At 42.1% G+C, this 72,089-nt stretch overlaps 1 protein-coding gene across 1 annotated transcript; it reads right to left on the bottom strand.

Moving 5' to 3' along the window:
* Nucleotides 1–34,368: 34,368 nt before the first annotated feature.
* Nucleotides 34,369–69,995, bottom strand: trmt6 (tRNA methyltransferase 6 non-catalytic subunit). The gene is made up of 12 exons (XM_084314683.1): nt 69,681–69,995; nt 67,867–67,997; nt 67,611–67,720; nt 67,186–67,277; nt 66,104–66,187; nt 65,813–65,937; nt 44,760–44,930; nt 42,131–42,348; nt 41,553–41,617; nt 39,103–39,205; nt 35,568–35,654; nt 34,369–35,213 (listed from the first exon to the last, which is right to left on the bottom strand). Exons 1-12 carry the CDS (start codon nt 69,785–69,787, stop codon nt 34,986–34,988), a joined length of 1,521 nt encoding a protein of 506 aa, XP_084170809.1. The 5' UTR covers nt 69,788–69,995; the 3' UTR covers nt 34,369–34,985.
* Nucleotides 69,996–72,089: the final 2,094 nt, after the last annotated feature.

Here is a 72,089-nt window from a genome sequence, read left to right as displayed (position 1 = left end):
ACACAAATAACAAATACATAAATAAATGTAATTAAAAAGACAAGACAATACAAAAACAGTCGGCAACGCAACCAAACAAAACACGGCAAGCAAATAAAATAAAAAATACAAATGAACAATAGCAGTACCTCACGGTCTTGCACCACAAACAGCACTATAGGATCCCATCTTTGTTCAATAAAGGGCATAACGTGAGCCACAGAGGGAGACTTTTTGGACAGTATGAAGTTGGGGGGAGAGCCTCCGACTTCGCCCAGTTGACCGTATACACAGATAATTTGGAGAATAATTCAATATTGTCCACAAGTGCTGGGATTGATCTACCAGGGTTTGAGGCCAGCCATAGTGCATGATCGTCTGCGTAAAGCAGTAATTTATGTGTAGTTTCATTCATTTTGATTCCCTGGATGTCTGGGTTTTGCCAAATGGCGATTGTAAAAGGTTTGAGAGCTAAGCAGAATAGTCCTGGCGAAAGTACGGAACATCTGCATCTGCCTAATTTAAAGTAGGATGATATACAGCCATTTATTTATTTATTTCGACTGCAGCCTCTGGTTCTTTATATAACATTTCTATCCATCTCATAAATGTCTGGCCGAATCTGAAAGCTCTGATAGTGTGTAACATATATCTCTTTTTTTTTTGATCAAATTTTTTTTAATATTAATCACATGAAACAAGACAACACAATAACCACAGTAACAAAAAACATAACTTCACAGGAGAATAACCACCAATAATAATACAGAATAATACAGAATAATAAATTATAAAGACAAAAAGAAAAAGAAACAGCGTCCAACCTATCAATATAGATGGCTATTTCAATAACATAAAGGTTTTCAAACATGCCAACCTTTCCCCACCTTTACAAAGTGGAGTGACTTCACAGATTGTTTACGAGAGTGTTGCCGCAGATTTACTATAGATAGCCTAGGTCCCTTACACATGTTCAAGACTGCCAAACTCGCAGAAGGTAAAGTGTAAGAAGAAAGAAAATCTTCCTCCAGGTTGGTTGACAGGTCAATCAGTCTGCCAATATTAGTCCCTTGGGGAGATGGCATGTGAATTGACATATAGCGCAGAGTAGCTAAATATCAACCCCCCCTAAAATTCCCCCAGTCAAAGTTAAGAAGGACAAGACAAAAACCAAGACAGACAAGACATTTCCTCCTCCTCCTCCCCAGAGACCGCCGGACCCCCCCGATCAAGCGCCCCAACCCCGCTCAGCCGCACACGGCGGTCTTTACCTTCTCAGCTGCTGCAAACCACAGGTCAATGCCAGCCTGCCCTACCCCAATCACCCGAGCCGTGGATATCTCAAGATAAATCACATCCAATAGAGTTAGGGACCAGTTAATCATTGTAAGCTTCTCAGGCTCCTTCCATCTCATTGCTATAAGCTTCTTCGCTGCTGTGACGCCCGCTAGGACAACCCTTTTCAGTTGTACGGACGCGGGTAGTGTCGTTATATCGTTCAGGAGTAGCGTAACAGCTGTGAATGGGATAGTTAAGCCACACAGATCTGAAAGTTTGTCCGTTATTGACCTCCAGAAACGGGCCACTGGTGGGCAATCCCAATACATATGCATATAAGTGCCAGTGGCCTTTTGAGAGCACAAAGTGCACCGAGAGTCGGTTATCAGTCCCATAGCAAATAGCTTCCTAGGTGTAAGATAGGTCCTATGAATATAATTAAAATTAATTTGCTGGTGATTGGGGTTGCGGGAAGATAATGCCACATTTGCCCAAACATCATCCCAGTCAAACTCGAGGTCCAACTCCGGGATATCCACACGCCAGATTGTATCCAATGATACATTTTTATACGTGGATTGAATTAAGAGCGTATAAAAGTCTGAGACAAACCCTCTGGATGTCGTTCTGTCCACTATGAGCCTGAGGAAGGGGTGTGGGTGCAAAGCTTGAGCCCACGGTACGCCATGCGCCCTCAGTGCTGACCTTAGTTGAAGGTAAAGAAAGAAGGACTCGCCGGGAAGATCATAAAATTCTCTTAAGTCCTGAAACGCACGGAGGCCGTTCTTATCATAAATATCCTCCAGAGTATGCACTCCCCTCCTTTGCCATTGAGGAATATTAACCGGCTTGTGCCCTACAAGTAATTGCTGGTTATTAAAAATTGGAGAGTCCAGGTGCCATGGGCATTTAACCCCACACGACCTCTGTACATTACGCCACGTTTGGATCACGTGAGTTATGATCGGTCCATACCTCAGCCGGCATTTCGAAATAGAGACAGTGGAGTACACCACATCCTGCAATCTTAGTGGAGATACCGCCGCCGCTTCTAAGGAGCGCCACGATACAGCCTCTACAGGGTCTAGCCAGCACATCAGAGGTCTCAGTGAAAAGGACCAGAAATAAAGTTTAAAATCAGGGATTGCGAGGCCCCCATCTTGTTTTCTACGTTGAGTAGTAGCCCTTTTGATTCTCGGGCATTTGTTATTCCAGATAAACTTAGATACCATCGATTGTACCTTGCGCCAGTGGTCTATTGGAGGGGGCAGGGGGAGCATTGAGCTAATAAAATTTATCCTAGGCAGGATGTTCATTTTGATTATGGAAGCCCGGGCTTGTAAGGAGTTAGGAAGGGACGACCACCTGTCTAGATCCTGGCGTATTTTATCATAAGTACCCGTGAAGTTGTACTTAGTAGTTTGGTTCAGCGTGGGGAATATCTCTATGCCCAAGTATTTAAAATGTTCTACTATGGGGATATCAGCTGGTAGTCGTACCGCCTTGGCCAGCTCATTAAGAGGTAGGCAGGCTGATTTGTTCCAGTTAATCTTAAAGCCTGACAATTTACCAAAGTCGTCGATTATCCTCAATAATTTTGTGGCCGACCGGGAGGGGTCGTCCATGAAAATCAGCAGGTCATCCGCGTAGAGAGCAATTTTGTGTGGAGTATTATTGACCATTATGGGGACGATGTCCTCCGATTGCCTAATAAATTGGGCCAAAGGTTCGAGGGAAAGCGCGAACAGTCCTGGACTCAGAGGACAACCCTGTCTAGAAGATCTGGAGACCGGAAAGAGTGTGGAACAGTTTTTGCCTGTCAGTATCATCGCAGACGGCGAGGCATACAGGACTTTAATCATATGAATAAAACTCTTCCCAAGACCCATGACCTCAAGTACCTTCCACAGGTATGACCACTCAAGTCTGTCAAACGCCTTCATGGCATCCAAAGACAGAACTGTGGATGGAGTTGTATTGTCTTTACTGTTATCGATTACATGCAACAGCCTCCTAAGATTATCTGCAGCCAGACGCCCCGGGATAAAACCAGTTTGATCGCAGTGTACCAATACAGACATAAATCTCTGCAGGCGACGGGCCAGCACCTTGGCAAACACTTTTAAATCGGCCCCGAGAAGACTCAAGGGTCTATAGCTACCACAATCATTGGGATCTTTGTCCTTCTTGAGAAGTAAAGAAATCAACGCCATATTGACATCTCTTGAGAACTCCCCTTGTTCGATAGCGTAATTGATCATATCGAGCATCAATGGACCCAGTTGGTCCCAGAAAGCTAAATACACTTCGGGTGGAATACCATCCCAGCCTGGTGCCTTACCCCTCTGCATTTCAACAATCGTCTCCCTCAATTCCACGAGAGTAATCGGTCTCCCCAGTTCCTTGGCCTCTTCCTCAGAAATGTGGGGTATCTCAAGCCCGCCAATGAACGATTCAAATTTAGAGTCATCAAGATTACCCTCTGAGCTATATAACTGTGAGTAAAACTCTTTAAAAGTGTCATTAATCTTTTTCGAATCAGTAGTGACTGCACCCTGGCTCGTCCTAATCGAGGGGATATCCGAGAAATGATCATTTGAGCGTATTTTCATTGCCAATAGATGGCTAGGTCTGGAGCCGTGAAAGTAGTAATTTTGTCTTGTCCTATGTATCAAGAACTCAGACTGTTGTTTAAGTATGGAGTTTATTTCTTTTTTAACTATCTTACGTTGTGTGTTTAGTCGTTCATTATAGTTAGTTTGCAAGGATGCGTATAGGTCCGCATATAATGATTCCAGTCCTTCTAGCTTTTTTGACCGGGATTTTCGCAAATTGGAGGCAAATAGTGTGACATGACCCCTGATAAATCCTTTCAATGCGTTCCACAGGACCCTAGGGTCTTCTACTGTGCCAACGTTGATCTGCAAAAATTCAGCTAGTTTACTCCTGAACTCAGAACAGAAGTCATCGTTCTTTAGCAAGGTCGAATTAAACCGCCATCTGGGAGCTCTTGCGGAGAGCCTGCCAAAGGTTGCCGTAAGGAAAATCCCCTTGTGGTCTGAGAGAGCCAAGGGAACCAATGAGACATCGAAACTATCAAACATATTAGGGGACGCGAATGCATAGTCAATTCGAGAGAAGCTTTTGTGTCTGGCTGACAGGTGAGAGTAATCTTTGAGGGTGGGGTTGGATAAGCGCCAAAGGTCTGTGAGCCCCGTGTCCTTGGCCCACATCCTAAGGGCCTTAGAGGCCCGTTTTTGGTCGCTCGTTTCAGAGGGCCCGGACCTATCCATCTCCGCATCCCAGCACGCATTAAAATCGCCACCCACAATGAGAGCGTATCCATTAAGTTCCAACATATTCTTCGTGATTGTATTATAGAACACTGAATCAAATGTGTTAGGAGCATACAATGCTATTATAGCCATCTTCCTATGCGAGAATTCAACTTTTGCTATAGTAATCCTTCCCTCCGTGTCCGACCATACATCCAAGACTTTGATATCAAGGTTACGTCTTGTAACTATGACTACTCCTTTCGTCTTATCATCGGCTGAGGATGAGGAGATAACGTGATATTGCCGATTTGCCAGTCTTGACACGTCACCTACCAATAAATGCGTCTCACTAAGGAGAGCAAGGTCAATATTTCTCCTCTTCAATAGCCAAAGGACACTGGCACGCTTGTGTGGGGCGTTAAGCCCTCCTGCGTTCCAAATTAAAATATTCAATTTAGCCATGGTCGAGCTTGTCTAAATGCGTAGAGAACATACCAGTGCAGCCAGGCTGAGTACAGAGGCGCTGATCCAGGCGGGCCCAGACAGTCAATCCCAGGAGTTCAGAGGAGGAACAATTACACACATATAAGACAACAGTACATAAAACACATAAAAATACCACCCCAGCTACAACCCCCCCTCCTTCTACTCTAAACCCTAACCCACCCGTCCTATTATAAGCCCTCCTATACCCACTCTCCAATCCCCACCCTATGCCCCATCCACTGAGGATGGTCATCTTCCTATCACTTCCCACTAGAGACATGGATCCAATAAGACGCTCCCCACTCCAACCCCCCTCTAGATAAACCCCTGAGTAAACCCCCACTAGTCCAATAAACACAAATAATAATAAAAATAAAATTCAATAAAGATATCGGTCGAAAACCACCTGAGCCTTGGCCCCAACATGAGACAACCATAATGGTAAAAATAGCCATTATTAAATAATAACTCCACATCAACCTGCAACCATCTATTTCCGAATCTGCGCTTCAACGTCGCAATGTTATAGCCCAAATGGGTACAGGAAAATTCAAAACAAAATTAAATTAAAGCATCCCAGCCGATAGTCTAAGGCAGGATCGGGTCACAGGTTAATTGTGCAAAATTGTGTGAACAATGTCAATTAAACAATGACAATAATAAGAAAGGGAAAAAAGGGGTTATGGTCAAAGTGCACCCCTGTAGCAGTCCCTCTGATCAGGCACAACGGCTGAAATGACATGACCTATGTAAGAATAGAATTAAACACATTCATTAATCCGGGGATGGTAATAGGCAACACCTGACACCACCTGTTATCATACATTGTTTCAATAAAGATATCGGTCGAAAACCACTGTGAGCCTTGGCCCTAACATGAGATAACTATAATGGAAAAGGAGAAAAAAAAAATAAAAATCATTATTATAACAACTCAACATCAACCCTGCAACCATCTATTTCCGAGTCTGCGCATCAACGTCGCAATGTAATAGTACCAATGGATAAAGGAAAATTCAAAACAAAATTAAATTAGAGCATACCAGCATATAGTTTAAGGTAGGATCGGGTTCCAGGTAAATTGTGCAAACAAATGTCATTTAAACAATGATGATAAGAGGAAGGGGAAAAGGGGGTTATGGTCAAAGTGTACACCTGTAAGTTCCCCTCTGATCAGGCACCACGGCTGGAATGACATAACCTATGTAAGAATAGAATTAAACACATTCATCAACCCGGGGATGGTAAAAAGCAATACCTGACACAACCTGTTATCATATCTTGTTTATATATATATTCAACCGATCTTCTCCTACCGGAGCCCAAAGCTCAAAACAGCCTGGATATAAAAATAACAGCATACAAGAAGTTAGTTAAGGACCCCATCACCGTTGAATTGTGCAAGCCGATTGCACTTAAACAGCAACAACAACCAAAGTGCGTAAATATTAACGGGTCTCGAATGTCTCAGCGCAGACGATAGACGAAGCCCGCTAGCTAGCCCGAGGCTAGCGCGTAAGCTAGTGATGAATCCGGATAGCACGTTAGCCTATTATGTACATTGTTCAGCTAGCTCGTTAGCTTCCAAAGAGGCGATACACAAGTACGACCATGAGGTCAGCTTTAGCAAGTAACAGAAGTCATTGGGAAGCCCCGCTAGTTGGATGGGCAGTGGGCAGTTAGCATGTCTGGGCATGACAGCAAGTATTTGTGAATAGTCGGCCTAATCAATGTATATAGGCCCACACCGCCAAGTCACTCACCCGACATAGATATCAAGCAACAGTCTCGGGTATCCCCGCGAGATATTCCTTCGCTTTAGCCAACGACCAAAATGAACGCTGACCATCGACCTTCTCCAACACAGATCATTTCGCGGGAGCAAATAACGTGGGCCTCAGGCCTAGTTTCCATAGCTTAGACAGGACCACCTTGTATTCGCCTCTCTGTGCTTGAACCTCCGGCGTAAAGTCTTCGAAAATGGCCACTTTGTGATCGCCAAGCCTCAGATTACCCCTTCTGGTACGAGCCGACCGCATGATGAGTTCTCTCTGCTGAAGCCTGTTCAGCTTGACTATGATGGGCCTCGGCTCTTTGTTCACGCCGGGAGAAAACCTGCCCGCCCTGTAGGCCGACTCACAGACAGGAGGCGAAGGGAGGACGTCCGCTCCTAGTATTTTCTGCAGCAGTTCGGGCATGGTCTCAGAGAGACGGCCTTCACCGCTGGCCTCCGGTACTCCAACAATCCTGACGTTGTGGCGTCTATCCCGGGACTGCATCTCCTCCATTGCCGACTGTAGTTTGTTGACTTCAGCCTGCCTAGCCAGCAGGGCGGATTCGAGACCCGCCATCTTCTCGCACTGTAATGATACCTCCGTCGTTAGCATGGCTAGTTCGATAGCATTAGCCGAGGAGGCAGCGTGCATCGACTCCATCTTGTCTGTCAGCGGGACTACCGCCAGCCGTATTTCTTCTGATATCTCACGATGGAGGTTGACACAAAAATCCGCCAACACTTTCTTCTGTGCTTCAGCGACGCGTGCCTCAGAGACTGCGTGTAGCTTGGTCATGACCAAGAGCACAGCTTCGCTTATCTCCCCGACACCGGGCGACGATGCGGCCAGGCCCGGTGGTGGTGGTTTGCTGGTTGGGGCGCTCATGGCTCTGGTTTCCACCCCCGTCATCGCAGAAAGTCGAAAAAAGTCGATGACAGTATACTAAACACGACGACCTAGCAAACAGATAAAAAACAAATAAAAATAAAATAAAGACTAATGGGGAGAAACGTATATTCAGCACGGTAGAAGGGAGCTCATGTGAAACACGTCTACTCCATGATCGCTCAGCTCCGCCCCCCCGTGTAACATATATCTCTATTCCAGCCTATCAAACGCTTTTTCAGCATCGAGTGAGATAGCTGCTGCTGAGTTTCGGACAAATTTCTTGAATATGTCCTTTATGTCACTAGGTTTTGTTGCCAATTCCCCATTGTCATTGCATACTGCTGCTATAATAGATTTGGATTATTTCTGTTTGATGTATCTGGCCAGTCATTTTCCTGATCATGTCTCCTGATTCGAAACCAGTTTGTCTGTTTGTTTGTCTCTCATTGTTCCATTCCAATATGCTGGGGTACAGAACCAAAACAACAACTCGACTTGTTGTGACCTTTCTACCCAAAAGGTCTGAACGTCGTTCAATGCCCACAAGGTTTAGTGCTTGGTAACCTACTAAAATCGGGAGGTCAGCTTTGCACTTTAGTGAAAGCCTCAGGGGGGGAGGGGGGGGGGGTAGAGAATCTTAAACAAAACAATCTAATTTCTTCCTTCTCCCCTGTCTCATTATTGGCTCCAAACCACCCGTCTTTGGCATTTCACCATCCTCTCTGAAAAACACGTCAACAACATCAGTGTCAATTTGGCCAAAGCGTCAAAAGGTCACATCAGGAAACGTTAGGAGCCATTTTGAGGACGCATCATTCAGTCATCTTTGATATATCCCCATTCACGGGAGGACCCTGCCGCCAACATCAATCCATTGTGTGTGTTCATTGACAGCGGCTATTTTGCTGCAAAGTAAACAAAGAAAACTTTCTCTATTACATGTTTGGGAGATCAGTGAGAAAGCTGTGACCATTTTCCTTCTTAGCAGTTGGTACACATAACAATTCGATTTATATGAATTAGCTTGAGGATTACATTTTATGGCTTTAAAACATTACACAAACAAACAGAAACATCACTCTCTCTCTCTCTCTCTCCCGCTAAGATAAAATAGCCCAACGCATCACCAAGACCCCACTCCCCCTCATCTCATCAATCTATGAGAAGCGGTGCTCATTGTACCTAAAATTGTACCTCATCCCATTTCTGCTTTGCACTAGATAGTACTGTACATTAGTACACTGCATAGTATTGTGTATTGTATATTATATGGTAACTCAGAACATTGTACATATGTCTATACCGAACAACTGTGACCTCATTTTCTTCTTCTAAATTCATGCTATATTATGTTATTATGTTATTTGATACTATCTTGTCTAGCACAGTCTCTGGAGCGTAACAGTAAGAAGCATTTTGTATGAAAGTATTCTGTACTTCTGTATGACAACTATTAAAGAACTTGAACTTGAACTTGAACTTGAACTTGCTCACGGAGAGCACGGAACATCATCAAAGACGCTTCTCACCCCAACCATGGACTGTTCACCCGCCTGCGGGGTACTCGCTCTGGGGCACGCTACCGCAGCCTCCCAGGCAGAACCAACAGGACCACGAATAGTTTCTTCCCCTCAGCTTCTGAATCAATATACTTAACCCACTGCACCTCACTGTATACCTGTGTATATATCCATAGTTTATGTAGACTTTATTTTAATGATTATTTTGTATTCTCACCATTGCACATTGTGCTAACCATTGCACTTTACTGTAAATCAAATCAAATCAAATTTATTTATAAGGCCCGACAACACACGTTAATGTCCCCATGGGCCGTACATGTCTTCTTTAAACAAGTCAAGAAGAAAACATAACAATAAGTCAAGAACAGAACAAGAACACCATAAGGTCCAACAAATTTAAAATAAATGCAAATAAATGAAAGAATGCAAGCACTCCCAGACATACCCCACGCGAAGGTAAGGAAAAACTCACTAAAACCTAACAATAGGGAAAAATGCTCCACAGGCAGTGTGGAGGAGAGAAACCTTAGAAGGGCCATTCAAGGGGGGATCTTCCTTCTTAGATGTCGGTGATAGTAGTGTTGCAGACTAACAGTTGGTAAGCATGCACTCAAGTGTGTAGTGAAACACAGATGAGTGCATGCAATAGCAACTGAACATTTTGAAAGATTAAAGATAGAGCTGATAGCGATAGAAACTGAACATTTTGAAAGATTGAAGATAGAGCTGATAGCGAATCTATTTGAGGCACAGGGGCGGCGCAGAGAGGGTTGCGTCCTCCCCGTCTTAATCACGGGACATTCAACACTATCTATCTATCTATCTATCTATCTATCTATCTATCTATCTATCTATCTATCTATCTATCTATCTATCTATCTATCTATCTATCTATCTATCTATCTATCTATCTATCTATCTATCTATCTATCTATCTATCTATCTATCTATCTATCTATCTATCTATCTATCTATCTATCTATCTATCTATATATCTATCTATCTATCTATCTATCTATCTATCTCTCTCTCTATCTCTCTATCTCTCTATCTATCTATTTATCTATCTATCTATCTATCTATCTATCTATCTATCTATCTATCTATCTATCTATCTATCTATCTATCTATCTATCTATCTATCTATCTATCTATCTATCTATCTATCTATCTATCTATCTATCTATCTATCTATCTATCTATCTATCTATCTGTTGATAACACCCATCTCTGCACATTTGGATTACAGAATAGTCTTGACAAAAGAAGCTAATGTAGTTATAGCTCGGTTTTTTGCTAGGATATGTTTTGGAGCATTGAATCTATAGGTCCTTATTATATATAACACGCTAATCCCTCTGCGGTAGATGGAGACTCACTCAGGGTGGAATGAACCAAGACCACTGAAATGACAGTTTCCACAGCAGCAACCTGCACAGCAGCTTAGCTCTCACAAGCAGCCTAGCTACAACAAGCAGCCTAGCTATCAACAGTAACAACCTGCTCAGCAGCCTAGCTACAACAAGCAGCCTAGCTCCCACCAGCAGCAACCTGCACAGCAGCTTAGCTCTAACCAGCAGCATAGCTACCAACAGCGGGATCATCCCTATGTTCCCCGGGTCCTATGTTCCCCGGGTTCTATGTTCCCCGCTTTGATTGATTGATTGATTGATTGATTGAACATTTTAGACCACCAGCCCTGATTCCAAACTCTAACCTTAACCAGTTCGAAAGAGGGCCTAAGCTTAACCAGTTCGAAACAAGGCGGACATTAATAATTAATAAAATAATAAAAATTAATAAAATTTTCAATCTATTAACCAATCAAGTGGGGAACATACAGTAGGACCCGGGGAACATAGGACCCGGGGAACATAGGGATAATCCCCCAACAGCAGCCTAGCTCCCAACAGCAGCAACCTGCATAGCAGCTTAGCTCCCACAAGCAGCCTAGCTACAACAAGCTGCCTAGCTACAACAAGCTGCCTAGCTACAACAAGCTGCCTAGCTGCAGTATGCAAGTCCTCAGGAAGATCTGGAATGACATTCAGTCAAAGTTAAAGTTGGAAGTTCTTCCTTCCCTTACGGAATTTAAATGTCTGATTTCATTTATCTGATTCATGTTGTAACTGTTTGGATTGCACTGCAGTGCAAATTGTTTTGTTGTTTTATCTTATTGTACACTCAGCAGTTCTGTAAATGAGGTGGCCTCACCTCAGAGCTCACCGGAGTATAAATAAAGGTTTCAAATCAAATCAAAATCTCTGTCTTTGACTATTCTATGAAGGATGAGAAGGAGCAGGACTGAGAGGCCAGAATGGGGTTTGGATTCTTAAGTCAAAAGCGATTTTTATTCATCTTAAAGGAGGAGGGAGGAAAAAGGAATACATAAATAAATATAAAGACAGATTTTCAGATTTGGGCTCAACTTGTCTTGCAGCCTTCAAAGTGTCTCATCCCAGAAATGTCTAGTGCAGGGGTCGGGAACCTATGGCTCGCGAGCCATATATGGCTCTTCTGGTGACAGCATATGGCTCCCAGAAATTTTTTAGTAAATTTTTTTTTTTTTTTTTTTTTTTTTTAATACTTGTGATATTTCTTAATAATACTGTGTCATTTTAAAGTAAACAGAAATTAGTTTTGAAGATACAGCTAATAGTATCTGTAGCTGAAGATATAGCGAGCAGAGCTGGCGAGGGAACACAAGTGGACAGAAATTAAAAATCTTCAACCTGAAGACCAGCTGATTCTTAAAACTTGGAACGAGCTTCCTGTGACATACCACACAATGCAGCGTGAGTATTGCCGTATTGACCATGTTTGGCTCTACATATGCATGTGGGCAGTCATTCTCGCATATGAGGAACATTAAGACCAACCTACGCTCATGTTTAACTAATGGAGCCTCAACGCCTGCATGAAGCTCAATCTCACCACGTATGAACCAGATTACAAGGCCATCAGCAAAACCATGCAGCACCAGAAGTCGCATTAAAAGTAAGACATATTTAATTTATTATACGTTAAAAATACTATATGGCTCTCAATGAAATATATTTAGAAATATTTGGCTTTTATGGCTCTCCCAGTCAAAAAGGTTCCTGACCCCTGGTCTAGTGTGTCTGTGGCACAGCTTCTCTTCATAAATGGATTTCTAACATTGCTGTGATTCAAGTGCAAACAAACCCTTCACACATTATGTACAATGAGAATCAGGGTCAGGATCAATTCACTTTCAAGTCAATTGACCATATTATTCACACAGAGGCAGTTTTGCTCTTATGTTATGCAAAATGGCCACCATGTGAATATGGTAAATTACAGTTTTTCTCAATTGCTTTGGTTCAGAATTAAAAAAAAAAAAATGTGTTCAACCTCCATAACATTTAGTCATTTGTCATCATAGTAGCAGTTTCTCATTCCTTCCAACAAGCTTTTGGACATCAATTGCTTTCATACAATTCTCTGCTGTTTTATAACATTATCATTTGCCTATGTCACGTCAGTCAAAATTAACTATACTTATGAATGCTGAATACTCATTCCCTATAAAACTAATAGTCCTCATTTCATTGCTTGAGTCATTAGCTCATTACATACAAAAATGTTGAATAGTTGTCGAAATCTGTCAAGCAAATCTTATAATTTTTTTTTTTTTCACTTTTTCTCCTTACATTTTTTTTCCCATCCCAATTTCGTATTTCCAATTCTTCCCTCCCTTGTCTTGAACATTGCTAGACTATGCCTCCCACTGGTCGGCTGTAGTGAGGATAGAAGCCTTGCATCACGTGTCCCCTCCGGTACACGAGGAGGCAGCCTGTCGCATCTTTTCACCGCAGCAGCTCGAACTCTCAGTGGCGAGGAGTAACGCGTGGGAGGCTCACGCTGCCCCCGATACTTCCTGATTCCGCCGTACCGGCGTCACCCAACCGACCTGTAGGAGTCGCTGTCCACAACGTCCAATCCCCACCCACCGGCTTTCCCACCCTCTAACACTGCCAATTGTGTTAGTATGACGGCTGGCCAGCCGGTAGCAACGCAGAGAGCTGGGCTCGATACCAGCATCTCCTGCGTTAGTGGCGAGCGCCTTGCCCACTTGCGCCACTCAGCCGCCCTATCTTATACATTTCTTTATAATATTTTCCTGAAAATGTCTCCCAAATTGAACAATTCCTCTCGGGTGAACCTCAGCTTTCACTGATGAGGAGTATGTGAAGCATTAGTTGTAACCATGATGAGCCACTTCTCCACAGTCACTCAGAGCTGAATCCCATGAACCCTCAGTTTACAAGCATATATGAACCGAGCAGGACATAGTGTGTACCATTTCGACAATACTGTGACACAGAAATGGAAGGTCAGCATCGTGGAAGAGGGACGAGGATGCGGGGAGGAAGGGGACAAAACAGGGGAAGAGGAAGAAGAGGCCAAGTACAGATTCCTGATGAAATTAGGACCATGTTGTCAATCATGGCCTCACAGGCTGGTCGAAGGCTCGCCAAATGTTGGGAGAACCACTGTAAATTAAATTATTCAAACATTTCGTTGGGAGAACAGGTGTGTATATTGACAATAATTCAGCACTAAACAATCTGCACTGCTTACAGTGGGACAAGAACTTGTCACTTTTTACATATAGACTTACAGCTTTAGTGCAGAACATATTTACTGTAGTGTTACAGTACATATTGCAGATTACAGTATGGTACTGTACTGCAGGATTTTACAAGTGGGAAGCACTGTTATTGTACACTACAGTAATATGGGTTAAAGCAGTATATCTCATGTTTACTGTACATCACTGTAATTCTACTCTGCACCACATAGGATTGCAAGACAACCTCGCAGAGGTGGAAGGGGGTCCCTTTTTACTCTGCAACAAGAGGAAGCCATTTGTGCAATGGTGATTGCAAACAATGCCATAAGGTTGAGAGATATACAAAGCGCTGTGTTGTGGAATATTTCAAATGAGCCAAACAGTAAAGCTGTAGAAATTCAGACGAATCAATTTGTATATATGAAAATATAGAACATGTGGCCACATAGCTCAGTTTACAATCAGACACACGAACGTCTGACCAGAAAGTGAGAAAGTGCTCTGGTCAGAACTTACCATAAATACATAATCGACATGACCCTTTGGCTGTATTTAAGAGACCCTGTTAAGACTGTCGCCCAGTGTCTGAGCTGTATACTAGTTAACCCATATTAAACTAGTCAAGGCTATCAGAGATAGAATATGTATTTTAACACAGAACTATATGACATGATAATATTTTCCTATCACAGCTGTTATAGAGGATGACAATATATTTGGGAATATTGAATCCGTTTCAATCACTATGAAACAATTGTACAATGTGCCATTTGGCCGGAACAGCGACAGAGTGAAGGAGATCCGTCACCAGTATGTAGGTACAGGTAAAACATTTATGTGTTCTATGCATACTCTAATTCAGTGCTGTAAACTGGTTAATTTGTGTAGTGCCATGCAGTACACTTACATGACAGTTCATACTGTCCAAAATGCATTATGTTACAGAAACGTTTTTATAGTTTTTCTCTCTCTTCTGGGATAAAGCGTGTACTGGAGCTGGAGGCCAGGGAACCGCTGCACACATTCATATACGTTGTTTCAATCTGGCAAAAGGTAGAAGGCATGGAAGAAATCACATTGGACAGAGAGCCACCATTGATGTCTGTATGACAACTATTAAAGAAACTTGAAACAATGTGTGCAGCCATCTCATAAAACGGCATCCTCCTCACCAAAATACCCCGTCTTGGTCCATACAACACACAACATCTGCTGACTTTTTTAGACACTCTTTACAGGGACATAATCCCTGAGAATGAGAGGGGTCTAAATGGAGACCATCTGAACAAGTATGTTGTTGGGATAATGTGCATTTCCACCACTCAGATCTGGTCAGACAGTGGTTTGCAGCACATGGAAGGATGCTGGTGGAATATCTCCCTCCCTACTCCCCATTCCTGAATCCAATAGAGGAGTTTTTCTCTGCCTGGAGGTGGAAGGTATATGACCGGCATCCACATACCCAAATGGCCCTGCTAGCGGCCATGGATGCAGCATGTGGTGACATCACAGCCCTGCAGGGGGTGGATTTGCCACTCGAGGAGATACTTTCCTCGCTGCATTGCCAGGGATGATATTAGCTGTGATGCCGATGAAAATATGTGGCCAGTCGTGCACACCTCTACCCAAAGGGTGTTTCTATGTTTGTTGTAAATAAGTTTGTATTTTTCTTTTGCACAATGCTATGAACAAATTCGAATTGCAAAGAGCATTATGCATACGTATTCAGTGTCTTGTAAACTTTTACCTCACTAAATACAGTAATGTGTAACATAACTGTAGATTTCAAAGGGCTGTGCAAATAGTGTATAGTGCTGTCTTGAGCATTTTCAGGTAGTGTAACCAAGATCTGACTTTTTTGCATTGGAAAACACTTACAGAGTGAACTGTCATACTCATAATGAAAACATGATAAAGCCATTTGACTATCTTGTTCATAAACAATGGTGTCAGCACTTTTCATTTAGATGACACACTTTCATTGACATGAATACTTGCTTTTGAGGAATGAACTATCCATTTTGAGCAAGTGACACACTTTTGCAGGTTATCAACTAGGTTTTGAGAAATGCACTAACTGTTGTGCAAATGTTAATAGTGATGTGAAAAATGCACCAAAGTGACGCAGGAAGTGGATTTTCTTTTCAAACGATTCAAACGCTGGAAAATCTTCCACATGAGGAGGTTGTTATTATCCAAACTACTAAGTAAATGAGAGCAAATGTTTCTGTTTAAAATGTTGAATTGATTGATTCCAACCCTGATGTGAATGTGTAGGAAATGATTGTTAATTTACAAAGGCAGCTATTGGCCTGCCTTCTCACATTAAACCAATCAGAGGAGTATTGATCCCTCTGGGGCACTTGTGCGTCCGATAGAGGTTTATAACAAGGCTAGAACCGCATTAACACATTGGGATCAATACGCATGATGACATTCCCGGGAGACAAAATACATGTCCGGCAGCAGCACTGTCCCCATCACTGTTTAATGTGGTTTCCCTCTGCTGAGATGAAGAGTGGGAGGCCTTGTGAATAGATTCACCCTCATAACCACCGCTTTGTTACGCTTGCTATGATGAAATACGAATAAGAAAGATAGATAGATAGATAGATAGATAGATAGATAGATAGATAGATAGATAGATGGATGGATGGATGGATGGATGGATGGATGGATGGATGGATGGATGGATGGATGGATGGATGGATGGATGGATGGATGGATGGATGGATGGATGGATGGATGGATGGATGGATGGATGGATGGATGGATGGATGGATGGATGGATGGATGGATGGATGGATGGATAGATAGATAGATAGATAGATAGATAGATAGATAGATAGATAGATAGATAGATAGATAGATAGATAGATAGATAGATAGATAGATAGATAGATAGATAGATAGATAGATAGATAGATAGATAGATAGATAGATAGATAGATAGATAGATAGATAGATAGATAGATAGATAGATAGATAGATAGATAGATAGATAGATAGATAGATAGATAGATAGATAGATAGATAGATAGATAGATAGATAGATATAGATGCGCTGAGAGCTCCAGAGAGCTGAGGCAGGATTGCTCTGTAGCTGCTATGCACTTTGTCATCATTAAGGGGTTGTCTCTAACTAACTACTGTCAGTGCTCTCCCTCTAATGGGACCATTAAAAAACATTATATGACGTCCTTGAATCTGTGGATCTGTGGTTTGTTTTGTTTTTGAAAATAAACTACTCTAAATCTAGTTTTAATTATGTATTTTCCAGCAGCTCTTTCTTTCACACCATTTTTTGTCGGTGCAGCACACAACAAATTCTACATGAATGAATTCCTTCCCTGCCTGGCTGCCCCACACCCAAGAGCAGAACACGTCTACAAACTGGGCAGCAGTGGTCGTGACTCCAAAATGCACAGCTAATTGATCACAAAGGGAAATAATCCTGAACAGCTTGTTTAGGGTATAATAATCTGAACACTTCAAATGGCCAAACAAGAGTAGGCTACCTGTCATTTCCCCCCAGCGCCTAAACAACATTTCAGTCAAATCCATACAAAGACTAGGCAAACCCATTTTCCATAATATGTCCCTCTAATACTTTTTACAATGAAAAGGTAGATGATGACGCAGAAATGAGCATTCCCTATAATTATTGTGAATCATATCGCAATAGATTCCTGTTTGTAATGTTGATGTAGTTCTCTTTCCTCCAGGATGGCTGCCTGTAACATTATTATGTTACAGACAATGGTTGCTATATGCAAAACAACGGCAAAACAACTGTTGCTTCACCCACAAGTGGAATTACACAGAAGGTCCTGCAGTACTCCATTGTTGCATTGTATGACATGATGAAGATGACAACTGGGGAGGCTTTTACGTTGGCTACCACATAGTAGGTCACCCCAGGGCCGGCCTGAGGCATAAGCAAACTAAGCGGTAAAGTGCCAGAAAGCACAGCAAAACACACCCAAACATTTTTAGTGGGGGGCCCCCCAAATCAAATTCTGCCTAGGGCCCCATAAAGGCTGGGTCAGCCCTGGGTCATTCACATTATAATTCTGCTCTTCCTTGTTCAGTTATTCACATTCATCTTGCCTCAGTTTTGTTCTCAGCTGTTGGATTCAAGAAGGAAGGGTTCTCCCCTGAAGAACTCGTTAGATTCTTTATTCTGATTTTAAGGTTTCACAGTTCATGCACAAATTAAGCCTCTTTCGCCACTAAGTTGCCAGCGTGTGAGTAAGAATCCTCCTGACAGGGTATAAGGCGCCGCCCAGGGCATGTACACCCACTGCTATACCGCCTTTCATAGTCTCTGAATAGATCGACAGTTGGCTGCACACCGACACGGACACACGGAGACAAACACACACACACAAAGATCGAGACACAGACATAAATACACACACACACACACACACACACACACACACACACACACACACACACACACACACACACACACACACACACACACACATGAACGCACACACGCATGCACGCCTGCACACACACACACACACACAGACACTCACGCATGAATGCACACACGCATGCACACCTGCACACACACACACACACACACACACACACACACACACACACACACACACACACACACACACACACACACACGCACATTCACACACAGACCCCTTTTATCATTGACTGTCTTCAGATTCAAATGCGCCAGTATTCTGCTGCCTCACTTTCTCGTGCCCATTTACAGCCGTGTCGAGGATGCATTGAATCATGGGAGACGAGCGCTGTGCTCATTTGAATAAAGACAGAGATGTTTGGAGAGCGACTGCGTGTGCCTCCTAGTCCGCCTATTAGCTTTTGAACGAGTCATCACTGGGCCCGCTCGTCTGAGACTGTATTGACACTATGGCCCTATTTGGTCCTAGTGAGTGGCGTGTTTGAAAAAGGGACCCCGACACCACAATGGGGTGAGTGTGGCGTTCTGGGCCGTCTGTGTGGTGGGAGTGGTGAGACAATAGGCACAAAAAGATGAACAGTGTCCTGAATGCATAAGCAAGCAGTGAGCTTTCAATTCACACCTGGGTGTAGCTCATCTCGTCAACCCGTACACATGTGTCACTCTTCCCTGTCCTCCTGCGCTGCCTGACTCAACCTACGCTGTTGTTACAACCTACAGCTACACCAACAGTTGGTTCAATAATAGTAGTAATAGTAATAGAAAACGTTATTGCCATTTCAACACATGGTTGATTGGGATTTGTCTTGGTGCCAGCACATACAGTACATACATTATAAAAACATACAATATAAAAAGAATACATGCAATACAATCCCCACAATAAAAGTTTTACACAAACAATTAAAAAGAAAAGAATGCTACAGAACCTAAAATAAATAGCTCAGTGTTCCAGTTTAAAGTGCATAATGACTTAAAGTGCCTGTCGGCTGGTGCCAGCCCTTGTGGTGCAAAGTGCCTGTACATTTGTACTTGAGTTCAGGTGATGGACAGCCTCAGGATATGTACTGTTTTTAAACCTGAGACTTTGGAGTCTTCTGCCAAAAGTATACAACTTTTGCACGGAGAGAAGGACGTGGCCGTCATCGTTCTCCTGTATCATTTCTCTGACTTACTGTATAGTCGCAAAGACAGTGGCATGTTGAATCTGAAACTGTCTGTCCGGTGATTCAAGTTTTGAACTGGAGGTTGGTGTTTTACAGGTTAGTTTGGTTCAGGGTTTATACGAATTTCCCTTCTTTGAGGCTTTAACAGACCTAACTTTTTACGCCAACATCTTTGTTTTGTTATTAATTCAGTTAGATTTGCTAGCTTGTTTGAGGATTTCCAGACACAGGGGCTGACATTTTCACAATGAGTTTAAAACTACAACAACAAAATGTTGCTCTGATTGACCCCCGACAGCCTGAACTACACCTGTGTTCTCCAGACAGCCTGAACTACACCTGTGTTCCCCAGACAGCCTGAACTACACCTGTGTTCTCCAGACAGCCTGAACTACACCTGTGTTCTCCAGACAGCCTGAACTACACCTGTGTTCTCCAGACAGCCTGAACTACACCTGTGTTCCCCAGACAGCCTGAGATACACCTGTGTTCTCCAGACAGCCTGAACTACACCTGTGTTCTCCAGACAGCCTGAGATACACCTGTGTTCCCCAGACAGCCTGAGATACACCTGTGTTCTCCAGACAGCCTGAACTACACCTGTGTTCTCCAGACAGCCTGAGATACACCTGTGTTCCCCAGACAGCCTGAGATACACCTGTGTTCTCCAGACAGCCTGAACTACACCTGTGTTCTCCAGACAGCCTGAGATACACCTGTGTTCTCCAGACAGCCTGAACTACACCTGTGTTCTCCAGACAGCCTGAACTACACCTGTGTTCTCCAGACAGCCTGAGATACACCTGTGTTCCCCAGACAGCCTGAGATACACCTGTGTTCTCCAGACAGCCTGAACTACACCTGTGTTCTCCAGACAGCCTGAGATACACCTGTGTTCTCCAGACAGCCTGAGATACACCTGTGTTCCCCAGACAGCCTGAACTACACCTGTGTTCCCCAGACAGCCTGAACTACACCTGTTTCTATATACACCTGTGGAGTGTTGAACCGGAGCCAAGTTTAAAGCTTGTCACCACAGAGATCAAAGCCCCCAAAGCTTCCATGCCGCTGTGTGCTGATATTGTAATCATCACGTCCCCTGCTCTTTCTTCTCCCTGCATGACAAATGGCTTGTGATGAAAGGAACAGTGTTTGTGGTAGACAGGGACAGATCTGAGGTCTGTGCATTGAGCTTCTCCCTTCGCTGCCTTAAGTTCCCCTTTTTACGGCTCAATAAAATATTCATCAGACCCTGAGCGCTTGGAGCAAGGCCAAACACATGTATCTCTTATTGTTATACGTGCACGTTCTCACTCGTGTCCATGCACGCACTGACACACACACACACATGCAAATTAACTCACTCACTCAAAAGTGTGTGTGTGCATTAACTCACTCATGTGCACACACACACACGCACACACACACACACACACACACACACCATGCACGCACGCACTCACGCACGCACACACACACACACACACACACACACACACACACACACACACACACACACACACACACACACACACACACACACACACACACACACACACACACACACACACACACACACACACACACACACACACACACACACACACACACACACACACACACACACGATGTCCTTATAATGTATTGGTTCACTGTGTTTGAAATCCAGCATCTTGATGGGAAAGTCCATCGCCGGAGCATTAAACTTCAGTCACAGACATAACTCCCTCTCCAGCGACAGCGAGGGGACTGCAGGGAACTGTTAGCCTCCTCACACTGGGAAACAGCATGTCAATGTGGAAATCGACCTCCTAGTGGTGAGGGAAACGGGTTCATAGACTGTTCAAGATCAATAGCTGTTTTTCTTTGCAACACGCGATGCACCTGACATCCATTTCATGCTTCGACCAAACATAATGTAGCGGCTACCAGGGTTAGGAAGGTTCCGTTCAGTAAATGTAAGTGATTACTATCACGGATTACCAACATTAAGTCAGTAATGTAATGGGATTACTATCACTGATTACCTACATTAAGTCAGTAATGTGATTACTTTCATCTCCCTTTGGATTCCTTTGCCTCCATTAAAAGACAATGAAGCTAAATGTAAATGTACACATTTCATATTATATTGACTGCAATGTCCCTAATATTGTTATCATCTACAACCACAATTAACCATTATTTAAATTTGCGGATGTTGAACATGTTTAGTCATCTAACAAGTAAACAACTACCAGGTGTTTTTTTTATTGTCCAAAAATATTTGTAATTTGACACAATTACTTTTATTCAACTGGACGCCATTTTACAGTGAATAGGTGGCTGGGGTAGGAAAACCAATCAGTGCAGAGAATTTGACTCATTGAACATAGGTTGTCAATTTGTGCGGTTGTGTTTTTTCTTTGAATGCTGTTATTTTCTTGTGTCAGAGACAGATCAATTACAACACTTGTTCTGCCTGTCGTCTTCAGTTATTTCACGTTCTCTTAGTGGTATTTCTATGGTGACGTTTTAACAGCGACGTTGTGGATGGGCGACGCCCACTCACACCCCCTCGTGTCAGGCAAGCGTTGCCGGATGTACAGTAAAGTACAGTATATAACTTGCCCTACATTACCCTATACATACATCATATAGACAGGGCAGCAGAGTCGTGCTGCAGGCTTTCATCCCGGCTGCTTGAGGCTGATACAAGAGGATTCTTCATGGGTCCATGGCTGCTGAGACATGACTGAATTAGGTCGTATAAACAAGGGTCAGGCCCCCTGGTGTACAATAACAACACGCAGTCTAGTAGCAGCACACATGCTGACTCTCCAGGGACCTATCTCTCTCTCTCTCTCTCTCTCTCTCTCTCTCGCTCTCTCTCTCTCTCTCTCTCTCTCTCTCTCTCTCTCTCTCTCTCTCTCTCTCTCTCTCTCTCTCTTTCTGGAAAGAGACATTGCTTTTGAGTTTTTCAATGTAATATTTTGAGCGCCACAAACCAAGTGCCATTCAGCTCTATCATATCGGAGTGACGACGGACATAACTATCTCCTCCAAAACTCTGGGTGAACGGTCCTTTAAAATGGGGAGTGTGGATGGGTCCCATCCGGCTATTGTCCCAGACAGGAGATGTCCAGTAAGTGCCTCAGGTTGAATGTTCTGAGCTGAACTGTCACTCTCTGCGTCAGCCCGTCCCAGCAGGGGTTGCTATATGGGGACAGTGTAGTTGTTGCAGGTCAGGGGTTTTGCTAATGCAGAACTCCATGAAATTACAAAGTGTCAGAATGGAAGAGCAGGTTCTCCTGAGACAAACAGGAAGGAGATTTACACAAACACAGTGGGAGGAAACAGTGATGGATATAGACATGAAAGCTCCAGCCTACCTACTCAATACACACACGGACTCACGCACGTACGGACATATCTCACACACACACACGGACGCACGCACGTATACCGACATATCTCACACACACCCCCCCACACACACACACACACACGCACACACACACACACACACGCACACACACACAGATGCATACACACACACGCACACACACACACACACAGATGCATACACACACACACGCACACACACACACGCACACACACACACAGATGCATACACACACACACACACACGCACACACACACACACACACACACACACACACACACACACACACACACACACACACACACACACACACACACACACATAATGCCCACTAATATTAATTCATACAGACATGAATAAACTCAGGCATGTGCAGACACACAACACACAAACCAGAGAATTGGTAAGTAGTTCGTTTTTCTGAGGGCTGTGATGTTTTCACAACATTCTCAACTTAATCTATTCTGATATATATATACATTGCTTTGACTCATTCAACCTTTATTTAGTCTAATTTCAGAACATATTGAGAAATATAGTACACAATAAATAGATAAAAGAAAACACAATAAAGTCAATCAATAAACAATTAAAAACAACAACTTTTTAGTATTGAGTTTTAATGAATCAGGGGAATCACATCTTTCTGCTAATCATTGGGAAGCTGCTTCTGTTTCTGTACAAGAAGCCAATGTGTTGCCAAAGTCAATATGGTATATTTCTATATGGACTCATAACGATCTCTGCCAATACAACCAAAACACCACACCAGTACCTCCGTATCTTTACAGCTAATTACACAACCTATTACTGGAAACGTAAATCGAAGACAGTAGTCTAATCTTCTATTTACATACTATGTCATTTATAACCATGACATATTATATTGATCAGTGATCTGTGTCTACAGCAACGGGTGCACCTCTGCTTGCATTGTAGCCTATACCTGGCTGCCATAGGAACTGTCCTATCCCGTCCTGCAAATCATGACATGGTATCAATATCAATGATGGATTGGTGCTGAATTCCGTTTCTCATGGATATACTGTACATTTCTGCTTATATGCTCCACCTGTGCACATAAGCAGGCAGGCACACATGCTCTCTCTCTCTCTCTCTCTCTCTCTCTCTCTCTCTCTCTCTCTCTCTCTCTCTCTCTCTCTCTCTCTCTCTCTCTCTCTCTCTCTCTCTCTCTCTCTCTCTCTCTCTCTCTCTCTCTCTCTCTCTCTCTCTCTCTCTCTCTCTCTCTCTCTCTCTCTCTCTCTCTCTCTCTCTCTCTCTCTCTCTCTCTCTCTCTCACACACACACACACACACACACACACACACACACACACACACACACACACACACACACACACACACACACACACACACACACACACACACACACACACACACACACACAGTCACACACACACACACACAAAATCCAAGTTAAATATTTAAATCATAAAAGAGTCAAGGTAAGGTATCGTACAGCTGGACTTGGAAATACACAGGTATATTTCCACCTCTCACAGATTAAAGAAGTTTCAACACAATCTTTTCAGGAATATATTCGTCTGACTAAACCCTTCATGCCGCAGTAGCTTTATCCAACAAACAGAACATTCACAAATCACGAATTGGGTCTAGATTCCCGATAATGAGCTACGGCACTCATTAGATAAACTTAAACGAAAGTGCCTTCTCTTTGCACGCGTCTAATTTCAACAGTCACTTTCTTGTCAGGGATAATGACTCGTCGTGACATAACAGCCTGAAGCGCGATCGTGCAACCCCTTCCTCCCACGCCTCCCTCCCTCCCTCCCACCCACGCCTTCCCCAAGCAGCCCGCCACCCTCTTTAAAGTCCCCCTCTTCTCCAGTCGTCAGAGCACAAGCGCAGAGTAAGCGCTGCTCTCTACTACGAGAGGGACAGGAGGAGTTGGTGTTCTTTACTTTGTTGGCGTGAGAGTGAGACTACCACCTGCTCTCTTCTCTCTTGGGGATACTCTTATTCCGCCGAGATGAGGCTTGCTTTTGTTTTTGTTGTGGCTGGATCCTTCTTCTTTCCAGGTAGGTGACCACCACTCTATTTGGTTCTTCTCGTTGCGTGATTAAATGTAGTGAGCACAGTTCAGCTTCAGCACCTTGGACAGCGGCGCTGAGCGTGACGGGCTGCAATGCGCAGAGGCTTTTTAAGAAAGCCCGTTTTTTTTCTCGTGCTTTTTCTGCAGATATCTGCTTATTCTATTATTATTAAGAACATTAATAAATTGTTCTTATTATTAATTATTATTATTAAGAATAATAATAATAATAATAATAACAATAACAATAATACATGAATTCTTCTTCTTCTTATATACAAAATAATGAATTGGCCCAATTCATTGTAGCATAATACTACTCATTCTAGATTGATTTAATTGTATGCAAGGGTTTTATTAGGTTATTCTCCTTATATATATTAACAATATATTAACAGTCTTACTTTTTTTATCATGTGCAGAAAATCTATCACTTGCAGTTGGAAAACAGGGGCAGAGAGAAGACGTGGTATGTTTTTCTAATGTATTTTGATGATGTATTGGTCTAAACAATTTAATGATTTAAATTTAAATTTAAATTTTAATGATGATGAATGAGTGAATGAAGCAGGGCTTCAATTATTTCCTGAGAGAGAAAAAGAGGGAGAGGGAGAGAGAGAGTCAAGTCATCTGTTTGTTTCAGGTGGCACGGTGTTTGGTTGAAGTCTTGTCCAAGGCTCTTTCCAAACCAGACTCTCATCCTCTGGATCAGGAATGCAAAGACATTCTGAAAGCAGGTTTGTAGCAAAAACGCAAACCCCCTATCATGCATGCATGGAGTTTTCATTGTTCCCCCCTGTTGAGTCTTCTGATTGAACATTACTAGAGTAGGACTGCATGAGAAAAATAAACAAACAAACATATACAGTAAATCACGCATATGACCGAAAATAGTCTGTAGAGGGGAAGAGCATAACATTACTGAAATGTGAAATATTGCAGAAGATTGCAGGCAGGCTTGGATTCAGAGAAAATTATTTAAACTGTTTCTGCCTTTCACCCTCCTCCCCTCTATATAGTATCATCTGTGTGCTGTAGTGAGTGAGAGCAAGGCACTTTACCTACTGTAAGCAAAGAGATAAGCACTTCACAATAAGCCCACTGAGCTGCATCAATATTGTATTGAATTGTAACAACGAGTACTGCTTGTTATTGACGCAGTCTTTCACTGGCAGGTCATTGAGGCTCATGTTCTCACAACTAATAAGGCAGAGGATACAGTATAGCGCATCTCGGCAACCAGCTGCTGACATGAATAGAGCAACCCAAGTTATCATGCACTCTGATCCCAACAGAGCCTCTCCACAGATAAGGCTGTTAAAGGAACGTGCCAACATTATGAGTTAATAGTGCTTACCGTCCAGAGTCAGACAAGGAGATAGAGACCAATTTCCTCTCTGTGTGTTCAATAATATTAATAATAATGATGATGATAATAAACTTCATTTGTATACAAGAATTGCAGCCCAAAGTGCTTCACAGCAGTAAAATAGACATAACAATTGACGGAATAAAAGCAATGCAGAGAATAAGAAAAGGGGTAATAACTATACAAATATTGACTCACAATAAAATAGCTATAATTTACAGTACAATCGTAACAGTGTGGATATAATGAGTGTAAAGTGGCAGAATACATAGCAGCATAAACAACAATACCATAGCTCTAAAAAATACAATAATCACAGTGTGGATGTAATGAGTCTAAGTGCATTTTAAATGTATTAAAAGGCTATGGTGACGAGAGTTTTAGCTTACTTTTGAAAATATTTGCCCATCGGTAAGGTGTTCCATAGCTTTGGTGCATAATTAGCAACGGCTGCATCCCTGGTTTTCTTTTGGCTGTTACTGGGAACCCTCAATAAACCAGCAGTAGATGATGGTAATGTTCTTGGGGGCACATCGATGACAAGAGAATTGGCAATGTAGCTTGGTCCTGTTCCATTTAGTGCTTTGTATATAAGATCAATTCTAAATGTTATCGGAAACCAGTGCAGAGTAGCTAACACTGGACTCTCTCCTCTTGGTTCTAGTTAATAGCCTACCTGCAGAGTTTTGAAGGAGCTGAAGTCTCTTTTTTATTTAGTCATTAGCTAAGTTTCAGTAGAAAGCTATCCTAGATATCCTATGCATGCTAGCCTAGCTTAGCACTAGCTTATCCAGCTTTCAGTAGAACGCACAAAGAGGAACTTGGTATCTATATATTCTTGTCTGACTCTGGAGAAGACCCATAATGTTGCCATGTTCCTTTAGTGTTTAACAACCACTATACATGTGCTTCTGTTGCAGCATGCAACAGATGCTTGTTATATTGCAAACTGCAAAATAACTTAATCATAAGTTCACTAAGATGAATACTTGAATCTGTATGAGATGTGATTAATTTGAATGATAAGATCTAAGCCAGGGGTTCTCAAACTTTTTCATACCGCGACCCCATTTTATTTAGGATATTTTTTTGGGGACCCCACACTTAATGTATCGCGTAGTTTCAACGTGGAATAAAGGAATATCAAAATAAAAGCACACGTTGTTGAACTGGATCATGCATATTTATTAGAATATTTTATTACAGCACTATGTTATCAATACACATTTATAAAACGAGGCATATTTAGCCAGAGTATGTTGCCAGAACATACAAAAAAAGAAATAATAATAATTTGTCACCTTTGTCACTGTCACCTACCCACGACCCCAATTTGGGTCGTGACCCATAGTTTGAGAACCACTGATCTAAGCTATAGCGAGGAATTATGGTTGATTCTACTTCTTTCCATGACCTCCTTTCTGCCTCTTGGGTACCAGGGGTTAAACATGCTCCACTGGAGAAGAAGAGCGGGGAGGAGGTACTGACCCATGATGAGGAGGCCAAAGGCCACGAGGCAGAGCCCGCTGCGAAGGGAGCCGACGTGAAAGACATTGAGGCACTCCTGAAGGCCGTGGAGGAGAAACGGGACACTCCCGAAGACGAGCGCAGCCAGGAGTCCTGGGGCTGGGACGAGGAGAAGGAGAAGAGGAGCAACTGGAGGCCTGGGAGAACCCACCAGAGAAAACACAAGCGGGACGGAGACGAAGCAGACACTGAGCGCAGCCAGGAGAGCTGGGGCCTGGACGAGGAGAAGAGGTCAGCGGAGGATGGGAGTGAGGACAAAGAGAAGAGGAACTGGAGGCCCGGGAGATACCACCAGAGGAGACAGCGCAAGCGGGATGAGGAGCTTTCAGAAGAGCAGAGGGACGAGCCCGAGGATGAGCGCAGCCAGGAGTCCTGGGGCCTGCTGGACAAGAGACCGGAAGAGGAAGGCAGGGACAAGCGCATATGGAAGCCCACACACCGCTACCACCACAAGAAGAAGTTTTTACCCAAGCGTGGCAATGAACTCACAGAGGAGGACGACGATGAAGAGTCGAAGGACAGCGAGGAGAGAGACAAGAGGAGCTGGAGGCCCGGGAGAGTCCACCAACGAAGACACAAGCGTGACGAGGATCCAGCGGAGGAGGAAGGAGAGGAGGAACGCAGCCAGGAGTCATGGGGTCTGGATGACGAGAGGGATAAGAGAGGCTGGAGGCCCGGGAGAGTCCACCAACGGAGACACAAGCGTGATGAGGATCCAGCGGAGGAGGAAGGAGACGAGGAACGCAGCCAGGAGTCATGGGGTCTGGATAAGAGAGGCTGGAAGCCCGGCAGACACCACCAGAGCAGACACCACAAGCGTGACGAGGCGCTCTCAGAAGAGGCGGGGGATGAGCCAGAGGAGGAACGCAGCCAGGAGTCATGGGGTCTGGATAAGAGAGGCTGGAGGCCCGGGAGAGTCCACCAGAGCAGACACCACAAGCGTGACGAGGCGCTCTCAGAGGAGGCGAGGGATGAGCCAGAGGAGGAACGCAGCCAGGAGTCATGGGGTCTGGATAAGAGAGGCTGGAGGCCCGGGAGAGTCCACCAGAGCAGACACCACAAGCGTGACGAGGCGCTCTCAGAGGAGGTGAGGGATGAGCCAGAGGAGGAACGCAGCCAGGAGTCATGGGGTCTGGATGACGAGAGGGATAAGAGAGGCTGGAGGGCCGGCAGACACCACCAGAGCAGACACCACAAGCGTGACGAGGCGCTCTCAGAGGAGGCGAGGGATGAGCCAGAGGAGGAACGCAGCCAGGAGTCATGGGGTCTTGACAAAAGGCACGGAAAAGAGGAGGAAGCCAGAGAAGAAGTTATGAGGTACTTCTCTGTATTCCACTCTCATCCTTCAGCTGTTTAGCTATAGCCTATTGATTCGGGTCCTCATGGATTCCATTAAGATCTGTAATTATCTGCATGGAGATTCATGACGCTCGGCCATCAGACGAGGGATTGATTACAGACTTGATTACCGAGTGCCTGATTTCACTCTTGTAGATTGTCTCATGTACACCCGACATATAATGCAGAGTACATCAATAACGGTGATGACCATAGTCATCTTTTTTTTTTCTTATTCGAAATGTATTCAATATCCCTGTAGAAAAAAGAAAGAAAGAAAGAAAGAAAAGAAAATCAATGCTCTAACCCACACTGGTAGTTTATGCAAGACATTGAAGCCATTGGGAATAATAGAGCTCTCTAACAGCTTGCCACCTGGCAGCAGAATAGAGCTCTAACAGGTCAATGTCTTGGCAGGTACCTGGCAGCAAAGAGGAACGAGGTCCTGGGAGAAGGGGAGGAGCTGGAAAAACGTAATCCCTGGATCTACCGAGGCTACTACCACCCGGCATGGTACAAGAGACACACAGAGGGACATGCAGCAGGCTCACATCAGGTACATGGTGGTAGATAGATCAGGGTTGTTGAGGTACATGGTGGTAGGTAGATCAGGGTTGGTGAGGTACATGATGGTAGGTAGATCAGGGTTGGTGAGGTACATGATGGTAGGTAGATCAGGGTTGGTCAGGTACATGGTGGTAGGTAGATCAGGGTTGGTGAGGTACATGATGGTAGGTAGATCAGGGTTGGTCAGGTACATGGTGGTAGATAGATCAGGGTTGGTCAGGTACATGGTGGTAGATAGATCAGGGTTGGTGAGGTACATGGTGGTAGATAGATCAGGGTTGGTCAGGTACATGGTGGTAGATAGATCAGGGTTGGTGAGGTACATGGTGGTAGGTAGATCAGGGTTGGTCAGGTACATGGTGGTAGATAGATCAGGGTTGGTCAGGTACATGGTGGTAGATAGATCAGGGTTGGTGAGGTACATGGTGGTAGGTAGATCAGGGTTGGTGAGGTACATGGTGGTAGGTAGATCAGGGTTGGTGAGGTACATCATGGTAGGTAGATCAGGGTTGGTGAGGTACATGGTGGTAGGTAGATCAGGGTTGGTGAGGTACATGGTGGTAGGTAGATCAGGGTTGGTGAGGTACATGGTGGTAGATAGATCAGGGTTGGTCAGGTACATGGTGGTAGGTAGATCAGGGTTGGTGAGGTACATGGTGGTAGGTAGATCAGGGTTGGTCAGGTACATGGTGGTAGGTAGATCAGGGTTGGTCAGGTACATGGTGGTAGATAGATCAGGGTTGGTGAGGTACATGGTGGTAGGTAGATCAGGGTTGGTCAGGTACATGGTGGTAGATCAGGGTTGGTGAGGTACATGGTGGTAGATCAGGGTTGGTGAGGTACATGGTGGTAGGTAGATCAGGGTTGGTCAGGTACATGGTGGTAGGTAGATCAGGGTTGGTGAGGTACATGGTGGTAGGTAGATCAGGGTTGGTCAGGTACATGGTGGTAGGTAGATCAGGGTTGGTCAGGTACATGGTGGTAGGTAGATCAGGGTTGGTCAGGTACATGGTGGTAGATAGATCAGGGTTGGTGAGGTACATGGTGGTAGGTAGATCAGGGTTGGTGAGGTACATGGTGGTAGGTAGATCAGGGTTGGTGAGGTACATGGTGGTAGATAGATCAGGGTTGGTCAGGTACATGGTGGTAGATAGATCAGGGTTGGTCAGGTACATGGTGGTAGATAGATCAGGGTTGGTCAGGTACATGGTGGTAGATAGATCAGGGTTGGTCAGGTACATGGTGGTAGATAGATCAGGGTTGGTCAGGTACATGGTGGTAGATCAGGGTTGGTGAGGTACATGGTGGTAGATAGATCAGGGTTGGTCAGGTACATGGTGGTAGGTAGATCAGGGTTGGTCAGGTACATGGTGGTAGATCAGGGTTGGTCAGGTACATGGTGGTAGATAGATCAGGGTTGGTCAGGTACATGGTGGTAGATAGATCAGGGTTGGTCAGGTACATGGTGGTAGATCAGGGTTGGTGAGGTACATGGTGGTAGATAGATCAGGGTTGGTCAGGTACATGATGGTAGATCAGGGTTGGTGAGGTACATGATGGTAGGTAGATCAGGGTTGGTGAGGTACATGATGGTAGATAGATCAGGGTTGGCGTGTTGCAGGAGGAAGCAAGCATTGACATCATGACTTTTGTTTCTAGGATCGACCTTGAAACCACACAATGCAAAATGTGGAGAAATAAAGGAGCTTGGTTGGCAGGGAAACGAGAAATAGAACGACGACAAAGAGTGGCCTCGCATTGAGAATAGATGTAATGAGGGCAGCCAACCACCCATCAGACAAGATACAGAATGTAATACACCTCCCCTCCCCTCGCATGTCTTGTTTGACCTGTGCTTACCTTGGTTAATCTTGTCTCTATTTTCAACGCAAAGAAGCCCTTTCTCTTTATAGAAACAATCTAGTATTTACTTAACAGGTTTGCCTAATCTCAATGAGAAGAGTTAACCTTTTCTTTTATGTTAATGTGCAGTGAAGCACTGTTTTTACCAGCTCTTCATCATTAAATACTATCAAAGGAGGTCCCTTCTTTTGTCGGTTTGATATGCATCATTATAACGAACAATCACTTTTGATTAGTAGATCTTCTTCTCATTTGATTGTTTCTTTGTCTGAGTTGTAATGCTCAGAGATAAACAACAGGCCTGGTTTTAATGTATTCAGATGAGGAAACTGACCAGGCTGTTGAGCTATAAGATAAAGCAGCTGGCCAGAGAGTAGGGCTGCTCAATTATCACGATTATTTTTATTGATACTGAAATCACGATTATCAAATACAATTAATCATTGACTTGAGAATATCGTATCGTAAGGGCAGAATCCTTTCTCAAGCTGAGGGGTCCGTCAAAACTACACACCGTTAAAAGTAGAGCTTCGCTTATCCAAAGCTCAAGACTTAGTAATCAACTAAGATATCTGCTGAACACATAAACATATATTCCAATTATTATACACATTATTTGGAATTTCCTTGTCGATTCATGTAAACAACAAATTATGTTGCACTGAGACTCATAGAATGCATGTATTTCTTCACGTTGTACATTTCACTTCTTTCTTTCAAATGACCTCCATTCCTGAGGGGTTCAGATTAGTGGGGTTCTACTGGGCTGTGAACACATCAAGTAGCTCCCTGCAAGGGATTCACTGGGGCATGAAGCCATGCTCATCATGAAGAATCATGGGATATATGGGAGGGTATAAGACTGGAAAGTGAGCTTTCTTCCGTGCTCCGTGCTCGTGCACCCCCTACAAGCGTAGTGTTCTGCTTAGTAAGGGGATGACTAATGTAACTAATATATTCACAAGTAAAAGATATTGTGCTTTTGGCTTTGGCATGCTTCCAAGAAACAAATGTAACCAAGCAACCTATGGCCCTATTCAAAATCAGTTCGTATGCCCTTCGCTGTTGAATGAAGAAATCAGAGCAGAGCATTTTAGTCAGAGTAGGACACAGAGCCCCCCCACACAATTATTCTCTCTTGCCTTTTCTCATCGTCCTCCTATCTCACACACCCCCTCCCACCCAAGATGTTTCCCTGCCTACTGCAGCAATTGCACCAAAAAAACTCATGATTGCATCCTCGCTCTCCCAGGGCAGCCAGAGTGTCAAATACACCCCGTATTAGAGCGAATAGTGCTGTGGCCCAGAGAGAACTCTCTACCCTCTTCCTTAGAGCTGTGAAATGCAATACTGTACTTCATCAGCATTACATCTGAACTCTTGGGACTTTAATGGGAATATTTACACTTAACCAACTTGTGGCCAATTAAGCAGATTTGGGGGCACGACTGTTAATTCGTCATTGTATCATGCCGATTTCTTATTGAACGCATCACAGGTTTGAAAATACAGATGGCTTCAGGGCCATTGTCAAAATGTAAGGAGATATACTGGCGTTCAAGGGGCACTTCGTCGAAATACAATTGCTGATTTATTTTGCATGTAATCTTGCACAAAACTGTACGTGATTTTGTTCACATTCATTTAGTTTGACAACTATTGAGTTGAATGAGTTTGAATATGTCCTCTACTGATGTCATTGGAGGACACTGAATCATTGTTACAGCTCAGTGAACTGGAGACAAAGACGTTGCATTCCCTAGGATTCAGTATCCTCCGATGATGTCACTACTAGAGGACATTCAAACTAACTTTCAAGAACTGTTTAGTTGTGGGATGTGTCATCCCTAGTCCACACGTACACCGGTATACTTTTAAACCCATCCACAAACCTTGTTTTAGAAAATCTCACCAGTCCGCAAAAGGATCACATGAAATGACCTGGATTGCTGGAAGGGAGGCAGCAGAGAGCTCTCCCTGGTCCTGATTGCAGAGAAAATACTACATGTTCAAAGAAATGTGTCGACAGGGCCATTAGTCATGAGTTTTCCCCATAAGCTCTGGTATCACCCGTCTATATGAATAGTGTTTTTTTTTTTTTTTAATATTCTGAAAATCTTCACCATGCCAGTTTTCAAAAAGGACCGTTTTCAGTGACCTAAAACAGCCAAACCGCATAGAAAATACTATGGCATGTAAATGTAAATAAGGTGTAAATCAGTAATGTGAAGTAACCCCTACTGTTTGTGTTTCAGGACAGCCTAGCAGCAATGGACATGGAGCTTCAGAAGATTGCTGCCAAGCTGAGTGAAAACAAGAGTGAATGAATGAGACGGAGCGGGTACAGAACGGGTAACAGCCCCACTGACAGACGGAAAATCAAAACACCGTCAGTGGATGCCCGTTATCTACGGCTACCAACTAAGTTGTTTAAGAAAATTCAAATAGAAAAGAGAAAGAAACATGTAAAATAACAATAACATGGAGCCTTGCCACAAAGATTAATTTGTTGAGTTTATCTTTGCATCAGTCATAATTTGATGTTGTCAAAAGAATCAGCATGGAAACTTTTATATATATATATATGAGATAATTGAGAAAATATGCTTTGTTGATTTGTTCAGAGGTCTATATATTCCAAGTGTGCTATGCCAAATTGTTCCAGCGTTTTAAATGATTGTGTTCTTAAATGTTTGTTTAGTCTGCGATCAATAAAAATGAATAATTCTGTGACCAAATATATACCTTTCAGCCATTCATATTTTTTTTCTTCATTTGAAAAAGAAAAAGGGTATCTTGTCATATCACAATCATTACAAATAAGCCTTCCTTTTTATAGCTGCATTTTATTATGTGCAAACATTATATGCAGACGCACAATCCACAGTACAAAGCTGCCATAGCAAGGTTCATGTTCTACACAGCGCGTTCTGCTTCAAATGAAAATAAAAAGGACACATTTCTCTCCATTAAAAGCTAGAAGAGGGCAGGTGGACACAACCAAACAAAAACGGCCTTGCTCGTGTGCAGCTGGTCTCTATGTAGCGCGAGACCCAAAACCTATGGTTCCTTCCAAACAAACCGCTGAAGATTCGAGACCTCCGGCATTCCTCACATAAAAACACAAAAACGGCAAACGACTGGATACAGTCTCAAACTGGCATACAGTAGCACACGCAACCTCCGCTCTCCACCCCGCGTGCGCTGATCTGAAAAACACACGACAGGAGACATCATCACGACGAATGCAGACCGGACACGTGTGTCTCTCCGCTGATCCAGATGTGTCAGATCCATTCAGAGGAGGAGGAGCAGGTCGGTGCCGAGAGGGATGTCACTCTGGGCTACTGACACATGTCATCTATATGTCATCTATGTTATATGTCATCTGAGGTGGCAGGCAGTCAAAGAGATGGCATCTTGGGGAGGAGGAGGGGGGTCGTTTATCCTTCGGTTTCTGTCAGTTTGAGTTTTTTTGCCGCCGGTTCGTCCGTTTGTTGGGAGGCTGCGGGTTTGGAGTCAACCACGGGTTTGGAGTCAACCACGGGGTTGGAGCCCGTGGGTTTGGAGCCCGCGGGTTTGAAGTCGACCACGGCGACCGTGGTCCCAGAGAGGACGTAGCCACCGCCCCCGCTCATCGAAAGGACTGGATGTGTCCTGTTGGGCAACACCTTAAAAAAAGAAGTTAAATGTCAGAGTTTTTAACACCACTTTGAATAGAATTTAATACATATTTCGCTGCCATATGGGCAAAAGAGTATGAAGGAAAATTAAATGAAAAGTAATTCTATACGGAATACGAACACATTAACATGACAGAAGTTATTGCAACATAGAAGTAACTTCCTAATCAAATAAATTTTTAAGACCTATCAAAATCACATTTAAGACCTTTTTAAGGCAGAAAATAAACCAAAGGAACCCTGATACTGTACAGTCAACAGAGGTCACAGACGGTGTGTTGAAAAACAATTCAGAGAGCACGAAGACGGCGTTTAGACGGCAGAATTTACAGCGAGAATCACCTGGTAATGTCTGAGCCAGGAGTCGGCGAGTTTGAGGTTGATCGCGCAGCGTTGTTCCTTGAGCTTCGTGAAGCACTCGATTAGAGGCTGCAGGAGAGACAGGAGAGGGGAGGGGAGAGAGACCGGGGCGGGGAGGGGAGGGGAGAGAGACCGGGGCGGGGAGGGGAGGCGAGAGAGACCGGGGCGGGGAGGCGAGGGAGAAAGATGGGGAAGGAGGACACAGCGTCAAAAGAGAAGATGCACAAAGAGAGTGGCTTTAAAAGGCAACATTAGCATAACAGAGGCAATAACAGCTGGAATGCCATTATAACTCCTAGACTCCTAGTGAGAGGAGCGTCCACTGCAGTCATTTAATAGGGAGATTTCCCTCAGGAGGTACCAGCAATAAGCCCAGTAATGGCGCTTAATGATGAGAGAGCAATCCAACAGAAAACACTAATTAGCCTCAGGAGAGGTCAATGGTACGATTACAGTAGGGGTCGTATTATCAATTTCTATGCAGAGAGAGTACAAGCAGTGGCGACAGTGGCACAGGAGATAGAGCAGTCGCCTGGTAATCGGAAGGTTCCTGGTTTGATTCCCTCTCCTCCCGGCAGTGTCCAAGACACTTAACACCTAATTGCTCCCGATGAGCAGGTTGGCACCTTGCATGGTTAGATAAGATAATAATAATAATAACTTTATTTGTATAGCACCTTTCATACAGGGGATTGCAGTTCAAAGTGCTTTACATCAGTAAGAAATAAGACATAAAAATCTGTGTAAAACAAGTAGCAAGAGCAAAGCATAAAGTGGGATAAAATAATGCAGATATATTAATCAAATCATATCAGAACCTCACATTCCAATAGGCTTCTTGAATTTCTGTAATACATTACAAAACATGATAAAGGTCATAGTGTGCACCCAGTGGATAGTGGGGCATAGAAATAAAAGTTAAAATAAGTAAAATAATAGCAAGGGTAAAATGAGCAGACATATAAAATCATTTTTTCACACTAGGATCTAACATCCTAACATACCTCTTTGTTTATGGTTTGATTCAGTTTTAGTGGAATAGAAAATACATGAAATGAGCACATAACGTGCAGACATACTATAAAATCACAGTTTTTTACAGTGCAATAAGATTGTTCTGGATTACTGTTTAACAGTTCAAAGTCGTCTTTACCTTCCGTTTGATATCCACAGTTTAAAACCCGACAGTCTTCCCTCTTGTTTGATACACACTTTTACCCTTCGAACCTCCCACTCAGGGCAAACCTCCCTCTCATGGTGCAGTTCCCTCTCTCACGGCGCAGTTCTAGGCCTGGGTCTTACAGTTTTAAAGCCTGACAGTCTTTCTTGCTTGATACCCACACAGTTTAATACCAGACAGTTTAGAACCTGTAATAAAAAGCAATAGATAGGAGATTCCTTTGGTCCTCTTGGTTGCCTCTGCCGTCAGCGTGTGAATGGGTGAATGTGAGGAACAAATTGTAAAAGCGCTTTGGATAAAAGTGCTACATAAATGCAGTCCCAGTGATGGGCAAGCTACTTGGAAAATGTAGTAAGCTACACTACAAGTTACTCTCGATTAAATATAGCTCAACTACAACGGAAGCTATCCCCAGACAAATTTAGCAAGCTACACTACAAGAACATGGCAAAAATAGCTAGCTACTTTTTTTCTTCTTTTTTTACTTCATGATCAAGTTTCCACCAAACAAATGGGCAGGCAAAAAATGCTCAGTTTGATTGTTTATTATAAAACAAACTGAAACTGGAAACAAGCCCTCTGTCTGGCTTTTTGTGTCATCGTTTTAACATGAACTTGTATTAATATTAATGTACCTTGCGGTATCATGTACAAAATGTTAATAAAGTATGAGGAAAAAACTGTGGAAACGTAATAAATAAAGGCAGTGAAACAATAATCAAACACCAAAATATATACTATCTCTATTGGAATGGAGACTTTTCAGCACAGGATAAACTACTGTTTCAACTCAAACCACAGTAGCAAAATGACAACCTGGCCAAAGAAAAAGTGCAAGAAACATTTGTCTCACAAAACAGACATTAACGAAATCCATCATTACATGAACAGACATCAATAGAACAGAACAAACACATTTTTGTGCCATGACTTGAATAAATTTTGATGCAGTAATGGTATTTTTCTTTTCTATTCTATCTTTATTTATTATTTATCTCTAAACTCTGCATCTTCTGGCTGCCTGATACCCTCTCCTAGCTGAAACCTGCCCACTTTTCATCAACCAAAAAACACACTTCTTCAATATCTTAATTTTAACTAATAATAACTTTCTTACTGCATTTTACTATTATGCTACCATGTCTATACTACTACCAACTATGCTAATATGTCTACACTACTACAGTATGTACTCAAGAGTATAACACTCAAGCTCGACACTGCTAGACAAACAATACTACTTACCCTTGGCTGCTAGATATGTACCGCTCCTGCTGACTTGTTGTACACAATTTGTAAGTTGCTTTGAATAAAAGCGTCAGCTAAATTACCAAATGTATTTAAATATGTAACTCACAAAACATTCCATGGCCTCACAAAAAAGGCCTTAAATGGTCACTTCACTGTCATCTGCGGACCCCCCCAAATCATGTGGGGAGCCCCCCTGGGGGTCCTGACCCACAGGTTGAGAACCACTGCTCTAGATGATCTTTTTCCTCTTAGTGTGTGTATTTATGTTAGTTTGCCTTTTCTTTTCCCCACCCCCATAATATTGTTCATTTTCTGCCTACAGTGAAACATGATAGCAGCTATCTCTATCTGTTAGTTAAAGCTGTTGACAAAAAAGTGCACGGACTTGTGTGCTGTTTGGGAAAAGATGGCAATAGTTATGCAAAGCTTTTCATGAATGTGTGTTCTCAAATTAGTGCTGGACGTGTGGGAAGTTGAGAGCAGATACGGCAAGGCAGATACGGCCATGGAGACGGCGCATTGTGTGGGAGCCGAAGAAGAATCCGCTTCCAAAGGGGAGGTCGGCCCGGCAGCTGGCCTACTGGTCCTGGACGTCAACTTCATCAATGCCATCAGTTTCACTGGAAACATTGAATCCCATTTCGCGCGGACTGGTTCATGTGGTCTGTGTTTTGATTTTCACTTCCTGGTTTGCGGAGCCTTGGAGTGGCATGCCCCGCCCTATCCTGCCTCTGATTGGCCTACCCCGTAATGTTTTGCCCTAACCTTACCCAATCGCGAGTCGTCACTCATATCTAAACCAACAAACCAATCATATTGGGTTTTCTCCGGGGATTTTTCTTTTCCACAAATCTTTATTTAGCAGTCCAGGCAGTTTCTCCGGACAGTAGCGTGTAGCGTTTGCTCACGCTACATCACTACTTGGGTCAAAAAATAGCTACACTACAGAGAACGCTACTTGGTTCAAACGTAGCGACGCTACCATCAGGCTAGTGAAAAATGTAGCTAAGCTATGTAGCATCGCTACTTGTAGCTAGCTACTGCCCAACACTGTGCAGTCCATTTACCATTACAAGCAGATCTTACCTCTTTGTATTGGGAGTACACCACGAAGGGCCTGGAAGGGGCGAGGAACTTGATCAGGCCCATTAAAACTGGGCATGGGTGAAACCGGCTGGCTATGACCAATCTGTAGAGGAGATGGAGAGAATGGGGTTGGAAAAACACGATCCCTTCCATGTGTGCAGCGGGTAAGCAACGTTTTGATTTGAATTACCAGCGTGCAACATTTGAGTTACCGCCGTATTACTAGCTTCCATCTACTGTACGCATTCGTGTCAATATTTTACATACAATAGAAATAGAATAGAATAAAAATACATTATTCATCCCGAGGGAAATTTGGCACTACAAATCGCTCACAGTAAACATTTAGGTAGACAAAGACAAAAGTGACGAATAAGAATAAAAATAAGACTAAGAATAAATAAGGTCCGGGATATACAGAAATATACAGTAAAAGTGTAAAATTGTACAATGTCTGTTTAAAAGTAAAAGTCCAGAAAGATAGTACAGTGATGCATTATAAAGTCTGATGGCTGTCGGAATGAAGGACTTCCTGTGCCGTTCAGTGCTAATTTTGGGAGTCTGTACGGCTCACTGATTTCATGTATGCGTTTAATAAGGAGTTGGGTGCAGATTGGGCCCGGAGGTCGACTTAGGTGACAGTGTTTATAACATGGCTGCCTTGATGCTAGGGGTGACCCAGGTGAGCTCCCTAAACAAAAGGAATCAATAGCTGCAGCGTTACCGACCGCGCGGCCCTTCACCCATCAACAAGCTCAGATTGGCTGTATAACAAGTGCCTCGCTGTGGATGAGAGGAACTGCAAGGCCATCGTTATTTTTCACCACGTCAGGACTTTCAGAGATGCTGGTATCGCCATGCTTGACTGGATTTGTATGAACAGGAAACAATTCATCACAACCACTGTCAAAAGAGTTAATGAGATCACAATGGAAAAATGCTTTCATGACTTATGCTTACCCCAAAAGGATTGCCAGAGATCCTCTGCATTCGTTCAGCTCAATATTTCACAATGGTCGTATAAAATACTAATCGAAAATCGATTATTGCTAGGGATGCCCCGATCACGTTTTTTGCCACCGATACCGATCACCGATCGTCGTGAGCCATATCGGCCGATACCGATCCGATACCGATTGTTTTTGATTAAAAAGAAATAAAAAATTATTTTATATAATTTTTTTATTTAATTTTTTTTATAAAATATATATATTATATAATTAGACTTGTACTTGTATTATCTGCGAGACATCGCCACCACGCAACAAGTCAAAATGCTCGCTATCTGCAAACAGCTCCACTGTCTGTGTGTACTCTAGTAGCCTCCAGCTCCAAAAAGGATTCTCCGGCGCTGCAGCGGGACCCTATTGGTAACGTTACTGTGCTTTGGTCATTTCACATTCAGCAAGCCCTCAGCTTGAATACGCATTAAATCAATGTTATAAGACATTGATATCAAGAGCTATCTGTAGCTACTGCTAGCCGGCTAGATGACGTTAAGACAGAACTTTAGTTCAATGGGACATTTCGTTTTAAACAGTAAACTAACGTCAGCTAACGCAAGCTAACGCAAGCTAACGGAGGTATGAACATGGACTACTAGACTTTCTGGATCATTTGTTGATATCAGGAGCTATCGGTAACTAGCCGGCTAAATACCGTTAGACAATGCCTAGTTGCCTACTAAACGTGAATAGTTGACTGGGTAATTTTGTTTAAACAGTAACGATAGCTAGGTAGCTAACGTTAGCGCAGGTCGAATGCACTACAGACTCGAGCAGAGGAGCCGCCTCTCAGTCCTCTTTGTTTACAAACTCTACACGGGGGCGGGCGGGGCTAGGGAGGAGGAGCAGCGGCAGTTTGCAGGTCGTGTGTGTCTGAGACAGACAGCGAGTGAGAGCTTCAGCGAGTATCGGCCGATAACGATCGGTGGCCGATCGATCGGGGCATCCCTAATTATTGCTCATTAAAGGTTTGTGGCATTTGATCGATTTTAATTAAACCCGGCTCACCCTGCAGTCCAGTCATTAAAAGGTCTCATTGTTTCAACAAGTCAACAAGCTTTCAGGTACTTGGAGTTTAGTTCTCAGAACGGGGCAGGAACATACATGGAGTTTAGTTCTCAGAACGGGGCAGGTACTTGGAGTTTAGTTCTCAGAACGGGGCAGGAACATGGAGTTTAGTTCTCAGAACGGGGCAGGTACTTGGAGTTTAGTTCTCAGAACGGGGCAGGAACATGGAGTTTAGTTCTCAGAACGGGGCAGGTACATGGAGTTTAGTTCTCAGAAGGGGGCAGGTACATGGAGTTTAGTTCTCAGAACGGGGCAGGAACATGGAGTTTAGTTCTCAGAAGGGGTATTGGAAGTGAAAAGGTGGTGCCGGTGTCAGCTGAAAGAGTTGAGGTAGTGCTGAAGGGAAAAGAGGAGTCAAGACAGGGATGCGACACTGACCCGTCAGCATTCCTCCCCTCCAGCAGGGCGGCAGCAGCTGCCAGCTTCTTCCTCTTCTCCTGAGCCTGTTAAAATCACACAAGAAATAAAACGCTTTCATTGATCCGATACCATGTTTTCAGTCCAAGCAGCATTTCATCTGTGTCCTGAAGAGAAATCTCTTCAAAAAGCCACGATAAGAAATTGCATACATGCCCAGCAAATGTTCACTACATTTACATTTTGTCATTTAGCGGACGCTTTTATCCAAAGCGACTTACAAGTTCTGTACGAGTCATCAGGTACATCAGCTGAGTAACAATGTTCATCAAAGTGTTGAGTGCTACAGTGTAGGCTAGTATATTAAGTGCATGACAGTACGGTTAGTTACTGGTTAGTCTTTAGTCAACACACTTTTCTCTAGGTTAGTAACACACATATATATATATATATACACACACACACACACGGACGTAAAAATGCAGCAAAAAAATTAACAAATAATAGAATAGAAATGGTCTAATAAACACATTATCCTAAATCTCAGACTTGCAAAACAGATGACTCTAAATGTCTGTCTGCCAGGTGAGCGGACGTACTCTAATCTCCCTGCGTTTCTCCTTCTCCTCCTTCTCCCTGTCCTGGGCTGGGTTGGTGCTGGGCTTGGTCTCCATGTTCTCCTCCTTCTCCCTGTCCTGGGCTGGGTTAGTGCTGGGCTTGGTCTCCATGTTCTGCTCTTCTGGGCTGCCCTGCTGCTGCTCTCCCTCAGGCTGGCTCCGCTCCTCCGCCACCACCACCCTGGCGGAATGTTGTGAGGCTGTACAGTTGGGGGATGAGAATAATCCTTAATGTCACACAATTCTGAAGAGGTCACATGACATGACAGGGTTCCCACTCTTTTTGAGAAATAATTGTCGAGGACTTTTTCTTGACAATCCAGGACAGCACTTGTTCACAAATGGTCATATAATTTACCAGCAGTAGGCCTACAGTAGTATCGACATTTAACCTCAGCTTTAGTCATTACAAGTGACTGCTACACCCATCACTGCTAACTGTATATTAAGGTCATCTGGCCTCCTCTTGTTGTTAGATGTGACCAGCACTGGTCACAGAAATAGTTCATTTGCTGATCATTTGAAAATGGCAACATTATCTTAAAAAAAACAGTACCTTTGACACAGTATATTACACAGAATACTATTGTTTGGTTATGCTTCAGAAGTATGATATTTAGACTAAGTCATCAAAAAGAATGGGAGTGAATGAGGAGCCCAACACCTGGGAGGAATGGTGGTGATGACAGCAGATGACGGGGACTGCAGTGGTCGCTCGCTTACTAGTAGATGACTTTAGATAGAGGTAAGACTGCTGACTTTAGATAAGAGGTAAGACTTTAGATAGAGGTAAGACTGCTGACTTTAGATAAGAGGTAAGACTTTAGATAGAGGTAAGACTGCTGACTTTAGATAAGAGGTAAGACTTTAGATAGAGGTAAGACTGCTGACTTTAGATAAGAGGTAAGACTTTAGATAGAGGTAAGACTGCTGACTTTAGATAAGAGGTAAGACTTTAGATAGAGGTAAGACTGCTGACTTTAGATAAGAGGTAAGACTTTAGATAGAGGTAAGACTGCTGACTTTAGATAAGAGGTAAGACTTTAGATAGAGGTAAGACTGCTGACTTTAGATAAGAGGTAAGACTTTAGATAGAGGTAAGACTGCTGACTTTAGATAAGAGGTAAGACTTTAGATAGAGGTAAGACTTTAGATAGAGGTAAGAGACTTTAGATAGAGGTAAGAAACTTTAGATAAGAGGTAAGAGACTTTAGATAAGAGGTAAGATACTTTAGATAAGAGGTAAGAGACTTTAGATAAGAGGTAAGAGACTTTTAGATAAGAGGTAAGAGACTTTAGATAAGAGGTAAGATACTTTAGATAGAGGTAATACTTTAGATAAGAGGTACGACTTTAGATAAGAGGTAAGACTTTAGATAAGAGGTAAGACTTTAGATAAGATGTAAGAGACTTTAGATAAGAGGTAAGATACTTTAGATAAGAGGTAAGAGACTTTAGATAAGAGGTAAGATACTTTAGATAAGAGGTAAGAGACTTTAGATAGAGGTAAGACTTTAGATAAGAGGTAAGACTTTAGATAAGAGGTAAGACTTTAGATAGAGGTAAGAGACTTTAGATAAGAGGTAAGAGACTTTAGATAAGAGGTAAGAGACTTTTAGATAAGAGGTAAGAGACTTTAGATAAGAGGTAAGATACTTTAGATAGAGGTAATACTTTAGATAAGAGGTACGACTTTAGATAAGAGGTAAGACTTTAGATAAGAGGTAAGACTTTAGATAAGATGTAAGAGACTTTAGATAAGAGGTAAGAGACTTTAGATAAGAGGTAAGATACTTTAGATAAGAGGTAAGAGACTTTAGATAGAGGTAAGACTTTAGATAAGAGGTAAGACTTTAGATAAGAGACTTTAGATAAGAGACTTTAGATAAGAGGTAAGAGACTTTAGATAGAGGTAAGACTTTAGATAAGAGGAAAGACTTTAGAGGTAAGACTTTAGATAAGAGGTAAAACTTTAGATAAGAGGCAAGACTTTAGATAAGAGGTAAGATACTTTAGATAAGAGGTAAGAGACTTTAGATAGAGGTAAGACTTTAGATAAGAGGTAAGACATTAGATAAGAGGCAAGACTTTAGATAAGAGGTAAGAGACTTTAGATAAGAGACTTCAGATAGAGGTAAGATACTTTAGATAAGAGGTAAGAGACTTTAGATAGAGGTGAGACTGCTGATTTAGCATAGTTTGACACGAGAGGCCTAGCTCACTAGGTTTTTGTGATGTCATGCTGATCTTCTTTACAAGTTTACTTTAGAACACGAACCCAAACCTTTTGCTGAAGTCCGATGTTTAATGCATGCCCTCGCTCTGAGGGAATTACCATTGCAGTATTGCTCCCCTCCCAAGATAAACTATTAGATCCACCACCCCCCCCCCCCGCCTTTCAGCGATCACAAGGTAGAAGATGAGTTTTGTATCCCAAACTACTTAAGAGCCCAGCCTTACAACAATTAGCAAACAACACTCTAGCAGCTGCTGCAGTAGATGATGGGCAGGTGGCATATGGCAGATTCTTTCCCCAAAGGCGATACAGCTGTCTGCTGACATGGCTGCTTTTTGGGAGCCAAAACCTCCATTATCAGCCACGCCACCCTACCGGCATCGGTGTCTCTGGCAGTGGTGTCCAAGTTGCCCACCAGCAGAGCGTTGACACGGCAGATGGGAAACTCGTGGAGCGCGTCGTGGAAGTGAGCGGGGAAGCCAAAGTTGTCCACGCACGCCCGGACCGGTCCTCCTCCGGGGTACATCTGGACCACTGCACCATAGCCTGGAGGAGGAAGAGCAAAGACAAACGGGTGACATTATTATTATTTTATCCACTTTTTCTTCTCCTGTTTTTGTGTTCTTCTCCCATCCCAATTTTAGTCGTCATGCCAATTCCCCCCTCCCCTTCCTGGTCGTTGCTCGCATGTGCCCCCCACTGGTCGGTCTAGGGAGGGTTGATAGATACTATCACATGGGGTCAGCACAGCCACTTCTCTTCACCTGCCAGCGTGGACTCTCATTGGTGAGGTGTAACGTGTTCACACTACCCTCACCATCTCCCTTCCTCGCTGTGCAGGCGCCCTGAACAACTGTAGGAGTCGCTGTTTACAGCGACCAGATTACCACCCACCGGCATCCCTCCCGCTGACTCTGCCAATTGAGCCAGTATGACGGCCGGCCAAGCCGGAGGCAACGCCGACAGCCGGATTCGAACTAGTCTCTCGCGTTGGTGATGAGCGCTTAGTCCGCTGCGCCACCCAGCCTCAGGGGTGACATTATTTATGAAAATGACATTAGCGAGACCCTTCAAACCTGACAATATCTTTTGTCCAAGTGTTACATTACAGAGCAAAGAAATACTCCACTATTAACCCTTCTATTGTGTTAAGACATGTAATAATTTTTATTTTTTAATTATTCAATTCTGAAGGTCTCTAAAATACATTGTTACATCTGTGGTGTTATGGGTAATATATTACCCAGCAGAGAATATTGGCTGTTGATGGCATGGAATGCAGCAATGAAAGTTGTGGGTAGTTCTGTGGATTCAATTTGACTCATTCATCTTTGACTCTAGACACCCCACACCTCCCTTTCATTCCTGGGAACGATTGTTTTCTTGCAGTATAGACTTGTAGGCCTACTCCAAATCCCTCTGGCACCCCTCCCCCAACAGGAACTAAAATACATACCAGCGTTTCCATTTTCCGCTAAATTACAATCTCTCCGGTCATAACCATAATGGCCTGTGAAAATAATTCCAAATTGGGTCAAAGTAACCTGCTTGATCCCCGTCTTCAGTGCATCTCTGTAGCAGAGCTGCTGTGTGAGTGTGTGTGTGTGTATGGGATGCTGGGTGCTGTCCGTGGTGCTGAATTGGAAAGTGGAACTCTGAGGCTACTTTAATTCTCCATTCATTTAACTCTACTCTCGTCAATAAGTTGTCCCCGAAGAGAGACCCTCCGAGCTGCGCCAGCCAGTCAACAACATTATGGCTAAGCTAGTCTGACACTCTGACTTCGACGAGTTATGCATGCGAGTCTATTGATGGACTTATTTTATTTGGAATATAATGTGTAAGCCAAAGTAGCCTACTTTTCAATAAAATATATTATAAATCCACATGCCTTGATGATATCATTCTTTATATAACCTATACATTGTTTTTTAGCTCAATAAACACAGATATGAAACCCAAGGCAGAGCACAAACTGGGAACATAATCAGAATGACTCCATATGCAGTTCAAAGCTGTCTTGGGAAATGTCACACTGCACATCTATACAAATAACTCTTTCTCCACCTGATTTTTCTATTTTTCTCCCCATCCCAATTTAGTCGTTATGCCAATTCCCTTCCTCCCCTCCCCTACCTGGTTGTTGTGCGCATGTTCCTCCTACTGGTCGGTACAAGGGAACCCTGAAGTCCACCACATGCTTCCTCCGACACATGTGGAGACAGCCAGTGGCTCTTTTTTCACCTGGCAGCGAGGACTCTCATTGGTGAAGCATAACGCGTGGGAGGTCACGCTGCCTTCACCATTTCCTGCCTTTCACTGAGCAGGCGCCCAGACCTGACCTGTAGGCGTCGCTGTCCACAACGCCAGATTACCACCCACGACTTCCATCCCCCTAACTCAGCCAAACGAGTTAGTATGACGACCAGCCCAAGCCGCAGGGCAATGCTGACTCCGGGAGTCGAGACCGCAGCCTCTTGCATTGGTGATTAGCGCAATCTCCGCTACGCCACTCGACCGCCTTATAATGGTCAATTCTGACTAGGGCTGGGCGATATGACGATATTATATAAATATCGGGTACAGTTCATTAACGATACACTTTTTAAACGTATCGTGGATATCGTGATGTTTTGTTAGAGGCCGCCGCGGCTGAGATGAGACTTACAAGCGCAGTGCTAAATGCTTTCCTCTCTCTCTCGCCTCTCCCAATCGCAGAAAAAAAAAGTCAGTCACACACACACTTGCCCAAATTACGTCATCTACACGCACATACACGCACGCAAGCGCACACACCTAGCCAGAGACAGAGAGGCGGTGGCTCGGTGCTAGGGATGCCCCCTGAAACCCAGGAGTAAGCTCCGACGTTAACGGTACTGCTATCGGTAAGTTAGTCTATGAGCGGATTAGCTACGGAGCTAACTAGGGATGGGAATCGGGAACCGGTTCCTAATTGGCCGATGCCTGGAACCGTGTGGCTCCCGTGACTTTCGATTCCCTTATCGCTGCCAGGTTTTTCCTAGTTGCGCAATAATGTTAGCGTTAGCATGTAGCCATGGCAGACTCTATTTGATTCATTAAGGGCTCGAAATTGCCTGGGTTTTGGTAATATGCTCCCGAAATGCTCCCACTGTTTGGCTACTTCTATGTGCAGTGAAAACTACTTGAATGCTTTAGAACCTAGTCATTGATTTAGTTTAGCGTGAGCTCAAATTAGCCGCGGAGCTATCACTAGCTAACGTGAGCTAACGCTATTTAATCAAGCTCACAAAGAGAGATAAACAGCTGACAGCGGATAGTACAGGTACAAATACAATAAAACAGCGGGTGGGGACTGTTGTGTAAACCTTGTACTCTTTAGTTCATATATAATAAGAGCCGGAGTGTCTGTTTACTAAGTCTCTACTCTGAGTCTGTCAGACAGGAAGTACCATGGTGCAACATACAAATGTGTCCGTGTAGCAACACAAGCCAATACCTTACAGGACAGGGGCCCGGGGAGGGAGCTCTGTGTGTGTGTGTGTGTGTGTGTGTGTGTGTGTGTGTGTGTGTGTGTGTGTGTGTGTGTGTGTGTGTGTGTGTGTGTGTGTGTGTGTGTGTGTGTGTGTGAGACAGAAGTCAGAGGAATAACGACCTGTTATTCAATAGATTAAATTAGTTTAAGAATAAAAAAATAAATACATTTTAACACTTTGACTGCCTAAAAACGCTTTACAGCGTCATTGCTGGCCATGCTAAAGTTGCCGGGGGACGCTGTACAGCGTCCTTATATCAATATTTCAAAAATCTGGAATCGGATTCATATTCCCCCTCCGCTGGCCTGAGATCCATCAGCAGGACCCACTGAGCTCTCTGGCGGTTCAGGAGCGCCATCTGGTGGCCGATCGGCGCAACCGCTTAACAGGAAGCGCAGTAGAGGTTTTGCTGGTCGGCCCTATTACTTCCGGGGACTCGGTATAGGTTCCGGCACTCTAGCTCGTCCCTCTACATAGCGATCGATTGCCAATAACTCGATAAACAACATGATTTGGACGTATATACCATTATACAAGCTGGAGATGGACCGGGTAATAATATATCCCATAATGATAAAATTTCTACTCGACGATGATCGCCCAACGGCGCGCGGAGACTGGGGTGAGTTTCAGCGTGTAACGTTACCATCTTCGATACTAACTGCTTTTATCAACATTTGACCCACATTAGATGATTGGTATAACGCTGCCCACGGAATTATAAACGCCCCCTCGCCCATCCGGTCAACATCAGATGACGTGTAGTAACTTCTAGAAGTACGTCTAGTTGGAATTTTTTATATCGCGCTGATTGCCATCAAACTGTATTTCATCATCAATATAATGCATTTGGGGCTATATATCACGTTCTGGAGAAAGTTGCAGAAAGAGATGAAAACATACTTATACATTAGACCATACTTTACTATGAATATGTGAATGAAAAAGTTTAACGTTGCTACACAATGAACAATACATATAGGACTTTGAATGGGCCCTAATAATGGCAATGTAGCAATAGAATTTAAAAAGTTATAGCCCTGCAAAGAAGGGGACTTTCTCCATAGACAACTAGCGCTGGCAATCTATGGTATATCATTAATTTAACCCAAGGCAACCAAAGTGTTAAGAGAATCTCAAATACATTATTTTATTTAAGTGTAGGCTATAGTTAATGTTTTATTTTTTACAGTTTTTGTATTTTTCTGACATGGTAAATGGCTGCTTTTTTATATAGCGCTTTTATCCAAAGTGCTTTACAATTTGTTCCTTACATTTTACCCAATCACTCACACATTCACACAACGACGGCGGAGGCAACCATGCAAGGTGCCAACCTGCTCATCGGGAGCAGTTAGGGGTTAAGTGTCTTGCTCAAGGACACATCGACACGCTGCCCGGGAGGAGCGGGAATCGAACCGGGAACCTCCGGATTGCCAGACGACTGCTCTACCTCCCGAGCCACTGTCGCCCCTGACATGGGGGCTCAACAATAAATGACAATCAGAAATGTCAAGTTGCATGTTGTTATTCTAACCAGCTTAGTTCTGTTGCATTTCCAATTTATTTATTTAAATTATAAATCGATCAGGTATCGATAAGAGAATCGATAAAGAATCGAATCGATAAGCAGAATCGATAATGGAATCGTATTGATAAAATCCTATCAATTCCCATCCCTAGAGCTAACAGAGTGTACCATCCATCTGCGACGCAACAGTGGCAGCAACAGTGGACACGGAGTAATGTTAACGTTATGTGGAGTTCATACTACACTACACGTATGAACTCGACATAACGTTAACGTTACTCCGTTTCCATGAAGTGTTTAATTAGCAGCAATCCGTTGTTGAAAATGTAACGTTAACCGGAAAACCGGAAATGGGATGCGAGGACAGGAAGCCGTCATGAAGTCGGCTTCTGGCCCTTGTAGTCATATATATTGTAGTCTTTTAGTCTTATTAACTAAAAGATTTTAACAAAATAAAAAGCAGCAGCACTATTGGATAACTGAGTCATGTTTGCTATGTATTTCTTTCTTTAGGGGAGTAGGACATTTGTTTCACAGTTTTAGCATGATGTTTTATAGATGGCTAGGTTAAACACAGGTTTTTGTTTTTAAGTGGGGGGGTTTGATTTGATTGAAGTTTATTTCAAGTATGCAACACAACAAACAAACATCAAGTACAGATATAGCCTTAAGCCGTTCAAATAATAAATGTATACATACATGTAAATAAATAAATAGTTACAATATGTAATCTAATCATCTAAATCTAATCTAATATAAAAAAACGAAAGGCTAAAATGCTAAATATATAATCTAAGAATCCAATCATCTAAATCTAATATATAATATAAAAATGCTAAATGCATGAGTCTTTTGTCTTTAATGTTCGCTTGCAAACTCAAATACTGTCTTGGTAAGCCTCATAATGAATTGTTTGGGAAAAAAAGGAAAAACATTGTGATGTGTATCGTGTATCGCCGAAAGGTCAGAAAATATCGTGATATCATATTTAGGCCATATCGCCCAGCCCTAATTCTGACCCATAACACCACAGATGTCACTATCTGTGGACGAGGAATTGTAAAATCATGATCCGGCTAAACGGGAAGACACGTGAAGAAGCCAGGGTTGTCACAATTCGAGAGGTGAAGGATCTGGAGCCATTCAGATGACTAAACCCATCATGACGGAAGAACAAGGACATGACCGAGTGGGACTGCACACCGATAGAGATGAGTACCAATCGCTCTCAAAAGCTGAATACACAGAACACAAATTACATGATTTTGAATATGAATACTACACAGAGGAACAATTTAACAACAATGCAGCTGTGTTTGTCGACGATGACTTGAAATGCAAAGCAGTTGAATATATATATATATTCCATGAAATATGACAGAATCAACAGACGAATATTTATGTGACGATAAAATACAAGACTTTGAATGTGATATCGACCCAGAAAGACATGTGTTTAATTCCATTGAAGCCAATTGTAATTATTATACTGAGGAACAATTTAGTGAATGTATAGTATTAGATAACACATTTTCGTTAATACATTTCAACTGTAGAAGCCTCTACAAAAACTTTGATAAGATTAATGATTATTTGAATACTCTTAAAGGCAAGTTTAAGCTGATAGCCCAGCCTTATCGGAGACATGGTTGGAGGATGAAAGGGGTGTTGATTTCCACATTGACGGGTATGAACTATATCATATAAACAGAACAAGTAAGAAAGCAGGAGGTGTGGCACTTTTTGTGGATGGAGATTTTAAAATGTAAACCAGTTGGATATATGACAATGGCTATTGATGACATAATGGAATGTTTAACGGTGGAAATTGAAATGGAAAAAATAAGCAATATAATTGTTACTTGTATATACAGGAGACCTGGGTCAAAGATAGAAACATTTACAGATACATTGGATGATTTGTTGAGTAGGGTAAACGGAAATAAGACATTTATTATTTGTGGAGATTATAATATTGACCTACTAAAGGTTTCTAAGCACAAGGCTTCAGCAGATTTTCTTGAATTATTGTATGGAAGAGGGTTATATCCACTGATCAGCAAGCCAAGTAGAATAACAGAAACCTCTGCTACATTAATAGATAATATTTTTATTAATAGCTTTAAGGATAACATCATAAGTGGATTAGTCATAAATGATATAAGTGACCACTTACCTGTTTTTGTTACTTTTGATTGTCAATTGAAGAGAACAAAGGAGGAGGATGGGTACAGATATAAAAGGTTAAGAAGGGATGATGCTGTAAACATGTTCAGGAATGATCTTTTGAATGAGGAATGGAAGGGGGTCTATGTAGAAGACGTCAATGCTGCTTACAACACTTTTTTGGATATCTATCGGACACTTTACGATAGGCACTGCCCAATGGTTCAACATAAACAAAGAAGTAATGACAATAGAAAACCATGGATAACAAAGGGGTTAGAGAATGCATGTAAAAAGAAAAACAAACTGTATAGAGATTTTATCAAATGTAGAAAAAAGGCTGCTGAAACTAAATACAAAGTGTATAAGAATAAGTTAGTATTCATTATGAGACGGGCCAAGAAAGATTATTACAATAGATTGTTAGGCGAAAATAAAAATAATATAAAGGGCACATGGGACATTCTAAATAAGGTAATGGGAAATAAATCAGCGTCCATAAAAATGCCTAGCCATTTCATTAGTAATAGTAAGACTATAAAAAACATGAATGAGGTGGTTAATGAATTAAACTCTTTTTTTGTGAATGTGGGGCCAAATTTGGCAGATGCCATTCAAAAACACGATGAACCATTACAGGAAGGATGGAGAGGAGATAGTAAAGTACTGCAGTCTATGTTTTTAGGAAATGTCAGTGAAGCAGAAATCATGTCCATTGTATTAAAGTCAAAGAATAAGACATCCATTGACAGTGATGGGATAGATATGATTATAGTGAAGAAGACAATTGATTGTATAATCAAACCTCTCTGTTATATTTGTAATCTTTCTTTTCAGACAGGTATTTTTCCAGACAGGATGAAGGTAGCAAAAGTGATCCCACTTTACAAAGTAGGAGATAAGCACAGCTTCACTAACTATAGACCAGTGTCATTGCTCTCACAGTTCTCGAAAGTGCTTGAAAAACTGTTTTCGCATAAGTTAGATGGTTTTGTGGAAAAGAATAAACTGCTGAGCGAAAGCCAGTATGGCTTTAGGCAAAACAGATCAACAGCGACTGCCTTAATGAATATTATTGAAGAAATAACAACAGCAACAGATAAAAGGAAATTAACAATAGGGGTGTTTATTGATTTAAAAAAGGCATTTGATACCTTAGATCATAATATTCAAATTTCCAAATTACGTTCATATGGTGTGAGAGGAATGGTTCTTGAATGGTTGAGTAGTTATCTCCACAATAGGCAACAATATGTGCAGTTGGCAGATGTCAAATCTGAGTTCATGAAGATTGAATGTGGGGTACCGCAAGGTTCGGTTTTGGGGCCCAAACTCTTTCTTTTATATATTAATGATATTTGTGATGTTTCAAAACTATTACAGTTTGTCTTGTTTGCTGATGATACACATTTTTTTTGTTCTGGAAATAATTTAAAGGAACTAGCTGAATATATTGTGTATGAAATGACAAAGCTAAAGAAATGGTTTGATGTAAATAAGCTATCACTGAATCTGAAAAAAACTAAATTTATGATTTTTGGCAATCGAAAACTAGATGAAAATATAGTACTGACCATAGATGGAGCTGATATAGAGAGAGTTAATGAATTTCGTTTTCTTGGTGTGATTATGGATGATAAATTAACATGGAAATCGCACATAGCACACGTTAAAAAAAAGATGTCCAAGAGTATTTTTGTTATGAATAAAGTAAAGGATGTGTTAGAGTATGAGGCAATGAGAACACTCTACTGCTCACTCATCTCACCTTATATCAGTTATTGTGTTGAAGTATGGGGGAATACTTATGGGACAAATATAAAACCATTATATATACTACAGAAGAGGGCTGTACGAATCACACATAAAGTGAGTTATCGAGAACACACAAATATATTATTTATTAAATCTAGAATAATTAAACTTGAAGACATGGTTAAGTTTCAAACAATGTTAATTATGTTTAGGGCAAGAAATAATACACTGCCAGAAAAACTACAAAATCTTTTTCATTTAGAAAGTGAGTTTAGTAGGAGAAAATACAATTTTAAACATCAGTTTGCACGTACCACACTTAAACAGATGTGTCCTTCAGTTATTGGTGTAAAGTTATGGAATTCTCTCCATAGCGAGCTTAAGGGATGTAACAGTGTTTATCAATTCAAAAAAATGTATAAAAAAAAAATATTTAGTCAGTATGAAAATCAAAATGTGATCTGAATAGTGAGATATTTTTTTTTTCTCTTCTCTTTCTTTTCTTTTTTATTCTTTATCATTATTATTATTATTTAAATTTTTCTTGTTTAACTGTGGATTGTGTTTCTTTTATAATGGTATAAATGATTATTTGTGTAAATAAGGTTATACGCCGACCATTAAGAAAATACATGTTAGTTTAGGAATAAGGGGCAGGTAATTATAAGATTTATTCTTCTTCCTGCTCCTTTTGTCCATGGAATGGCTATTTATGATTTTTTAATGAAGAAACTATGATTGTATTATTCCATGTGGCAAATAAAAACTCTGAACTGAACTGAACTGAACTGGTTAACCCTTTCTCTGCCACGCTTATATCCATCAATGTTTGATCACTGCCAGCTCTATTTGTCTCTGGAGATGTTCACCTACTTTGCAGGGCTATAACTTTTTAAATTGTATTGCTAAATTGACATTACTATGGCCCATTCAACATCGATTAGCTATTGTTCAGGGTGTAGGAACGTTTGACTTTTTCATTCACACATTCATATAAAAATACTGTCTAGAGTATAAATATGTTTTTATCGTTTTCTGCAGTAATTCCTAGAACGTGAGATATAGCCATTTATGCATTACATCATCAAATGCAGTTTGCTAGCGATTGATGTCAGATTAAAAATTTCAATTGTACAAGGTCCTAAACGTCATGACTCATCATCTGATGTTGACCGGAGGGGGGGGGGGGGGGGGGGTCGTTTATAATGCAATGACCGACGTTAAATGAATCATGTAGTATGGGTGATATATTGATCATAGCAGTTTGTATGGATAATAATAATCAAAAACGCTGAAACTCACCGCAGCTTCCTCTTACCGTTGGTTGATCAGCGTGGAGCAAAAAGTTCGCTATTATGGGATGTTGATCTAGATTCTAGATCAGGGCTATTCAACTGGCGGCCCGCGGTCCAGATCCGGCCCGCGGGATGATTCTGACTGGCCCGCCAAAGATGACATGATAATAAAAAAAAAAAAAATAAAAAATAAAAAAAAATCATGTCAACGTTAACACGCACAATTGAGCCAAAAGTCACTAAATTAATGACAGATTTCATTGATAAATTGAGGGAAAACTTTGCAAGTCGATTTGATGAATTTGACATGTCCAGAGAATTGATGCATTTTGTGAGCAACCCATTTGCCAATGTAGCTGCTATTTCCACAAAAGGACAAGAGTTCCTTGCATCACTTCACATTGATGAAGGTCTCCTGCAACTTGAAATAATTGACATGCAAGCATCATCTGCTCTGAAGCAGGCACTTGAGAATGAATCCACAACAACATTTTGGATAAAGTGTATTCATGTCAAGACATTCCCCAAAATAAAAACGCTGGCAATATCTGTGCTAACAATGTTTGGCTCAACATACACCTGTGAATCCAGTTTCTCTCACATGAATGCCATTAAAACAAGCAACCATGCCTCCTTGACAAATGAGCATTTGCATCACTGTTTGCGGGTAGCCCTCACTTCCTATGAACCCTCTTTCTCTGCCATTGCCCAGTCAAAGAAGTGCAATCGCTCTCATTAGATGTGTGTATGTAGGCTAGGCCTGTCTGCCCCCCACCCCCTGATGTTTGAGAGTTAAGAGTCGACAATAAGTGCTAATAAGATGCTGTGATTTGCTGTTGTTGCACAGAAATTAAGCACTTTTTCATAAGCTCAGCTGCACTATAAATGTGTTTTTTTGTTCAAGTGTTGATGTTAGAATGTTCAGATGCACAGGAGATGTTGCAGTTGTTGCACAGTCATAAATGAAGCACTTTTTGCAGGAGATGTTGCAGATGTGGCACATAAATGAAGCACTTTTTTTGAAAAGTATACTACTTTTGCAATGTAGTTAAAGGGGAACTATCTTATAAATGGCCTTTTTCAGTGTTTAGCATTGTTTCCTAGCTATGTGGACTTATATTAATATGATCTATGTCTCTAATTCTCATATTGGCGCATTCTTCCAATTCTCCTCTCACAATATTCACCCTCACTGAACTGAGTCATCTGAAAATGTGCTGATTTGTGATGTCAGAGAGACACCGCTGCATGATAATCAGCTGAGTTTCCACACAGTTCCCACTGTGGTTGGAGCCCATGAGGCTCAAAACGGCTTAAGATCTTGAGGTAGAAAAATGCTGTTTTTGAGTACTTGATTAGAAATACAAAACAATGAATTAAAAAAAAAAATTACAGAGGTGTTCCATAAACCCACAGGAATTGTGTAAAAGTGCCCAAATAGTGAAAGAAATAGTAAAATAGTTCCCCTTTAAATAAAAGTTGTGAAAATGTGGTTGCGTGTTGTGTCAAGTGTATATTATATTCATAGCACAGGGAGGCGCCGTGGCAGTCCGGCCCCTGGCCCCTTGGGTTTCTGACAATGTGGCCCCCTGAACAATTTAGTTGAATAGCCCTGTTCTAGATGAACCATTTCCGGGTTGTATAAAATATATACGTCCAAATAACGTTGTTAATTGAGTTATGGCAAGCGATCGATTATCCAGTGTGTCAAGATGGAGTCCCGGGAGCGATCGCGAGTGGCGGACGGAATAGGGGGGACACCAAGCACTTCCGGCCCCACTTACCCACTTCCAGTTTGGCGATCGGCCACCAGGTGGCGATATTGAACCATTGGAGAGTTGAGTGGAGATCCCCAGCACCCGTCAAGGATCCGTCGGTGAAATATGATTACCATGGCAGATTTTTTTAATATTGATCTCAAAGACGCTGTAAAACGTCATTGGCAGATTACGCATGGCGAGGAATGACGTCTTAACACGTCATTGGCGATTAAAGGGTTAACACTTTAAGTGCCGAAAACATGTTTAGGCGTCTTTCCTAGCCATGCTCAAGTTGCAGAGGACGCCCTAACTCGTCTTTAACACTTTAACTGCCGGAAGACGCTTTTAGGCGTCCTTCCCCGCCATGCTCAAGTTGCCGAAGACGCCGTAACTCGTCTTTGATATCAATATTTCAAAAATCTGTGATCGGAATCATATTTCCTTTCCGGGGCCCTGAGACACAAGTGTGATCTCCTCTCAATCCTCTAGCGGTTCAAGACCGCCCTCTGGTGGCCGATCGGCAGATCGAAAAAACGGATGTTACCTTTAACCCGGTAGGACTCACTCCATATGGGGTCCGGGCACTCGCTAGTGTTAGAGAGACTCAGTCTTCACACAGTGAACATTGATCGCTGCAAATAACTCGAAAAAACAACATGATTTGGACGTATATATTATTATACAACCTGGAAATGGACCGGATATTTCTATATCCCATAATAGGAAAATGTCTGTTCCACGCTCATCGCCCAACGGCGCGAGGAAGATACGGTAAGATTCAGCGTTATTTTTCAATGTGTACGATACTAACTGCTATGATGAACATTTGACCCACATTAGATGAATGGTATAACGCTGCCCACGGAATTATAAACGCCCCCTCGGCCATCCGGTCAACATCAGATTACGTGTAGTAACTTCCAGAAGTCCGTCCAGTTTGATTTTTTTATATCGCGCTGATTGCTATCAAACTGTATTTGATCATCAATATAATGCATTTGGGGCTATAAATCACGTTCTGGAGAAAGCTGCAGAAAGAGATGAAAACATACTTATACTTTAGATCATATTTTAGTATGAATATGTGAATGAAAAAGTTTAACGTTCATACACCCTGAACAATACATATAGGACATTGAATGGGCCCTAATAATGGCAATTTAGCAATAGAATTTAAAAAGTTATAGCCCTGCAAAGAAGGGGAACTTCTACATAGACAAATAGAGCTGGCAACCTATGGTATATCATGAATTTAGCCTTAGGCAATCAAAGTGTTAATATCAATATTTAAAAAATCTGTGATCGAAATCATATTTCCCATCTGCAGCCTTCACACACAGTTCTGAGCTCCTCTCAATCCTCTAGCGGTTCAAGAGCGCCATCTGGTGGCCGATCGGCAGAAGCGCCAAACAGGAAGTCATGTGGATGAAGTGGTGATCACCCATATTACTTCCGGGCACTCGCTATAGGTCCCGGGACTCGAACTCGACACAATACATAGCGATCCGTTGCCAATAACTCGATAAACAACATGATTTGGACGTATATACTATTATACAACCTGGAAATGGACCGGGTATTTCGACATCCCATAATGGAAAACTGTCTACCCCACGCTGATCGCCCAACGGCCCGAGGAGACTGGGGTGAGTTTTAGCGTGTAATATTACCGTGTTCGATACTAACTGATCTGATGGACATATGACCCACATTAGATGAATGGTATAACGCTGCCCACGGAATTATAAACGCCCCCTCGCCCATCCGGTCAACATCAGATGACGTGTAGTAACTTCCAGAAGTACGTTCAGTTGGAATTTTTTACATCGCGCCGATTGCTATCAAACTGTATTTCATCATCAATATTAGTGATGCACCGATGTGAAAATTGTGGCCGATACCGATAACCGATATTAATATTGCTGTTCTGGCCGATACCGATATTTACCGATGTCGATATCTCTGTATAGAAAACACTTTTTTATGATAATCAAATAAAGAGCTATTTTCCAAAACGCATCATTTTTTTTACTTTTGTAACTTATTTTCAGAAATGACTGATTTTTGAAACTATTTAAGGCCAAAACATGTAAAAAGAAAAAAAAAGATTAAAAAAAAAAAAAAATTAATATCGGATATCGGCCCCATCTTGATATCGGACCGATACCGATGTGTAAAAAAACGGCCATATCGGCCGATATTATATCGGCGGCCGATATATCGTGCATCACTAATCAATATAATGCATTTGGGGCTATAAATCACGTTCTGGAGAAAGCTGCAGAAAGAGATGAAAACATACTTATCCTTAGACCAGGGGTCAGCAACCTTTTTGACATGGAGTGCCTGTTTGAAATATAGTTGTAACTAGTGTGCCTCAACAATATTCCATGCATCGTATTTTTTTTTTCTCATAATCAGGTATTTTTTAGGGATGCACGATTGATTTTTGACACCGATACCGATAATATATATATAGTTAAAAAAAATATACATATTTTTTTTATCATTTTTTTTTTTTTTTTTTGTATTTATAAGCTCCGACGTCATCAGTACTGCTACCGGTACTCGAGAAATTATGGAGTTTTTTTTTTAGGAATTTAAACATCGCAAACTAATCTTGTTGGCAGTTGTCTGCGCGGGGAGCTCTGTGCTCTCTGCCTGCAGTGTGCTCTCTCCTCTCTTCCCCTCCCACACACACAGACACACTCACTCACTCACACACACACAGACACGGGTGCTGCGCTGCCGAGTAGGCTACAGACAGCTCTGCTCTCATAATGGCGGACAGAACGAAATGTTCAAAAGTCTGGGTCTATTTTACTAAAGTCGATCTATCTATCTCTCCTCCCTCGGTCTCTCTCTGCCTGCGCGAGCGGGCTGTGCTCTTACACACACTCACACACACACACACAGGTGCTGCCGAGTAGACAACTCTGCTCTCGACAGCACCCGTGTGTGTGTGTGTGAGTGAGTGTGTGTAAGAGCACAGCCCCCTCACGCAGGCAGAGAGAGACCGAGGGAGGAGAGATAGAAAACGGCCAACAAGATTAGTTTGCGACGTTTAAATTCCTCAAAAAAAGTCTGGGTCTATTTTACTAAAGTCGATGCTGACAACGCTCGTTGCCACAAGTGCAACAAGACATTTGCCAGTAATGTATAAGCGCTGGTACTTGTCAATGTGGCTGGCGGGGAGATAACGTTAGCTCCGAGTAGAGTAATGGCTGACAATCCGGGGGTAAATAAACGAACGAGAGCTTCTGATTGGTGGTAAGAAGAAGAGGTGGGTGCAAGCCGTGGGACGTAATTGGCAGATCGACTGTCTGTCTCCGAATGTAACGTGACTACGTCACAGCCAAGAAAGGGAGCGCTGGATTTGTGAAAAACTCCCTGTTCCTAAACCACACGCTATCAGTTTTACCACAGTACTGGCAAAACGGGAGGAGGCTATAATAAAAACAAGCGCCCTTCATCCAAATCCACCCACACCGGATTTCTTTTAACCAAAAAATGTATTATATGTTATCGGAGCTATCAATAACGTTATCGAGTTTATCGAGATGACGTCATAATTGCTGATATCGGCCCGATAATTATCGTGCATCCCTAGTATTTTTAATGATAATTTTTACATTATTACATCATTATTGTTATTGTTATTATTAACAATATTATTATGATGGTTGCATCAACCCTAAATCTGAGTTGGGGGGGGGGATGCAATGCAGACAAACAGCTGCATACAGTGCGACCATTTCACTCACATTTGCCCATTCATTTTTGGACACATCACACACCATCGGTGTGTGTACTGTACGTGTGCCGTCATAGCTCCACCTACAGGCCTAATGGAGAACACCAGGAGAACATCAGGATGTGAATGGAGGGTGAATGTGAGGTATATCGTGTAAATAAGTTTTGATTGATCGCAAGACTACACTGTAAAAAAAATAATAATAATAAGTTACCAGAACTTTCAAATATTGAGTTCAGTTACTGTGCATTAAGGTTTTCAGTTTTCAATCCATAATAAGTTAACAGAAAAATAAGTACACAACCACATTATTTCAACCTAATAAAACTATGTTTATTGTCATTGTTTTAAGAACACAAGTTCTTAAAGATGTAGCAATGTATTTCCAGCTAAATTGAAATAATAAACAAATAAAGGGTCTCAATTAAATATGTGGTAGTAAAAAGAACCTGTGGGAGGATTTCAACAAGATAAATGCGACAACAGTGCAAAATATTTCACTATAATATTTCAAAAAAAAAAAAAAAAAAAAAATTATTAATTATTAATTAATTTATACTGCTGCCCCCTGTGCCTATGCAAATGCCCCCGCGTGCCTATGCAGCCACGCGTGCCTAGGGTTGCCTACCCCTGCCTTAGACCATATTTTAGTATGAATATGTGAATGAAAAAGTTTAACGTTGCTACACCATGAACAATACATATAGGACCTTGAATGGGCCCTAATAATGGCAATCTAGCAATAGAATTTAAAAAGTTATAGCCCTGCAAAGAAGGGGAACTTCTCCATGTTAAATAGAGCTGGCAACGGATGGTATATCATGAATTTAGCCTTAGGCAATCAAAGTGTTAATAATGTAAAGTTGTGAAAAAACATCAACAACAAAAACCACCAAAAAAAACTATTCTAGGAAAGTGGGTTCTAATAATCAGATGGCATAATTAACCCTTGGCTTCACTACAGGAAATATAATGAATGAATTTAGAATAACTTTTATACTGAAAACAACAATTGGTATATTGTAAGGTAAATGGCCTTGAGACCAAAGAATAAAGGTATGACATATCAATGAATACTAAGTTATGATGTAAAAAAATTAAAACATTGGATGATAATCTGTTTTTTTGTGTTTTGTGCTGAAAAGGTGTGTGAACTTTCTATCACATTAGGAAGGTTAAATAGTTGCTCCAGTTAGGATTCAAGCGATTCCAACTCCGTCACTAAAGCAGAACTAAATATCTCTCCACAAAACTAAAATAATGTAAGACTGGATGCATGGTGGGGGAGAGTCTTATCAATCATCTGATCTATGCTGATGATTTAGTCATACTGTCCCCCTATAGTGCTGGTTTACAGCAATTGCTTAAAGTCTGCTCTGTGTATGGTATACAAGATGATATCAAATTCAACCCTAACAAGAGTGTTGTTATAATAGTGAAAACTAAGGAGGACCAGAAGCAAAAGTTTTATGGGCCCATAAAACATTTATTCAGCACTTTTGAATGCATACATTAATTCCAGACTGACTGCTGAAAGATTGTACAATTTAAACATTTTCTCTTAGCATACAGCAAAATCTGCATTAAAGTCAAGTGCATTTTCTTTTCTCTGTAGGATAACTACAACAAAGTGCATTCAGAACAAAGCCACGGTGCTTTAAAACTGCATAAAGATCTGCATAAAAACACACACAGGGGGAGTATAGCTTATAGCAGACTTAATGATGTTACTGTAGTGGCTACTGTATATAATTCACGGCGTTCATACATGGAAGGACTGTATTTACTACATCTCCCATGACTCTTAGCGGGGGATGACGTAGCTTACGAGACGGGTCAAAGAGGAATGGAAGCATTGTTAGCTAGCTTAACGCTAACGTTAGTTAAAGGTTTTTAACCGCGACGGGCATATAGTAATGGCGAGGATATAAAGCATGTTAAAGACACATTTATTGGATGTGTTGCTCGCGGAGTTTACATAGAAACAGCACGACTCCCAAGAGGAGTTAGTTATCACAGGCTGCAGAACGCAGGAAGAGCTGCCAAGCTGCTCACGTTATACGTTGCGCATGCTTCCGGTATGTCTGTAGCCGCATTTTGATTACGTCATCACAACAACACTTTAGGTTACGAACGTTACGTAACCCTGTTCTTTGACATTCGTGATATATTTTCGGTGCTAAAACCCTTTCGGCCGAAAGCCGAAAGAGCCTTTTTAACAATTTTCGGCCGATAATTTTCGGTGGCCGAATATTCGGTGCATCCCTAATGTGTACTACTGATAATGTGAAAATAAGCCTGTTCAGAGCCTATTGTACTCCGTTTTATACTGCCCACCTCTGGTGTAATTATAGCACATCAAAAAAAATAAAAACTGCAGGTAGCATATAATGATGCATTTAGGATCCTCCTTAACACTTGAGTGCCAACGACGAGATTTCTCATCCTAACTCGCCATGCGTTGTGTGCCAATGACGAGTTCTCGTTATTTAATCGTTATTTATTTTATTAGCGATATCCATTCATTTTTCATCCATCTAGCCTGACGTTATTATTGGGAATGGCTCTGAGCTCGAAAAGGGCAAATACCGCCCCATATCGTCTCCCGGATGGTAATGCACATCATTGGATTGGATTGGGTGAAAAAGTGCATCGGAAAAAAAAACTCCGGTCCACATTTTACTTCTGGGGCATGCAACCTGATACTATTGCATTCATTGAGGGGACTGGAAGCAGCATGGATTATGTGTTTCGGAGTATAACGTTGGATCAATAAACGCGATCGATATTAGGAATGGCAATCAGGAATTGGATTCATCTTTTTGCAGAAGATCTGATCTGAGGTAAGGACTGTATGTTACCAGTTTTGGGTTAATTGCCGAAGGCATTCAAAATATGTGTGTTCCTTATGTTTCTCAGGCCAGGTGGCCCATTACACCATGAGCCCATCTCCCGTTTCCAAAATGCATTACAGACTGTTTGAAAAAGCTGTTTTGCTATGATAATTGGTAATGACTAATGAAATATCAAAATAATGTTCAATAAGATGTATTTGTGTTTAATAAGTTGTTTTATTCAGAAGTTAACACAAATAAATAATATTACCAGTACAGTACAGTATCTAGCACACTCTCAGGAGCAAAACAGAAAGAATCATTTCAAACTTGAACTATGCGACATGGCTTGAATCAACTGCTCCAGTGGAGTTGCTCAGTGGCCAATGGTGTCAACTGTGGTTGTACTGGGCAGCTCCCAGGTGTGAATGGAACTGTGTGAATGTGAAGCAGGGCGTTCCTGAAAAAGAGCATTATGTGCTCAGCGAACCTACCCTGGGTAAATAAAAGGTAAAAAAAAAAAAAAATGAAAAAAAAAAAAAAAAAAAAAAATTTTTAGATTAATGCGTTAATTATATTATCGCGCGATACTAGTATAGCGTTAACGCAGCACGTTAACGCTGTTAACGGCCCAGCTCTATTTTAACCCATTCTCCGCCGATGACGTGTTAACACGTCATTCTCCGCCATGCGTAATCTGCCAATGACGCCGTAAGGAGTCTTTGAGATCAATATTTCATATTTTCGTCATGGTATTCACATTTCACCGACGGAGTCTTGGCTGGTGCTGTAGGACTCCGCTCAACTCTGCAACGCTTCAATACCGCCACCTCGTGAGTCATGGCCGATCGACGAGTTGCCAAACCGGAAGTGGCCGGAAGTGCTTGGTCCGTCCCCTATTCCGTCCGGCCACTCGTTATCGCTTCCGGGACTCAATCCAGACACCGTGGATATCGATCCGTTGCCATAACTCAATAAACAACATGATTTGGACGTATATTAGTATTATACAAACCGGAACTGGATCACCTCGATCAACATCACATAACTGGGATCTGTTTGCGCCAGTGTGATCGCCCAACGGTAAGAGGAGGCTGACGTTACTTTCAGCCTGTTTGTTTATTATTATCCATACAAACTGCTCTGATCAATATATCACCCATACTACATAAATGATTTAACGTCGGCCACGGAATTATAAACGACCCCCCCCCCCCTCCGTTCACCCGCAGATGATAAGTCATAACGTCTAGGGCCATGTACAGTTGAAATTTTTAATATAACATTCATCTGTGTCAAACGGCATTTGATAATCTAATATATGCATTTATGTCTATATCTCACGTTCTAGGAAATACCGCAGAAAACGATAACATATTTATACTCTAGGCGGTATTTTTGTATGAATGAAAAAGTAAAACGTTCCTACATCCTGAACGATAGATAATTGATGTTGAATGGGCCATAGTAATGTCAATTTAGCAATATAATTTAAAAAGTTATAGCCCTGCTAGGGCTGGGCGATATGGCCTAAATATGATATCACGATATTTTCTGACCTTTCGGCGATACACGATACACATCACGATGTTTTTCTTTTTTACCCCAAACAATTCATTATGAGGCTTACCAAGACAGTATTTGAGTTTGCAAGCTAACATTAAAGACAAAATAAAATACCCATGCATTTAGCATTTTTATATTAGATTTAGATTATTAGATTATATATTGCATATGAGATATTATATGATTTAGATATGAAATATGATGAATTGAAAATGGGGGACCCTGATGTAAACAAGACTAAAGTCTTTCTCTGGTCTGCATCCCCTTAACAATTGTATGTATTGAGCTGTACTGTACCCATTCTGCAATATGTTAAAGTTTTTAATCAATCAATCAATCAATAAATAGCATTTTAGCATTTTTATGAAACTACTGTATATATGTATGTCTCTAAATGTTTTGATGAATTGAAAATGGAGGACCCTTATGTAAAAAAGCCGAAAGTCTTTTTCTGGTCTTCATCCTCCTGTACTGTATTGTACCCATTCTGCAACCTTTTAATACAGTTTTCATTCATTCATTCTGACGGAAACATAATAATTTTGATTGACAGTCGAGTCTGCCAATGACGTCACACCGCTTGCACCCGCCCTGCTGTTCTTAGCACCAATCGGCAAGCGCTATTAGTTTTTGACTTCCTGAATGTCCTGTGTGCTGAACATCAACAAAGCTACTAACGTTAGCTCCCCGCGGCCGTCGAGTAGGAGACCAGTGCTCCACAGGATGACTAAATGAGGCATAATGATTTTACTACAACGAATGTTATAATAAAAGCCTTTCCATACATCTGTCTGATTGAAAACTTTATTAACAGACCGTGGAATGGGCATATCTCAGCACGGGCTGAGATATGAACGAGTAACGTGTGGACAGATTGACGCGACACAATCCTCTTGGGCAAAACATCACGATATCCACGATACGTTGAAAAAGTGTATCGTTAATGAACTGTACCCGATATTTATATAATATCGTCATATCGCCCAGCCCTAAGCCCTGCAAAGAAGGTGAACATCTCCATAGACAAATAGCGCTGGCAGAGGGTACAGCGATGGATATAAGCTCCGGCAGAGAATGGGTTAATCTACGTTGTTGTCCTTGTTTTTTGTATTGTTTTTAATGTGTAATATGGACCTTGAGTCTGGAATAAAGTCTTCATCATCACTCTCTCAGGGACAACTAAGGAATTCTAAACTTAATGGCTGTCTGCTTTAGGCTCGAGGGTGGTGCGTGAGTAAGACTGATATTATACCTCCCATCCTCTCCATGACTGCCCCCAGCACCAGGCCCGCGCACGTCTCAAACACCAGCACTTTGCTACCGGCGTGGATGTTCCCCAGGGTCAACATCTGGGCTAGTGTGTCATACCGCAAGTGACTACAACAGGCAGAGACAAGAACACACACAGACAAGACACACAGTACATGACACAAGGATACATACGTCAGCTTTTTAGGATACGCAAGCTCTTCCCAGCAGAGCAAATCCAATAATTTTCATGGTCATGGGTTCTGCCTTTTGGTGTTGCCATGAGATCACTCACCATATCTTTCCTGGTTCTCTGCCGTGATACATCATGGCCATGATGCGACAGGAGGGCTTTAGGATAGTCACACTGTTCTCATATCTGCAGGAGCACGAGACAACAATAGTAAGCGCACACTGTACTTACAGTAGCCTACAGTTTCAATTTAGACCAAAGATATTCAAATGAAGGAGGATAACGCATTAACCGGCTGTCGTGTGGCAGTGAAAGGGTTAACCTTCTGTGTATTGTCGCAGTGAAAGGGTTAACCGTTTGGTAGTGTGGCAGTGAAAGGGTTAAAAGCTGCACTAATGGTTTGAGAATGGAACCGTTCTTAAAAAAATGTAAATAATTTTTTTTTTACCTTTTGACTTCCCCATACCCAATTTAGTGGTCATGCCAATTCCCTTCCTGTTCGTTGTGCGCATTGCCCTACTGTCTGTCTGGGGAGGGTGTAGAGTAGACTATCACATGCATCCTCCGATACATGTGGAGTCGCCAGCCGCTTCTTTTCACCCGACAGTGGGGAGTTTCACTGGGAGAACGTAACGCGTGCCGAGGTTCACACTATTTCCCCCAGATTTCCCTGCTGAACAGGCGCCTGACCGACCAGTAGGAGTCGCTGTTTGCAATGACCAGTCCAGGACTCATACCTCACTGGCTTCCCACCTGCAAACACTGCCAATTGTGTTCATAATGACGACTGACCAAGCCGGAGGTACCCTTGACAGCTGGATTCGAACCCAGAGTCTCTGTGGTGGTAGGTGGGTGCTTAGACCTCTATGCTACCCAGCCCTGGGCGGGACTTTTACACCGATCGTTAAACACTGAGATCTGGACAAGTATCAAACAACCCTGAAAATAGTAATACCCCCATCAATTTAGTGTCATAATGTTCAGAACACCTTCAAACTGTCTAGTCTCCTAAGGTCACTGACCTATGAGGGTGGTCAGCCTGCCAATGTCCCGCCTTGTGTAGGTCACGTGACGCATTGCAGGAAGTGAGAACGACTTGAGTGAGTTATCGTCTTCGTTGAAAGATCACCAATTATACCATGGCCTAGGTGAATAATACATAATTCCGATTTTTTACGACTCACTTCTTCTTTTTCTTCTTGATGTACTTGGCCTGTGCAAACTCTGTCTTGTTCCTGAATGTCGTGCTGTTCTCTATCAGATGCTGGGTGATTTCCTGGGGAGAACAAAAACAAGCACATTGCAGTGTCTCAAAGATACCGTGCACGTACAATGACAAGGATGTGTCCCCTCTGCTTTAGCTATCTAATCCCTGTTATTTCATTATCCATTTTTTATGTCTAATAATAATGTCTCATGGTCCTATGAGCCCTGTACATTCTCTCCCACTTTGCAACTGTGTAGTGTCGCTGTTGACAACAATGTAATTTCCCCCCAGAGATAATAAAGTTCTCTCTTATCATATTTTAATATCCAACGGCAATGCCGAGCAACAGAGCGTCATTGTACTTTGTAAATATGAAATTGCAAGTTTTTTCTCTCCATGTACCTCTCCCTTCAGACCTTGCTCTTTGAGCGTCTCAATGTCATCCCTGGTCAGCTTCTGGGACTTCCCATCATCCATTATGTTCCGGTTGTCTGTGCCTGCCTCGATGGGGTCTGGGGGAGGAACAAGGCAGTCAAACATTCAAGTTCACTGACTGTGGTAACATAAAAATAGCTAGCTGCTGTGCATGCTCTGTGCATGCTCTGTGCAGCTCCAACAATAAAGCACGTTTAGTTATGCCCGCTTGCCGATTAGATACCTGTGGAACTCTCTGTGCTCTCCGTCTTCTTTGGTTGTAGCGTCCCACCAGACGCGACTTCAAATGTGGTTCTGTATAACTCCCCCAACGCATTGTCCAGGAAGAACCACTGTTTCTCAAAGGACACCTTCCTAGATTCGTGGAAACAAAGTCAAATATATATTATTAGCTGAGAGACAAAGACAGGAGTGAATGAATATTAACTTACTAGCTAAGTTAGCTACCTGCAAGTTAAACGCACCAGGGTCTAACTGCTGCGTTAACTGCTTCCCAATTAACGTTAGTCGATGGAACTACTATTACACTACTACATACCTAGGTTCCATCCTAGAGGCAAATCTTTCCTGTGACAAAATGGCATCCAATGTAATCAAAAAAGTCAACCAACAAACTCGATTCTTGTACCGGATCTCCTCTCTGGTAAACAAGAATACCCTGAAGACTCTGGCAGGAGCACTCACAAGGGTACTACGACTATGCTTGCACCTCATGGTACCAAAGCACCTCAGGCTCAAAGGCACTAAAAAACAAATTACAAACATCTCAAAACAAACTGGTCAGACTACTGCTTGACCTGACTCCTAGAACCCACCTCACCCCTGCCCACTTTGACAACCTAGGATGGCTTAGAGTAGACGACAGAGTACAGCAACTTGCAATGGGCCTGGTCTACAAGATACACTACACCACTAAGGTACCTGTAAATATCCTAACCCAACCCCCTCCAATGTACAGTCATTTACCTAGTATGGTTGTCAATAGTTCAATGTACAATTGTGTTTGTTTGTACAGTGTCTCCTCCCCCCCCCCCCCTCAATGTACAGTGTTACTTGTTTATACAGTGTGCCCCCCGCCCCCCCCCCCCCCAACCACCTCCAATGTAAATTACCCAGTATGGTTGTCAATATCCCAATGTACCCAACCCCCCCCCGACCCAACCTCCTCCAATGTACAGTTTCTACGTCAAATGTATATACTCCCTTTTCTTGACTCCTTCTGTATCACAAACAGTACTGTATTTGCAAATCTGGTATGTCATAAATGTATAGATGTAGCAGTACTGACTATCTGTATGTCATGTATGTCATATATGTCTATATTAATTGAAAATGGGGGACCCTGATGGAAACAAGACAAACGTCTTTCTCAGGTCTGCATCCCCTTAACAATTGTATGTATTGAGCCGTACTGTATTGTACCCATTCTGCAATCTGTTAAATAAAGTTTTCATTCATTCATTCATTCATTCATTCATTCATTCATTCATTCACCCATGTACATGTCAAAATACTTCCCAAAGGTCAGTGAATACCACGATCACAACACCAGAGGGAGCTCCACAAATCATGTTAAACCCAGATTCGGCTCAAACAAGGGACTAAACACGTTTCGCAATTATGCCACATCAAAAGCTGTAAAGGAATGTGAATCACTACCCACTTTCAAAACCACTCTCAAAGAACACCTACGGGAGACTGCAATTCGAAACTGGCCCCTGCAAATGTCCCAAGTACCCAACCCCCTCCAATGTACAGTAAATGTCCCAAGTACCCAACCCCCTCCAATGTACAGTTACTTATTGAGCTGTACTGTATTGTACCCATTCTGCAATCTGTTAATACAATTTTCAATCAATCAATCAACACTAGTCTGGGGTAACGTTAGCTACGTTTATCATCCAATCCATCCATCCTGGGGACCTCACCTAACCAGGAAGACTTGCAATCAAGCTAACTGTACAACGAACATTAGCTAACAGCAGCCCGTCGCCTTTACATTGATTTGAGACGCTTATTTCACGGTGTACAACTTACTTCTTCTTCTGTATCTGCACCGATTTGTAGATATCCCCTCGTTGCAATACAACGTAGTCACCCTCTTTGATTTTGTATTGGGAGTCATCGTCCCCACTGTCCGCCATAATACAGATGATAACGCAACGTGTTGGTGAGAGCTGGAGGGTTAGCTAATGCTACCTTCTTCAGCACACTATGTACTGTTGTTGTTATTGTTGTTATTAAGGCACGAGCTGGATAAGGCACTGTCACGCACTAAAGTACCAACAAGGGGATGGATGGCTATTGACTCTCTACTAGTCGCACGTGTTCGCTTCTATTTCCTTAGCATTGCACGATAAGTCGATAGCCGATTGCACTGATGCCTCGCTGCCTGCAGGAAGTGCGATGATTTCCCAACAGGTCGAAAAGTAGATTTCAGAACTATCGATAGATGTTGAATCTCGAATACACTCTGACGTCACGAGACCGCCGCCATCTTGGTATTGGGGAAACAAACGGATTTCTACGATCAAATGTATGCGTTGAGCTCCGTTTTTATTACATATTTGTATCACATTCTTGTTAATCTCATAACCTTTTCATATAATTTGTTTTGAAAATATTGAGATCAACATGGCATTTCACTATTTCGAAAGCCTTTCTGGTGATTCTAAGTGCATGTTTTCCCCAAGCCATAGACATGCACTTAGACAGAAAGTTAAAAAGACAGGAAGTTGACTTCATTCCATGGTCATATAGAACATTGAAACAGGTCGCGAATAATAATATTAGGGTGATTATTTGATTTTGGGCATTTTCATGTCCCTGGGATATATTTGAAAGAAAAAAAAATTCCAGATTCTTTATGCTATCATTGATTAGTATAATTAATTACTTACCTAGACTTAATTATTCAATTTAAAACATACATTTTTTATCTTATTTTTTGTTGTTTAATGTTGGAATTTGACCATTTTCACCTTGTCCCAATCCAGAGTTTTAACGTTTGGTCTTGTATTTCTCTAGAAAAAAATATTAAAAAACAATACTTTTAGGTATATATTACTATAACTACATTTGAATCAATGATTCTCTGCCAAATATTTAATTTAAGTACAATATGTGAAAAAAATAAATATCAAAATAGGTTTGTCCCTTAATATCTGTGTCATTACCATCACGTTGAACTATTTGCAATACAATGAAGTGTTGGCTACGCCCCTTGCTTTGGTACCCATTACAACCTGTAGTGACAGTGGAGCACATGGCTGTCAGAGTGGAAGACTGACATTTTGATCACCAGGAATGTAAGATATTTTCACATTTACTTACTCATACTACAGAATATGTTTATTGTGTGTCATTACCAAACACACTATAATTTGATAATGCTTTTGAATCTTAGTCAAACTTCTTCATATTTGTAGGTACATTGAGTACATTGCTAGCTAGCTAAGAATTGAATATAAGCAAGTTTGATGTTATGCTAGCTGTTAGCTTAAAAGTAAGAAAATGTCATTACCATCACGGTCATTACCGCCACACAATGAAGTGTGGGTGGTAATGACAACGTGTGGTGGTAATGACAAAGATATCTGTTTATAGCTTTTTTTTTGGATAACATTACTTGTATGTATATGTATATGTAAATATATGTTGTGTCTCATTTATAACTGATATTTATTGTTATTTATTTATTTATTGGTTTTTGTATTTGTTTATGCTAGTGTCTTCACCATGGCACCTAAATCAACAGGCCAAAGGTCAAAATCATACAGAGACAGACTTAAAGATGATCCAGAACAATATCAAAGATACTTTCAAAAAGAAAAAGAGCGGTATAAATAGAGAAAAGAGACGGGTAAGCTGCAATGCATATCTCAGCTTCCCAAATGCACACAAAGATATAAAAGGCATCAATGGCGAATCAATCAAAGAAACAAAAGAACAAACGATAAGCAAATATGAAATATGGATGACTACCAAACAGTGAATAGGCCACCAGTGTCACCAACACAACAACCTGAGCAACACAATGCTGTCCCTGTCCCTATTGCCAGATGTGAAAGTCCCAATCAGCCTACACCACAAGAAACCCCACAACAAAGAGGACGAAAAAAGGTGAACAGAAACAGAAGTAAAGTCTACAGAGATCTGTGTGAAGCCAACCTGATGTTGGAGAGAGCAAAACGAAATATGGAGAAATATAAAAAACGATATGAAAGACTGTCAAATAAGCTCAAACCACAAGAATCGCCACGATCAAAATCAAAACAACAAATGAAGTCAAAGAAATGTGATCTCAGGAAGACACTATATTGTTCCACAATACTCTAGTGTCAGAGCTGCGAGACACCAACACTAAAGAGAAGCAAGTAATTTCAAAGATTCTAAGGGGGGGAATTCTGAAAAAGTACAAGTTGGTGTATCTGGCTCAAAAGGAAC

This window comes from Notolepis coatsorum, assembly GCF_963971535.1.
Source record: "Notolepis coatsorum genome assembly, chromosome: 5".
Taxonomy (NCBI): domain Eukaryota; kingdom Metazoa; phylum Chordata; class Actinopteri; order Aulopiformes; family Paralepididae; genus Notolepis; species Notolepis coatsorum.
The sequence above is the reverse complement of the archived record's forward strand: the minus strand, read 5'-3'. Positions and strand labels throughout refer to the sequence as shown.

Coding starts and splice junctions, on each gene's coding strand:
- trmt6 (XM_084314683.1), bottom strand. CDS start 69,787: ATGGCGGACAGTGGGGACGATGACTCCCAATACAAAATCAAAGAGGGT. Junction 41,618..42,130: donor AGAAACGCAGGGAGATTAGA/GTACGTCCGCTC, acceptor TGATTTTAACAG/GCTCAGGAGAAGAGGAAGAA. Junction 35,214..35,567: donor CCTGGCTCAGACATTACCAG/GTGATTCTCGCT, acceptor TCTTTTTTTAAG/GTGTTGCCCAACAGGACACA.